This window comes from Dicentrarchus labrax, unplaced genomic scaffold, assembly GCF_905237075.1.
Source record: "Dicentrarchus labrax unplaced genomic scaffold, dlabrax2021, whole genome shotgun sequence".
Taxonomy (NCBI): Eukaryota; Metazoa; Chordata; class Actinopteri; family Moronidae; genus Dicentrarchus; species Dicentrarchus labrax.
The window spans coordinates 11,276,013-11,348,101 of record NW_026136706.1 but is presented as its reverse complement, the minus strand read 5'-3'; the positions used below and the strand labels follow the sequence as shown (position 1 = coordinate 11,348,101).

The following is a 72,089-nucleotide window of genomic DNA, read 5'->3' as shown; positions in this document are numbered from 1 at the left end:
GTGGGGTAGCAGCCGCAGCTCTTTATAAGCATTCTGATCGGAGATTGTCCAAACAATAGGCGGAGAGCTGAGGAAGTGATAGTTATATTATGAGTAAGGTTGAGGTGATATATTGAGCTGCCAAAATATCTTAGGCAGTCAGCATTTCCATGTCTCATACGGTGAATACAGTGCAGTTTGGGTTAAATATCTATTGCAGATTTTGTAAATTTTACGCAAGAAATTAATATAATAAATGGTTTTTTTGTGGAATTCCTTCTTCTTCTTATAGTTATAGTATAACAGCAAAAGAACACAAAAATAAAATACAGCCTATTAACTGCTTCATTAAAAAAATATTAATTTGCTTAAAACAAATACAGTTTTTCCTCAAATGTTACTTGTGCAGTGTCACTTCTCCTGTGTGTGTGTGTGTGTGTGTGTGTGTGTGTGTGTGTGTGTGTGTGTGTGTGTGTGTGTGTGTGTGTGTGTGTGTGTGTGTGTGTGTGTGTGTGTGTGTGTGAATTTTTTTATTTTGTCCTTAAGACAGAAGTACAAGTACAGAAAGATAATACAACTAATCTGGTGAGGGCCTGGATTATAATTTGGTGTAGTTTTAGTATAGTATATATTTTGTGTGTGTGTTTCTATGTATTGTTGTTGGAGGGCGTGTAGAACACCCACCAGGAAAGCTTTTACAGCTAAGATATTGTACCCCGTGTTCAACTCAGCTGGAAATATCGTCACAGTCAAACATTTATGTCTGGTAGAAAGAGTTATTGTTCTCCTTGTTGTTGGGTCTCACCCAAAGGTGCTTCAGGAAATTCTGGAAATCAAGTTAAGTCAAAAAGAAAGATTTTCTTGGAGGGTATTGTTCAAAATAGCAGCTTTCTTTTCCCTTTTGTTTAATATGCCCCCCCCCCCTTTCCAGTCCAGACACTACCCAATAACAGAGTTAGGTTTTTTTTTTAGTTTTTTTTTTAAAGCAACTTTCTCAGTTGACTTGTTTATCTACTTTGATAAAATTCTAATTTACAGAATGTCACCAGAACTGCCACACTTTATTAGTGCTTATCTTTGATTAGATTTTATTGTCATTTATATATGATTTTTCCTATCAAGTGTTTGCAGCAAAATAATTTCTAATTACCAAGTGACAGAAAACACAGCTGTAGAAGATTGTATCTGTAGTTTTTTGTCTTTAAGAAATATACCTATATATATATATATATATATATATATATATATATATATATATATATATATATATATATATATATATATATATTACATTTTTATCTCATGTCCTCTGTATATTTGAGACATATTTCTTGGCTTGCACATATCCTTAGGCACATGGGCAAAAATACTTGTTCAAAGAGTTTTAAGTTTTATATTATTTGTGTTCCTAATTTAGAAAATGTACCAGCAGTTTTCAGTATCCTGGATTTTTTTCCCCCATAAACTTGCCTCAACAAAACAGAGCAACTGAATGCGATGAGTTTGACACCATGTTTTTTTTATTTTCATGCAGTGAAATCAACAGCAGAAGCCCAGTAGTATTCTGTTTCACTCCTTGGTGAATCTTCCAAGTTTTGTTGTAGCTGATTCAAATAAACAACAGTCTTCCACACAACTCCTCATAACAATTCTACCATCTGTGTGAGTTCTCACCTAATTTCAACCATTCCTTACCCTTCGAGAGGGCAACAGTATGTGAAAACATGTAGATCTCAGTGTTGATTTACTTTAGTGAATCTACACAGTTACTTTTCACAATTGAATATACATTTTGAATCTTATGATTAAGTCACATGTCTGTCATCTCTCCTGTGTTCTCCAAAAATGCTTTAAACCTTCTAAATTGTTAATTAAATAAAAAAAAATTCATGAATATCCATCACATGATTTACTGCAGACAAAGCCTGTCTGAATATAAAACCTTTATATTAAATAAATTTCCAGTGGGTCAGCCAACAACAACAGACATTAGCAAGCAATTGTCTCATTCCCCAGCTACATTATTCCCATACACTGGGTAATTCCCCCTTTGGTGTAATTGCATGTAAAAGCCATTATCATCTGGGTCCATACTAATCATATTTTGAGGCTGGGCTCTGGGGTAATTGTTGAACTTTCTGTCAATGTGTGGAGATAGAAATGCAATCCTGGCACTGGCATAGCTGCAGCTGCTTCCCTTCTTTGGTCTGAACCCCTAAACCACTACAGATTGGTTTTCACTCTGCCCTTTAGTGGACTATGGAGCAGAGTTGAGTTCTTTTAGATGACTCTGAGTTTTATTCTTGTTACCGTACCTTGAGAGTTGGCACTTCACTCCTCTGGATGAAAGATTGACTCCGGCATGGCTCAGCCACAGTGGAAAGAGAGGGAGAGGAGTGCCAGTGAAACTGGGATGGAGGAAGGAGGGAAAGAACAAAGGGTAGGGAGAGCGGGATTGAGAGTTTCATGTTAACAGTGTATGTAGAGACAGCTGTCACAGAGCCGCTCGCTCTTTGGAAACACTTACAGGCTCATCAGTCAAAAGAGCTGCACCTGCACCAGTGTTTCTGTGAGAGGGAGACGTACAGTACATATGCAGGCGCATGTCACTGTTAAAGTGTGTGTGGGCACATTTGTGTGTGAGATGAATTACTTTTTCGGAAACACTGAGTGGTCTGTATTTACATTTCTTTATGCTCAGTTTACATCTGTTGCATGAGGATTATTGTACTTTAAATTTCCTCCACTTGGCTTAAACTCTCTGTTTCCACAATGCTTTCACTGATCCAGAGACTGATATAGACTGATGTATTGAAGGCCCATACAAACAGTGGAATGTTTGGAGCGACGCTGCCAATAGCTGACAACATGTGCCAATATTATTAGGACCAGAAAATGACATAGGAATTTAGTGTTTTATCCAGAACTTCAGTCTTAACAGATTGAAAGAGGCCAGCAAAAACAATAATAGTGATGATAAATGATTTAATAGAAAACATATTAACTATTTAAAAAAAGTACAATAATTGAACTATTTATTAATTTGTTTGTTTGTTTTGGCAGGGTCCAAACCATAGCTGTTACCAGCGACTGGGTAGCAACTCGATTTGAAATGTTCTCAAACAACCTCTCAGTGGAAGTTTCCATAATTTTAATATGTACATACAAAATGTGAACAAATATATTCATAACCACTAAGTCTCATGAAACATTCATCACAGCGATAGGCGGTAATGATTCTGGCGTCACATTGCTCGGGAAAATATATGGCTCCTAATTACTATGCCATCAAGCATATTTGGCCTCCCGATATATCATACATAATGTGGGCTTGAATCACAATCACAGGCAGGTTTGTGCTCTGTCACTCTCTCTCCTGCTGCCAGATAGGTGGCTGTTTAAAACCAGACATTTTAAAGGAAGAACATCCATCCTAGGATATTATTAGATGTCCAGTATAATTTCAGTCTCTGGTCACTTGGGTATTACAGTTCAACAGTTTCCTGGCGCACTCGCTCTCACCAGATGTTTGGTTTTATTGTCAGGTAACGTTATGATATACTATCTGTTGATTTTGTGCTAGATAACATTGATCAATTGGCCGAAATTCAGTCATTTCTACTGTCGCTATCAAGTCATGTTAGGTTTTCAAATGAGGAGATGAGTTGTATTTATTTGTTTATTTCCATCATTAGTGGTGAGTTGTGGAGGATTAATTGAGGTTGAATCATAAACAGATAACTATTTTTTCTCTCTCAAACTTTTGAACAAACTCTTAATATCCATGCTCATAATGCTGTATACATAAAACTTGGCTGAATAGAGACAACCCTATTAAATCAGAATTGGAAATACTATAGATCCCCGGGGGGAAAGTTGTTTCTTTACAGTTGCTCAAGGTGCTCACAGACATTAAACTACTACTACTACTACTACTACTACTACTACTACTACTACTACTACTACTACTACTACTATAATAATAATAATAATAATAATAATAATAATAATAATAATAATAATAGTTAAGATAGTTATAATATGTTACATTACATTACAATATCTAACAATTATATAAATGGAAAATATAAGTATACAAGTGTAATGAATAATGAATGAATAGTAATAATAACTGAATCCTAAATTGCAGTATTGGTGAGAATAAACCAAACAGAGTAGTAGTTGTATTGCACCATAACCACAGCAACAACAGAAAGGATCTCATGTCAACGACCCTCAGACATTTTGACTGTTATCTTCTCTTGTTAGTTTTTTTTAGCAAATTTTTGTTTTTGTTTTTGCAATTGTTTTTAATCAATCCTTGTGATTTTATGACACCGTGCTGCTGATTTAAACAGTTTTTCTAATATTATTTTGTTATTAACTTGTCATTTAGGGTTTTCAATTTCATATATTCTCAAGGTACTGTAGTTTTTATGCTTCTTATGTGAGATACATGGCTTAATGTTTTAACCTTTTCTTTGTCTCTTTTCAGTCATTATGGATTTATATTTTCTCATCCCATTTGTGATTGCTGTATATTGTATGTTGTCTGTACTCAATTATTTTATTGGCAAAGCGGCAGACAAATTGTCCTCTTTTTTTGTATTATCCAACTTGAACTCAAAGAACTGCTAACCATTTGCAGTAGCATGTCTGGTTCCCTTCAGAGTGACTGTCTCAAGTTGGACACTAGCCTGAGGGAGTAACAGTGTAAGTACTTGCTGTGGTGTTGTTATACACAAGCGTTAAATTGAAAGCACAATGTGGTATTTTAATAGAATTCAGATTATAAAAGATGCGTAGTGCAGTGCTGAATAGGATACCATTTTACAGTTTGTATGTCTTCCTACACATTCAAACAACCTGCCACTAAAGACAAAAAAGAATAAGGAGGAGAGGTAAAAAGGAGGATAATGAATGTGGAAAGAATTTCAGTAAGTCCTTAAAATAGGTTTTTAAGTGGTTTCTCGAACAACCCCTGCAATCATCACAAAAACAAGTCGTATATTATGAGCATTTACTGATGTGCTCACCTCTTTGGTTAAAGTGTGGTAAAGTTTAGGCAACTAAAACTACTAGGTTAGGGTTAGGGTGTGCCATGGGGTTAGGAAACATCACTGTCATGGTTCAAAAGAAACAACTGTTGACTGTTTGACGGTATAAAACGAGATGTGAACCACGGTCAAAGTCAAATGCTCGACCCAATTGGCCATCCTGACCTCCGATCTAAAATACAATGGGACCATGAAACAACTTGATGCTACTTGTAAACACTGCAGCCCACTCACAGTACTCCAAAGTCAACACCTCAATTTAAGGGCAGAAAAACCGAGAATTTACTGTGTCTGTGGTAGCTGTCTCGAAAATTGTAACAACATCCTGTACTTCTTTTTTTACAGAGTCATCCAAAATCCAATTTGGAAGCGTATAAAAGAAAGTTTACATCACATGAACTCTGCAATCTGCTCCTGATAAAACAGATTATCCAGCTTTCAATTAATACCAGAGTTGAACTGCAAACCACTGAGCAGTGCAGCCTAATTCCTTGCTTTAAACAGGACCAGGCTCTGTGTGTGTGTGTGTGTGTGTGTGTGTGTGTGTGTGTGTGTGTGTGTGTGTGTGTGTGTGTGTGTGTGTGTGTGTGTGTGTGTGTGTGTGTGTGTGTGTGTGTGTGTGTGTGTGTGTGTGTGTGTGTGTGTGTGTGTGTGTGTGTGTTTTCAGGGGAAAGGTTCAACAAAAGTCTTCCTTTTTATATTGCCATGCCAAGTTGGGATTCTGTCGCCAGTGCAGAATCGTAGTTTAGAAGTTCAGCGTAGACCACCACGCCCACAGACACGCAAATGCACACGCCTCGACAAGGAAGTTTCTAAAGCCGAGGTTACATGGTAATCAATGTCTGTTGAAAAGAGAGAAGTGTGTTTAACTGATGAATCCCATGAGCTCAGTAGCGTTCAACACCCTGGGTTACGTCACAGGAACTTGCCAGCCATTCATTTCCAAAGCACATCACTGAAAGACACTGGATTGAAGAGGAAATGATGTGACTTTAAAATGAAAATGACATTTAAAACAGCCCTTCTACAGAAACTAACCATGTCAAATATATAAAAATGTACTGACTATTTGAACAGTGACTGGAAATGACGTTGATATGACTTTAAGTTTGTGTACGACATACACTGTATTTTGTCTTACCTTTTTAGATTTCATCTTGTCACAAACAATCATAATGGTGGAAAAATGTGTCAAAACATCCAAAAACATTTCTCAACCACTCCCGCAGCATAATCCACTCAGTATGTTGCAAGCACTTGGCACAATATGACAATAGTCACTACTTCAGGGCTTCAGAGCACAACATAGTAACCAATTAGCATGCTTAAGGTTAAATGTTCACCTTGTCAGACCACACAAACACTAGCCATTTGTTGGTCCCTGTGTCGTACATTATTGTAAACCATGCACTCGACAATAACCACATTGCTTAAGTAGGAGAATAAAATGTTCAATTTGATCAGATGAACTTGTGTTTTCATAGAAGCGGCACATTCTGTGGCTGATGTGCTCTGTTCAGAAGAAAAGCAAGATGTGTGTTGCCTAACTCTCTATTTGGGCTGGAAGAACTGGCCTCTTGGCTCACATGGAGGAATAGAGTGCTGGATTACAGGCCTGTATAAGGCCCAGTGTTAATGTTTAATGCGTGCCTTAGGGCTGAGTATGCTTATTATAGATTGGTCAAAGCAACTGTTGCATTTCAGAAGGTCTTGTGTATGGATGGAGCTGTTTATTCTGTACTCCTTAATGTAAGCTGTATAACTATTACAGACCGTGGTGGCTGATGCGGCTGGCATGAAGTCTTTCTGCTCTAATGTGTGAAGAGCTGGACTGCTGGAGTTTCTTGGGGGATTTGCTGATCCTTTATTGATGTTTAAGGCTGCGTGTGTGTGTGTGTGTGTGTGTGTGTGTGTGTGTGTGTGTGTGTGTGTGTGTGTGTGTGTGTGTGTGTGTGTGTGTGTGTGTGTGTGTGTGTGTGTGTGTTTGTATATGTGGGGAAACAGGGAGGTGTGTGAGAAGATTGTGAATAGTACGTTTGCAGCTTAACATGCAGCATATCAAATAGTCAGATGACAGTGACTTGAAAAACAGTTAAGGCTAGATAACAGTTGGTAAAAGAAATGAATATTGTGCCACTTTCAAAGTACATCATATTGAACAAATCTATGTATTTAAACACATACTCATGCATGTGCATAGGCTGAGAAAGGTTGTTGAAGCCGGGATAAATACTATCAATAATCAATGCATGATTTTCACTCCTTAATTCCTGATGAAGGTTTTGGTATATTCTCTAATATGATTGTACTCTTGTCATCCGTATTGAATTCATGCTGGAGTGTGATTTAAAAAAAAACAAAAAACGATCCACTTGCCAGTCACATGAACTAAAAATGAAAACAATATTCAGGATCTGCTTCAGGCTGCCAACAGTTCCACTGGCATGCAAGGGTGTAATTTCCACTGGGGATGGGGGAAGGGAATGTTCCCCTCACTTTTCAAAATCATGTTATTGTCCCCCTCATTTTTATAGTCTCGTGTAGATTGTCTTATTAAAATCTCTTTAAACATTGTCCTTTTACTATCCACCCTTCATAAAATCTATGACTGTAAGATCCGAGTTGATAAAAATGCTCATCTGACTTTCCTTCAATTATTTCCTTTCGCTTAGGGCAGTAAGCTTAATGAGCATCAGTGAATGCTGTGGCGAGGGATTTGCAGTTTTCTTTTTCTCTTGGATTTTGCCTTGCAGGCTGCATGCATACCCTGTCTCACTGGTGCAGGTTGTGTGTGTGTGTGTGTGTGTGTGTGTGTGTGTGTGTGTGTGTGTGTGTGTGTGTGTGTGTGTGTGTGTGTGTGTGTGTGTGTGTGTGTGTGTGTGTGTGTGTGTGTGTGTGTGTGTGTGTGTGTGTGTGTGTGTGTGTGGGTCAGCCTGAAAGGAGAACCTGTGGATACTCAGGGTTGTCCATTTTTAAAGAAAATGAAAGAAAATATGATGTGCTTCTTTCTTAGTTGTGGGAATTTAACATTTACATTATGTCTTCAACACAGTAATTATTAGTAATTACTTGGTAACTGTTAACAATTATTCACTAGTAAGTGCTCAGTCAGACTTCTGGGAAATGATACCAACAGAAAACCTTGGTCCGGGATTCTCTTGATGAAATGTTTGTAGCTTGCTCCTTCATTGAGGAGCCACTACAGTTAGCTTGAGTTTGAACAATGGATTCTAACATTACAAAGTTTTTTTTCTTAGTCAGTTAACATTGGTAAATAAGTGAATACTTAGCTTTAATTTTGCGCAATATTTCATTTTGAGTACATTGTATGGAAGTCGTGTAGATCACCTTTTGAAAGGAACCTCTTGCCGCTAGTGTTTATGTTGCGCGTGAGCTTTTCCCCTCATATGGAAAAGGCAGAACATCATAGGAATAAAATTGATGATGTTTGTTTGAGTAAAGCCCTAAACATGAACAAATCTGAAAACATGTCATGTAGTCTGCTGTCTGTTTAGTGTGAGCTGTCATTAAGTGATTTGACATTGTTTCTAAACATGTCAGAAATGGCTCATGTTTGTTATGGGACAAATCCGTGTGACTCTTAACCCTGGCTGAATTAATGACTGCCATATGATTAATTGAGGCAATAAATGAAGGACCACCATGATGGAGAGGCTGAAGGCAGGGTAGACACTGTATTAAACACTTTTATGCAGCATTTTTGTTGACAGTAAAATAATACTGTAAAGTTCATTATTAGGCCAGAAGTGGCTGGGAAGATTAATTTCTTATGAATTCACTGTAAACTCTGTGTTTCAGGGCTTTATGGGATAACCGAAATCTTGCGCTTTGTCCATTAGCAATGACTACACTGTTTAAATAAGCCACCTGTGTATTAAATATGGATTTAAGTGTTTAATAGTATTACATCGCTGATGTCTATTTGTATATTTTTCTCAAACAAAATTGGATCATATTGTACATGGAGATATACAATAATTAGGATAGTGTCATAGATGTCAAGTGTAACTATTACCAAGAACTGTTAGCTCTCTAATATCCACGTAAAGAGCTGATCACACAGAGACACTTCATTAGAAACACCTAAACACCTAAACACCTAAGCTAAGCTTGGGTTAGCCGGCGTGCGATGGCTTTGCTGTGTGGTGGTGTGGGTCTGGCATTAGGTGCTTCATGGTGTTAGCTGATGTGTAAAACGGCAAGCTTGTTAGTAACATGAAGTCAGTGGTCCTAATAAAATGTAAAACATTGCAGATAGCAAGGTTATTTTAAATATGATTGTAATTTTTTTTTCAGCATTTAGTCTAGTTCATATGGCTTTTGGCTGATGCCCTGGATGATGCATCGGGTGTTTCTTTTGTGAGGCCAAATATGACAAAAAGTTATTTTTCTAAAAGTTAACTGATACAGCTTTTTATGGTAAGTTAACTTGTTTTATTAAAATATAACTCTATATTGACAGCTTGCAGAGTAATTATCTGGCTGTTGATGAGAATAAAAGCTGGGTGGGAGGCAGATACAGCCAATTTCTTCACAAATGCTCATTATATTGATAATTAAAATATTTTTAACATCTTGCATCCAGTATATATTACATGTATACATTGACTTTGCAACTCTAACTTCCACGAGCCAGTTAAACAGAGTGTAACAAAGTGTGATGCCAAGTTCATAAGGTTCTGTGTGTTTCATCTAAAAGTATAATGACAGATGGATGATGCTAATTGGCCTTTGAAAATCTAAAAGAGAACAAAGTGATGGAGAAGACACATGGCACTGTTGGCCCACGATGTGTTTAATCCCTTCTGCCAGATAAACAAACATGCATGCGGTTAAAACTGCACTCTGATAATGTACAGGAGGAATGCACTATGTCGTGCTAATCCATGAAGATTGGGTTTTATCTAAATCCACAACTCCCTCTATCTGTTCCCTCGTGTATTAATGTCCACAGGGTTTCTCCATGTATCCAGTCCAACCTGACACAAAACTCTGTTGTAGAAACTATGACATATATCCTTACCCCCCCTGTACTTTTTCAGCACACTATTGCTACTGCAAATAAAGCTTTTAAATATATATGTGGGTTGTTGACATTTGAGCATTAAAAACTATATGGTTTTTTAAAACTCTATTCATATTTCTGGTAATGTTAAATGAAGCCAGACCAAAATGAAAGTGGTCACATTATCCAAATGTTTAAAAAATTTCAGGAAAAACACTATACATAAAAATCTGCTATAGTTACAGTCCTGAACACTTTGTACTTAATCAGTTTATGATTTACACAGAATACATGGGAATTCTTCTAAGTTATGGGACATAACTCATTGGAATTTGAAGCATTTCTCATCACAAAAAAATCTTTTTTGTATCTCTCTCAACAGACTGATGTCTAAGGCAAAAAATAAATTAAAAATGGGTACAATTTGAATCACTGAGATAGAGCTAAACATCTTTCACCTCCAGTGGTGGTGCTGTAGTTGACCCTGAGCTCTGACCTATCTGTAAAAGGGGGTAAGAGAGAAATAATTTCTCTGCAGGGACCAATAAAGCCTCCTTCCTTATTTTCAACCTTAGCACTCAGAATAGGAAAAGAAAAAAAAAAGTCTTTTAAACATTCATTGACTGTAGATGGAGCTCTGAAAGACCACATACTCTACCTATTGGACGGTTATAAGAGATACTTTATAATCCCAATTTGCATCTTGTAAGGGGTAGAGTTTTTTATTTTGGGGGTAGAGTTTTTTATTTTAGGGGCGTGTGATCCTCATTGCACAGAAGCCGCCAACTAACTGAACCAGAAGTCATTCCCCTCCCGTCCCATTCCTATCTGAGATGATGGAGCTTCAAAACGGGACATAACTCCATTGCAACTCACTTCTCAGATTTCAACATGTCTCCCACATTTCCTCTGACATTGTGCTTCAGAGCCAGAACACCCAATCACTAAATCACCACTAACCCAGAATACAGGCTTAGCTCGTGGGATAGTGAAGCAATGCGAGCCCCTGCTGACCTCTCTGGAGCTCTACTGTCCCCTGTATCGGTAAATCAGACGCTTTCCCAAGGCTGCTCTGATTCTGAAGGTCAGGGACAGGGAGGATGTGACCCGAGAGGTTGTAGGCCATAGGGAAAGTAGTTTAGGGCCCTGAAACCCACTGAGAGAGTAAAAGACACACAGAGGGAGAGAAAGATGGGGTCTGAGATATAGAGGCAAGAAAACAGAAAGGCGAAGGTTGAGTGTTTGATGGATAGAGGAATGAACTTGTGAAAACGACACCCTACTGTGGTTTGGTATGCAGGGGGAGAAACACAGACCCCCACACAGCCCCCAGTGGAAGGTTGAAAGTTAATTGAAAATTAACAGTATTTATGACTTACTCGATTGAAACTACTGAGCCCAAAAACAAGAATAATAAAAACTTCCATTAACAGCTTCTTAAAACATTACTTCCATTAACAGCCATTTCAAATCAGTTGCAGACATGAACTTTATATTTCTCAGATGTCACCCAAAACTTTACTATCAGACTGCTTACTGAGTACTGGGGGCTTTTGCACACACTTGGGTGTTATTCAGGTTCAAGCTCTTTAACCATGTTGAACCATTCATACACTGTGGTTTAATCTGCTGCTACAAATAAAAAAACAAAGTATGAAAAGGTTCAGTCATAAGTGAGCTGTTTTTAGTTCGATTGAGATTCCTGTCAATACTTGGGAAAGAATAAAGATGGCAAAAGTTAGAGCTGTAAGTTGATTTTGTCAGTTGAGTCAGATTTGGCTGTACAATATGAAGGTTCAACTATTTGTTTCTCTTTTTTTCAGTTTTTCAGTGTAGCACCACACTAAACTCTGATATCAACAGTTCTTGTGATAGAAACGCAGCTACACAAGTCTCATACTTTAAAATAACTCATGTTTTAATGCCTTTCTTCATCATCTGTGAAGTGAAAACATCAGATTTCCACACAGTCAGAGAAAGTAAAAGTGTGCATCCTGCTCATAGTTTGGTTATAAAATTCCTCAGCCACCACAGAGGGTCTCTCCTGCTGGGCTGCTGTAGCGCAGTCAGCCGAAAAGTCAGTCACAGAAGACGGCAGAAAGAGGAGGCTGTACCACCGCCTGGTTTAAAAGTAGTTTAGCTGACTTCACTGACAGACAGCACCGCAGCAGAGAGTGCAGGAGCAGCCGCTGCCCCGCAGTCACACAGCTTCATGCTGCCCTGTGTTACCTATCACTCTGCTCCGCTTCCATCACAGTTAGTTTTGTGGTTTGTGGTCATTTTAAGACTCAGTCTGCCTTTCTGTTGCTCTTTGTACAATGACGCAGCTAAAAATCAAAAGTGTAGAGATTTGACTGACAAAATGTTTGTTTGCTTCGAAACCAAAACACACCTTTATCACTCTGAATTCTGAAAAATGAAAACTCTGATTTAAGCAGGTGAAATTCAGGATTTTCACTTCTCATGTTGTTTCATTTAAATAATTGTTACGTCTGAAAAGTACTTAAGAATGTGTCCAGCATTTTATAAGGAAAAAGCTTGGGGCTTTTTGTAAAGCAGAATATTGTTATTAGCCATGCTATATGTGCTATACAGCTGCTAGTGTGCATGTAGACTCAGGCTGTGTTCATAACACTGACAGTATATATAATGGCCAGAGCTTCTGGGTCTGTGAAGTGAAGACAACGCAGAAGTGTCTTAAAACCTGAATTCTGCCTTCTGCCCCATAATGCACTGCATCTCTTCTGACTGGTCAAGAGCGGACTACAAGGCAGACAGTTTTAGCAGGTTATTTTCTACTATTTTCGCACCTTTATTACACCAAAAAATTCACTTTTGAGTATATTTGAATCGAGAAATCAACTTTAGATTGCAAATTTCTGCAGTTTTATGAAAGTTGACGGTGAATTGAGAAAGTGCGTAAACATTTTTGGAGTTTAGAATCTCCAGAAGAACCAGCAGGGGCCAGCCAGCCAGTGTTCTCATAGACCTCTCTTTCCCCACAGTCGCACACACCACTGCAGCCAACACAACAGACGACTTCTACTGTTCTGTATTTTTTATCTGTTTAGTTAGGCACTGCTTTAGGTAATCGTTATGAGATAACTTACATAGCTGGAGACAAACGCTAAGATAGCACCATCCTCCTCCTCCTCCTCCTCCTTCTGGCATGCATTCGCCCTCCTCAGCTCAGCAGCCACCTCTTTTGCTTCTCAGTAAAATATACAGACGTGCTGCTAACACTGCCTGCTCTATCTGTGATATTGATATTTACCGTAATTCTTCATTCTTCTTTCTATCAAATGTGAACAACAAACAGTAGCCTTTAGTGCCCCCCTCTTTTTACAATAATGTGCCTGAAAATAATACTGGAAAATATTACATTCAGTTGACTAACGTTGATTTACATTAGTGATGAACTATTATCTCGGACCGTAATGTTGTGATCAGTCTGAAGTAGTCAGACATATCTCCACAGCACTGTGTGAGCCTGTTGTGATCGATACAGTCATGTGATACAGAGAAGATGTATGTTTATATATACTCCAGTGTGAACAGTCGGCATACTTAATCATTCATTTAGTAGGTAGTATGCAGTACATGCTGACTGAGTATGTAGTAATGTAGCAGTATGTGAATTTGAACGCAGCCCAATCGTTTTTGGTTTTCTACTGAGCTAAGCAGGTAAAGAACCACTATTCTAACTACCTCTGCAGTCTAATACAATCTATTCCAGCAGCGCTATAATAAAAATGTTTTCTTCAGGTGGTGCTGTATTGGATTGCATTATATTGAGAGGTGTCTCTAATATTCATCCTCCTTAATCTGTGTAAGTAGTGGTGATCAAAACAATAGAAACACCAAAAGAAACCTGATATAAATTGTTGTTTCACGATTGGACTGCATTAGGCACAACAAGTACAGGTGTGGGTAATAAACTCGTAGCTCAATAATTAGTTGTCTTGGTTGTATGAAAGCAATCTCTGAGTGAAAATAGAACACACACACACACACACACACACACACACACACCCAACCACCCACCCACCCACCCACACACACACAAACACATAGCTCATAGCGAAGCCACTTCTGGCTCAGGAGTGAGGTGAAAATAGTATTTTCTTCTCATCTGAGGCTTCATTCAAGGTTAGCCAAGTGAGAAAGAGCTTACCACACAATGTGTTATAGCTCAGCCTCACAGTTATGTGTCTCTCAGAAAGGTGGAATATTGACTTCTACCTCCCTTTGTTTTGCTGGGGAGTTTTGATAGCCTACAGTGGGGGATCCCTGTTATTTGACATGTTTTGTATTCAGCTTGTGTGAGCAGTGTTATGTGGTGTGATAATTAAATAAATTCCACAGGGATGTATGCAGTCCTGAAGGCTAGCAGTTTCTGAAAACTTCTGAGGGGAATTGATCACTCTTCTTGTTTCAGAAATGTATTTTTAATAACCACAAAATGTGTTTTAGACAAACTGGCACAGTTGAAGTGTGGTACCCAGGTGCATGTAAACAAAATAAATGTAAAAAATCACATTTTCTAATCTGTAGTTTATAAATCAAAGTGATCAAAAAACAATCATTCTGTAACCATCATATGTCTATGGTCCATTTCAGTAGAAATAACTTACAAAGAGAATAAACATTAAGAGTCAGAGCTTCTTTTCATTGTTCTGCAGAGGCCTTTTGAATTATAAACAGAACAGAAATGGTAAGAAAGATGATGAGGTGAAAGGAAGGAAGGAAGAAAGGTCGTGAACTTTGTCGATTGATTGAAATATATAATAATATATAAAAGTGTGAGAAAAAACATGATTCTGTGTTTGAACCTGGGAAAATTGATGCCCTGCACATAATTGAGCGTGCCGTAATCCATTATGTATTGACAGGGTTTTATTTAATGTAGTTGGATAATATGTTAGCAGTATACATACTCCAGTCCATGGGAGTTAATACTCATATTTTGAAACTCAAATTTAGTTTTGAGTTAAATATATTTAGTTATCTAGTTAAATATAAAATTGTATAATTAATACTTGTCACAGTGATTTGTTTCTTTAAAAAGAAACTTTTAACCCATATTACTCACTTACATAGTCTAAGGAGGCTTTTAACATTGCATAGCTTTTCAGATTACATTACAACCAACCAAGATTTTAAAGTAAATTTGAAAATACTGGCCTTAATGGTAAAATCCAAATAAATGCTGATGATTTGGAGGCGCAGATACTTTCCCCTGCCTTAGTTCTTTTTTCTTTTCATTTTCTCTTTATTGCTGGGTGTTCTGCACTCAGTAGAGCGATATTTCCGAACAGACAGTTCAAATGAGTGATCCCATCAATATCTGTGTTCCCTCATCAGCAGTTTTTATTGTGGTTTTCTATGGCAGTGTGTATGCGTGTGTCTGTACAACAGATGGGCCTCTGTAGGGAGCAAGGTGTGTATGCGCCTATCTCCTGTCGTCCCCCTTGGACCCATAAAGCATGTAGAACAAACAGGGTAATTAGTCCTCGACACAGTCACACGCACACACACGCACGCATGCACACTCAATCTTGCTCTTTCATTGGTCAGGTTCATATAAATCCCTAAACACCTCACATCTATAGACCTGGGAAGTTTATATTTGGTATTTGTATTTATTTTATTAAATGGTAATACCCATACATATTAAGTTAAGGAAAAACTTTGGTGTCTCCAGTCAGACAAGTCAAAAGACCCTCTGATTAGAAGAGCAAAGCTGCAAATATAGCTCTATACACATCTTGAACACGACTAAAAAACAAAACACACACAACACCCTTATACGTTATGGAACAACATCTACTATAAATAACAGTGGTAGACGAGGCATTAGACATGATCTAAGTTACCATTGCTATTGTGTCTGTTTCCTCCTTTTGTTGTGACAAATGCTCGGGCCAACGGATATGATCCATCGGATCCATGGGAGGCTGATAGGAGCTGTGCTTATTCAAGCACAACCCGGATTATTCAAACATGTCAGGCTGAGACACCAAGGCCAGGCTGCTGACAAATAAGAGGAGCCAGGCAACGCTAGTTGTTTGTTGACTATATGTCACATCGGCTGCATTTTGTGTGTCTGCATCAATGTTCCATATCATGTACAGCATGTCTGCATATTTCAGCATTTGTGTGAATGGATTAAAGTTAATCCCATCCGTATCAACACAAGTAACAGGAACGTTTGTAGATTTCACATTGGTACAGAAAAAAATAAACAGGAGGATTTACATTGTTTTTTATATAAACTTTTGAGAGATATTTAAGCTTATGTCAGCGCTGTACCAGAAAGAATATTTCTATGCTTGCTTGGATCTTCACAAGGTCAAAGAAAGAGAGTGTGTGTGTGTGTGTGTGTGTGTGTGTGTGTGTGTGTGTGTGTGTGTGTGTGTGTGTGTGTGTGTGTGTGTGTGTGTGTGTGTGTGTGTGTGTGTGTGTGTGTGTGTGTGTGTGTGTGTGTGTGTGTGTGTGTCGGTCTTTAGCTCTCCCTTGGAGGCCCTTTAGTTAAGCCACTGTCATGCACCTCCAGTCATCAGATAGAAACTAATCTGTGTAGAGCTGGTGACTACTTCTGCTTCTATCTGACTTTTCTGTCATAAGTATGTTTGTGTGTGTGTGCGTGCACAAGCATGGATGTGTACATCTGTGTGTGTGTTTTCTACAGGGTAAGGCTGAGATGAATGTGTGTTTGTCAGTGATGAATCTCCTAAATCTGTGAAGCACTGGTGTCCTTGAACTTCAAGGTCTGCCATATGCTGCCCAGGACAGAGCCAGGGGAAATGTGTGTAAGTGTGTGTGTGTGTGTGTGGTGGTGGTGGTTAGGGTAATACCTTCAGGCAGTACTCTCAGACCAGCATGATGTCCGCTAGATGCCGTCTGTTTCACAGAGGTCGTCGAGTCACTCAGAGGAGTCTGTAATGTTGCAGCTTGTTTGGTAGGGTTGATAAATTGCCATATTTTGCATATTTGTCATGAAGTGTGGCCTATGGTAGGTTGAAGTATTACCTTGTTGTCACAAATTAGTATGTCAATACAATGAAGAACAAAATGTGATTTTCTTAACATTGTGATGGTTGGTAGATCACCTATACACCATTTAGAGCATAACTTTTCTGAAATAATGTTCCCTTTCTTTTGCTTTAATCTCCTGTTCTTTAAAGACTTCTGGATGACCTTGTTTGATTTCTCTCATTAACTGAAGAACAAGCAATGCGTGGTCAATTCATTGTAAGAGCTTGTGAACTGGAGTGCAGTACAAAAGGAAACCTCTGAAAAAAAAAAAATCTATTAGATTGAGCCTTCCTCTAATCTTTTTTAATAATATTGAATCACATTTTCAATTTTCTCTCTGGCTTTCTTCCATGATCAAACTAAAAATGAATGAACTCGCAGCCACAATAAGACGTTCTTAGTGGCTCTCAGCCTGCTCTGTCTGAAGTGTTTACAGTTTCTACTTTCACACTTAGACTGTGGAAAGTGAAGTGTAAAATAAAAAAAAAAAGAACAGGCTCCCTCTTTGCAAAGCTCCAGCTTTTTCAGCTAAGTCCTTTTAGTTATGGGAAAGAAGAAAAAACCTTTGGGGAGGTATTCATATCCAATGTCATCTGTTTCCTCAGGAGATGGATGATGATGTAAGTTATCATCTAAACACCGAATGGATTTTAGAGGGCCAAGGAGACATTATTTAGGTAGGAAGTGGGAGTGATATATACAAGCATATCTTACAAAAAGAGAAAAGTTTAGACACCTCAGTCAACCAGGTGGAGTCACTAGCGACACATGATCCCCCTCTCGAATGTATGAACATTGCCAATTATTTTTGTTAGAACACTTTGCATCTGGAAATACTGCAGTTAGGTTCAGTTCCCAGTAACGGTGCCTCTAGCTTTGTCAAACAGCTCCCAAATAAACAAAATTAATTGCACAATTAATTACAATATTATTGAAATTGTGCAAGTGCAATATCCAAATTGCAGGAGCTGTAAGCTGCAAGTTTCTTGTTGAACAGATACTAGTATAGATGAGAGCCTTGTACTCTAGTGCTGTAACTGTGACATTGCCTTGGTCCCTTCAGAATCACATAAAAAATACATCTATTGGTTTTAACATATAAGTGTCCGAGGAAGGGGATTATTATGAGATCATTGTGTTTTTACGTGGGCAGGACGTTATGTGTCACACAATCACAGGTCTTAAAATGGCAGGTTTTCAAAAAGCAGACCTCGCTGATTGTCATTTAAAGTACTTGGAAAAAAATGGAAGCAAGGTGAGAGAGAGCTGCGCCATGCGTGTCTTTGTGTCATGTCCTCTAGACTATGTAAAAACCAAGAACTCTACAATAACAAAATCAAAATTGCCTCATCAAACTTGAGTTAGGGTGAAAGTAACAAGACAAGTGGCCCAAGTGTTTTTAACTGTTGAATCCTCGCTCCACAAAAATAATCAGTCTGCAAAAGAATCCTGTGATGATTACTCTGAACTCTGTTCTGTTAAAGAAAGCTCCAAGGAGACCTGCTTTCTAATAATTAAAGCTGTCATTGAATTTGTCAGCCACCATCCATCGAATCCACTTCACAGGGAGGCGATGAAAGTAAGCAGATGAATGTCATTTTTACCTCTGAGAGGGAACTAGAAGGTTGAGAATCAGCTTTTTTCTTCCACTCTAGGGCTTTTAGTCTTAAGGACCCTCTAGTTATTTTATAGCTAGAGCATAAGCATCATATTGTCTGCACAGCAGCATCAACATCCTTTCAGTTATAATGTATTATGCAAAACCTTAACATTGGAATCTATTTTTTTTTATTTGTTCTTTCATCTATGAGAAAAAGTAAGACTTAGCTGACATCAGTTTTGCCACCGTTCTCTATAAAAAATGGACATTTTTTTAGATACAGGTTTGACTTACAAAAAGTTATTTTAGTGTGTGTGTGTGTGTGTGTGTGTGTGTGTGTGTGTCATGCAGGCTACTTGCTAGGAGGCTGGATGTATAGCGGGCAGTATGGAAACAGCAGGTTTATTTCTCCTGAGTTTATTGTTTATATGGAACATAATTCAATTACTTGTCTTCTCCTGTTTCAAGTTGTGAATAATTGCTCTGTATGTGAGTGTGTGTTTGTATGTGTGTGTGTACATCTAAGGAAATGAATTACTAACAGTCTGGATGAGCTAATGGACTGCAGCCAGTAAACACGGTCTTTAAGAAGTCCACAAGCTGAAGCCATGTGCTGAATAAAAAAAGAAATGGAATTGTCTTCCTTCCTTACTTGATTTCTTTCTTTTACTTTCCCATGTCTGAGCCTGCCTCTGTTACTAAAGAAAAGAAAATAACGCTCAGACTCGGTTGTGCCAAGCTCATTCCCTGAGCATGTATTGTGCTTGCTGGATAATTGTTGAGTCTTTTCAAAAGACAAAGTCAGATCCTTGGAGAATGTGTGTTTGGAGGAGGGGAAGGGTGTCTGGAGGCAATGTTGCTTGCTAGTGCACATGTGTGTTCTGTGCTTGTCTGTGTGTGTGTGTGTGTGTGTGTGTGTGTCTGTGTCTGTGTGTGTGTGTGTCTGTCTATGCATGCATTTTATCAGAAAATGTACATGAACATACTCTATACAGCTTCCTGTGTGATGGGAAAGCATCATCGTCAGGAGGATTTGCATATCTTTGGACTTTTATGGAATTATGTTCTCACCTGCTTACTGTATCGTCATAGCTTTTTTTGTGTAATTTTCCCATTTTACATGTTGTGTTTTTCTTTTCTGTTTTCAACATTTGTCCTGGGAACAACTCGGGATCTCCCGAGCTGGAAGACATAGCTCGGGAAAAAGACATGCGGGCTGCTTTTAACATACTCGAAAGTATAGCCTGCTACCACCATGACTCAGAAAATGGATGGGCTGGATGTATGTTTTACATTTTTTTTCTAAATTTCCCAATGTTATCTTGTCTTCAGACTCTAATCTTTAGGGTCAGACTATGATCAGAATTTCAAACTTCTAAGTATTTCTCAGTCAGCCTGAAATAATTGCCATTCCTCTCAGAAAAGTTATGATTACAGTGATTACAAAGGATATTTGAATATAAATGACTATGAATTAACAATTATTGTATGTGCAAAGACACATTAGAATATATGACCGAGGGAAATCTCTATCTCTTAAATGGTGATAGCAGTTCAGAATCACTGATGGAAGAGATGAAGTTGAATGAGGTTTTGCTAATTAAATAGCGGCATTACAATTCCCTCTTTGTGGCTTTCACTCTGCCTCCCGCTTTCTCTCTCCCCCCCCCTCTCTCTATTTCTCTCACACACACAATGGCACAGCGCTGCGTGTGCAGCAGAGCAGGAGGTCTCGGAGGCCTAATCTTGGAGCTAGCAAGGTACAGCCATAAAACTGACAGGCCAACTAATTATCCCAAAAATTACAACATCTTAATGTTCCCGCTCACAGCAATGTTCACTAGGAACTGAGGCTGCGTGTGAGTGAGTGTTTGAGCACGCGTACATGCAGGCTTGCATATTTGCTTGTTTTTCGTGCGTGCGTGCGTGCGTGCGTGTGTGTGTGTGTGTGTGTGTGTGTGTGTGTGTGTGTGTGTGTGTGTGTTTATTATGCAGACAGCTGGAGGTGGTCTCCTGCATGCAGAGTAGAGAGGACAGATGTGTGTTGCGGCTCTTTGTTCTGGTTCTGCACTGCTTACCCTATACGTACTCTGAAAAACAACTACAAAACAAAGGAGTTTCGTACTCATCAACATTTGACTTCTTTTTTTTTTACAATGGCTACTTATTAATACTTTTAATTTAGATTCTTAAAATTCATGCTTTGTATCCCTCTCAGTTTGCATCCCACCCTTCCTTTCCTTTCCTGTCTTGGTCTTTGTTGCATGTTGTGAGCCCCATGTAATCCTTTGGCTCTGTTCTTGTCTGATGTACCATAGTGTTCAAATCAGTAACAATTCTCGCTGTTCTGTGATCAGCTGACTGAACTTAAACCTTCGTCAGTTTATTCTGTCAGGATACATTTCAGAAACACAATACTGTATGTTTTCTTGTATAGAAAGAAAGAAGGAAAGAAAGAAAACAAATCATAGTAGTTACCCCCTCTGTCCATTGCTGTCAGCGGTAAGCCGGAGGTGAATGTAATCCCTAGGTTTCTATGGCAGTAGATAGGCAGTGTGATAAGAACTGTGCAAATACCATCATCGATTCACATCTCTGCTAAGGCTCCAATACCCTGTCGGAAAGCAGGCACAGGATTACAAATGGAACAAGAAGGGATTTACCCCGATCTCATTCTGCTCCTGACAAAATACCACAATGACATGTCAAACTACGGTATTACTCGAAGTACGGTTAGAATAATTGCAAAGAAGTCTTGACATAAAAGTCAGTACATATTGAGATGTGATATACAGTATATGATCGGTGAAGGACTTAAAAAAAATCATATACCAGCTTGTTACTCTGGCCTGGGTTTCTAAAGACATCTGTATTCAAGTATAACACTCATCCTAAGAAATGCCAAGTCAGCCAAAATATAATGAATCAATAAGACATTGAAGTAGCTGCTTCTCTCTTGAGAGTTTTGTCAGTATCCCTTCCAACAGTGAGTTTTTATGTTTCCTAATTATCAGAAAGTAAAGCTAATTTGACAGCTGCACTGTTGTACAAATGGCTTGCTGGATGTAAATCCCCTACACAATGTGTGTCCATCCAAATTTAATGCAAATTTTTAAAAGAATTCTTGGAATTTGAGGCATAAAAATAAGTAGTTGGTGTCGCTAATTATCCAAGCAGGTGCTATTAATCTGTTGTAGCTGTGTTTCACGGGATGACTTAATTAAAAGAGCGCCAAACCTTAAACAAACAATGTGATGAAAATATTGCATTTGTTTCATGTATTAATTTGAGGATTGTTAGTGTTCGCTATTGGTCCACATGGAACCAAAGTTTTCATTTGCTGCAAATTTTCATCTATTCGTTGGACGTTTACGTCACAAACTTCATGTATGTCGATCTCCACCGCAGCCAAGCATAAAAACTTTTTTGTGATATTAAAATTTTATATAGACATTTCTGCACTTCCACTCACAGGTTTTTGTATGCTCAATTGAAGATGCACATACACATAGGTGGATGAAAACATGGTTTGTGTGTGTGTTTGCGTTCAGCTCAGCATCTGACTGAACTCAGAACTCAACAGAATCTATAGTTCTTTCTGTTCTTTCCCTCCAGTCTGGCGTGGCTGCGTTTTCAGGTCAAATCCAGTATATGCATTGATTTTTGTACTTCGTCGCCTCTAAAATATGCCAATTGTTGAGGCTGAAGACACAGTAAAGGTTTAAGGGTAGATTTCATAAATAACACCTTCATTAGAGAAATGCAACTATTTTCGAACATTTTTGTGCCAAAGGCTGGCATTATTCCATACTTTTCTTATTGTAAACAAATCCCGAAAACAGCAATGTTGTAGCCTGTTTCTCAGTACTATCTCACTTCTCTAACCTTCTCAGCTCCAAGCCCATTGGTTCCTACTGAAGATCAAATACATACTTACATACTTCCTACAACAGCTGGACACTGTTTTTTAGCAAACGTTGCTTTTGGTATTTTCATAGGATTTGTTAACCTTCCGAGGCAGCTGGACTCACAAGATCACAAAATCATGAGAGAATCCATCTTGCCAGGCTTTAAGCAATGAACTTGTGTCCAAACCACAGTTGTTCGGTCCAGTCAGCGTTCTATGAGGAACTTCTGGCAGTTATAGGATGAGCTACGGGCGTGGCTTAACGCTAGGTATGTGTGACGATGTGTGGGAGAACTGATACAAATATTCATCCTATCACCTGCCATTTTATGAAAGATCCTGCTCTTTTCCAAGTTTCCCACAACAAAACAAAACATCTAGGGCAGTCATCTTAAGGATTTGGTGACCATATGATAAATATAGAATATCACCAACCTTAACCTTTAAAGTGTTTAAGTTGGAAGTACATATTGGTAAAGACATTAAAGGGATGGTTCACCCCGATATCTCCAAAACTTGGTAACCCACACCAAAACAATATAGAGTGATAAATGGCACTACAGGTAAAAGGAAAAATGTGGATTTTAGATTTTGGGGTGAACTGTCCCTTTTTAATATCAGAACATATCAATGTTCTATTTATTCTATTCACAGTTTCCGCTGAAAAGTATGGACCCTACATTTGGCTTTTACAGTTTTTATAATGCATCACAATAGAGGAAAAAAAGAAATATATCCGTTTTCCCTTCCTACACACACACTCAGCGAAGAAGCGGCAGGTGTGAGTCACACTGTTTTGCTAATGCCTGAAGGTCATTAACTCCGTCCCTGATTAGTTAGGAAAAAATACGAAAGCAAAGCCAGGGAGAGTTCATCGAGAACATGAATAGTGCATGAGAGCGACAGAACAAAAGGTTTCAGGGCAAACTTCTTTTGAAAGTCCTATTCATTCTCATGAATTCCTTTCTTCTCTAAAGTACCATGCACAAAGACAAACTTTTTCTCACTGTCAAGAAAGTCTGACTCTAGTAATTTTGGAAGAAAAGATGAGAGAAGAGAATGGAGATTGGTAAGAGATAGGGAGGGAGATAGAGACAGGGAAAAAGGATGGACATCTGGGTCACAGTGATGGAACGGTAGATTGATTTGGAACGAGTTTGAGGAGCCCGTACAGGTCAAAGCCACCATCTATATTACTGTCCCAGACTATTCATCTCATCTACTGATCAACTATCGTGTCTATTCATTGGAGAAAATAAGAGAACCGAAGAGAAGGCAAGACAAAAGAAGATATATAAAAAGGCAGGTAGAGAGGAGAGAAATGTTGGCATGAGGGAAAATTAAGAAGGTCATATGAGTCAAGGATGTAGGCAACTGTAGACAGCTGATGCCTTGTGAAAACCAATTACACAGAAAGTGGAAGCTAGTTTAGCACGATGGGTTGACTGATTCACTTGACTGTGTGGCTGTTGGAGTTCCTTTATTTTTTTAGCCCACCTACACAGATATTGCACCAATCGAATTACCAGTGCCAGCATTGCCCTCTAAAGACTACACTACTGAGGGGGTGTTGTCACTACGATAAGATAAATGAATCATTTACATATAACACTTCAATTCAAATGCAAATGTGTAGAAGTTTGTCTGCATGTTATCATTCAGATCAGCCAAACCAGCTTAAATCACTGAACTTCTTGGGAAATGACAAAGTATTGTAACTTGATCAAAAATCTGATGGCGGCTTAGATGAAGCATTGATCTTGGTTTATGTTTGAGAGAGACCGATAGAATACCAACATCTTGTAGCAGTAGCATCTGTCTTATTTCTGTCATAATCCAAATTAGTTCAACATAACATGTCACACAGTCATACCCAAGTCCTTGCAATGTAGTTGTTAAAGGTTATTCTCCACCAACTCCAATTGGACTGGTTTAGGTACCTTGTCAAATGCCTGTGACGTTTGCTCCAGATCTCATTTGGCTGTGAAGACCACATCAAGGACTTTTACACAGAAACATCCCTTTGTTTTACACTGCAACACTTCATCTGAATATCATCATCAAAGCATTGATTAGGGGTTAATATACCTGGATTATAGCTCTACAGCACCCCCTGCTGATTGTCTCCCTCACAATTCATCACTGTACTGTGGCTGACTCAAACAAATGTGGTGCTAATTTATTGATGTCTGTAGGCAGTGGTGTTGTGGTAACTGACGCGGCACAATTCATATTTTGATGTCTTTCTTAAGGTTGGAGTGTTGCGTAAGTAGTTGCTGTATTCTGGCAACACTTGCTTATATATACTCTAATCTGCACTACACCAGTGGCCTGTAGGAAATATGTGCCTTGTTTTGTAGTGCAGTAAGAGAGGATTCAGAGGCTTACACTCAGAGGGCACTTCAGCAGGCTGATGGTTTGTTAATATTTACACTGATACTGTATGTGGTTTTCCATCTCTTAATACCAATGAATCCAAAATACAGTATATTATAAAACGGATTATGCATTGACATTTGTCATTTCTTAGTAGTAAGTCACTGGGTAACATAAAAAAATTGAATTAGATGTACAGAATAAGAAAGTGCCTGTATTGTCTGTATCTGTGACTCTATCAACAGCAAGCAAACGATCATGTGTAGACAGAAACATATTTGGGGCATGCAGAAAGATGGATTTGTGCCATGGGAGATAGTAGCAAAAAGGTGCAGAAGGATCAGAGTTCAACATCAAATGTACACACTCATGGAGATACAGAGATGGCAAGAGTGACTGAAAAGCGGTACATCAGTGCTCAGGCACACAAAGCTACAACAACTGTATCTGAAGTGCTGCTACTGTACTATTCTCAGATATAGAGCACAGATGAAAAGATGAGGCCACCCCACAGATAGAAAAGAAAGACCCGAGAGGGGAAGAGGGCAGGTGGGAAAGTATGAGATCATGTGAAAAGTGGACTGGCTGAGGTTGATCAAACACTCTTGCTTTAAAAGCGCTCCGAGACAAACTCATTTTTTTATTGATCTAGTTTTGTGTCTCACACCATCCGGTCCTTGTTTTTCTTGATTTTTGTCTTGCTTTTTCACTAATTTCCTGTGCGAAAGAAGCAGCATCCACGCCTGGGAAGACTCCTTGTCTGCAGCAATCAGAACTTGACCCCCAAGGCCACATGTGACTGTCTCCTCTCACCTTTATTCAACCTCTGGCAAAGGTTTGTGTGAGCTTGTCTCTGTGTGAAATGAGGGTGGTGGCACGGGGAGCGAGTGGAGTAAATTAGTGTGGGAGCAGGTGGTCAGATGGCAAACTGAGAATTATGTGTTACAGGTGTGAGACTGCATGATTTGCTGTCAGGATCATCGCATTCATAAGACAATATGGCATTGCCTTCTTCCTATGTCCATGAGAGGGGTCACAGGATCGGGTAAGAATAAAGTGTGTGAAAAAGAGGATTACACTTTCCTACCCAGTGGTATCACAAAGTGAAGTAAACATTGGAAGTGAAGGAATTATCTACAGTTGGACCACTTGTATAGATACATACTAGGGCTGGATGATATAACAAAAACATCATATTGTGATTATTTTCAAAGATATTTTGATTGCTTTTCACGATTATGTGGCAATGATCGTTTTTGCATCACAAATTGAATTTGAAAAACAAAACAACAAAAAAAATTAAAATCCTCATGATGTGAAATTTTTGGGGGTCTGTACCAAACAAACATTTTGGTTTTGGTAAATCTGGAGAACAAGATTTGTAGATCAGGGCACCTCTGCAGTACTAGTACTAGTACCAGTAGCAACAGCTACTTGTGATTTGCATATTGCAGCCCTAATATATACAGATATTGCAAGAATTATTAGAGTTAAACCATTATAATATTTACAGTATATATCAACAGAAATCTATGTACTGTGTTCCAGAGTAGCAAATTCAAAAGCATGTGCAGTGATCAAAAACTATTACTTGTAATGTGTTTGTGAACTGATACCAGCAATTGTTTTAGCCCTATTGCACTTTTACCTGCCTGGTGGACAGAAACACAACTTTAAATGAACGGTAATGTTGCTTTATGTCTACCCAACATGTAGATGGGACATTTCTAGCTAACACTTATTGATGATATGTCAGTGTTGTTTTCTGCTGCCTCCAAGTGGCCAAAAAACAATTATTTCTGCTTTAATCACCATCCATCTAGTTCAACTAGTTCAAGTTACTTGGTCGGCCATATATTCTGTGAAAGCTATTAGGTAATAGGTTCTTTATTTTGGACATGAAACATTAGATTGGGTGAGTATAGATGGGATTGAAATGTCCGCGGGTGTGGAGCACTTTCATCAAAACAGCCTCTGCAGCCATTAAGCCAACAATGTACTGACTTGGCATTGACTAAAACAATTGCAACCCCTGCTGATATATTATGTCCACTTTGTGCAAATAGGCAGTAAATTTGGTCTTTTAAGTTTGATGTGGAACACTTGTGCTTGCCATGACTTCAATCGAAAGTTGTTGCAAGGAGAGTTAATTTAATTAAACATCAGTGCATGCATCAGATACTCATTTTCTCAGACTAAAACATGGACCTTATTTTTAACCTATTTGGTTTGATTTTCCATTCCATGTCCATGCCACGTCTCCATGTACAGTATTCACAGATTGAAGATTATTATTTTATGGTGCATTAAACATTGAATACTGAACATCTCACACTGGAACATCACCTATTAATTCACACTCAGGTAAATACTAGTTAAATGGGTTTTGCACAGCTCATCTAACTTGTCAGTGACTTTGTTAGTTTGCATCTGTGCATGCAGGCATATTAACGTGGCCTCATAAAGAAAAAATGTCCTCACAGGGCTTGGAAAATTTACAAATTCCTGAAAGTTGACTAACTTATTTAAAAAGGGAATTTAGGGTGATGCATTAAAAAAAGGCTTTTAGGGTAATGGTAGCAATTGATCTAAAGAAAACAAGCCAACTTAACACATTTATACCTTTTTAAAGTAATAATTCCCTAAATTCCAATGCTGAGTTGTAGTGATTGACAAGACGGATGCATGCTGTGTACTTGAGCACGATAAAAAGGGGGGAAAAAAGGTTAGCAAATATTTGCAGAGCAAAATCAAATATTAGTTTTTTTTTAATCTAAAAAAATGTGTGTTCCTTTTACCTTAGTGTCAGCTCTTTGCTACATTTATAGCCCTCTGAGGTGCATTTACAAATGACAGAGTAATAATCATATTAGTATACGTGGGGGATTGATTTCTACATGCCTCACACCAAAACATCAGACACCTAGACACACACAAACACAAGCCCATTTGGACCGGTTCCCAGTCGCAGAGTGGATTAATGGCTTTTGGCTTTGTGTGAATGTGTGTGTTTCCTTAGTCCCTGCCTATTTCCATATGGCTGTGCATGTGTGCAAAATCTAAACGACTCTCTCAATGTGATGTATGAATTGGGGATGATAATCCTGGGTTATGAATGAGGAGCATAGAGTAATTTATTGTGTTTTCTGTGTGCACCCAAAGTACATTTTATCTCAAGCACGATCCAAACCAGACAGATGACAGAGTATCCCCCTCTGTCTCTCTTCCTCTCTCCAGCAGAGATCTTTCTCTTCTATCCCTCTCACTTCTCACTCTACTCCCTTCGCTAAAGACTATTTGTCATATAAATTTTGGATAATGGATCATGTTGTGCTGGAATGACAGACGATGCATCACTCAAATTATGAAATAGTTGGCATGTCAAAACTATTACAGTTGCAGATATTTTTCAGAAACATGTCATACGTGGTTTGTAAAATAGACCTCCTGTCTGTCTGTCTGTCTGTCTGTCTGTCTGAGTGCGTGCGTGCGTGCGTGCGTGAGTGCGTGCGTGCATTATGCGTAACTGTGTCCAGTGTGTATGTGGGTCATGGGATCATACTGGTAACGAGGACCTCAGGGAGTGTGATCGTTACACATTAGTTTGACTGAGAGGTAGACTACAACATGGAACATAAATCATCAATACATCAGACTTTGCCTATCATATATAACTTTTTTTATGAGACTTTCCCATGAACGTCTCCGAAGGAAAAAAATGTGTCGCTATTTAAGACCGTTATCTTTGTCCAAGTGATCTGCCTTATAAGAATGAAGTGCTTGAAAAAGCAGGATGTAGAGTGGTAACTTTTGAGATGGATACTCGCATTGAAGATGATTATATAAACTGCAAATGCAGGTCCAGATATGATACCCATCTGCCTTTAAAGTTAAAGTATGCAAATTTTGCATCCAAGTAATGGTTGCATAATTTAAATAACATTTGTTTTAAGTTCCAATGTAATTATTGTAATAACAATTCAGTGTCTGTACCTGAAGTGGCTTCTCTCTTCATGACATCATACAGCGTACATTATTTGTCAAATATATGCTTTGTCAAATAATTATTTTCACTCTGGTAGGCTATAACTTTAGTTATTAACAACATTTTAAGTAGTTTTATCTGTTAAAAATGCTCATTATGAGATCACTTGCATCCAATTTGCTTGGTGCATTCAAACACTCCAGGCTTGGACTGGAGTTTCTGGTGATTTAATGAATAATAAGATTAAAACTACACTAAAACAGCAGCTCTGTGAATTGGTTTAAGTGCTGCACTTAAACTTATACGCACCCTTTATTCACTTATCATGTTGAATTCTTCCTGAGAAAATCCAGTCATGACTGTTAAATTTAACTGTCTTTTGGACAAGCAGTCCAAAGTCACATTTTGTGTTTTTCAAGTCCATGTCCACAGCAGAAACTTGTCCAAACTGGATGTATAGAAAACTTCAGTGACATCCTGTTGTCTGTTGATGTTAAGACTTGTACAAAAGATGTTAAGACTTATATTAAACATTAGGAGTAAAAATAATATTGGGATGTTTTGTATGTATTGAGGTGGTGCACTGACTATAGCTGATATCCCATATTTAATATAGGGCTGATATTTCACTCTAACTATAATTGTGTCATTTTTCCACCCATCTTACCAACCGACAGCACATTGCTGAAAGCTGTAGAAGGGACAGCACCTGCCACGGGTTTGTGAGCCTTATGAAACACGTTAGGCTGTCTTTGACTTGAATTGATTTGCCGTGACATCTGGACGCAATATGAGATTCCAAACACATGCTGGTCAATGCACTTGGATAGTCATGGGCAAGCACGCACAAGTTCATACACACGGAATAATATCGTTCACAGCGCACACACATTTGTGCTTCCTTACTTGTGAGGACCTTCTATCTAACTACATTCAAACTTTAATTCCTCACTATCATGTGCATAGTAATAACTACTAAATCAAGTGCTATTTCAAACACAGTAAAACACAGTTTGGCACAGCAATGACATTATCAATTTTCAGAACAGACAGAAGAAATCTATATAAAATAGGAAATTCAGTATATTAAAACACACAGTGTGATTGATAGCTCGACCATCAAAAATGCCTCAAAGGAAAACAAAAATCTGAATAAAAAACCTTTAAAAAAATCCAAATTGATTAGTTAACTTAAAGCTTTTGCCTTCCATAAACCCCCGACTCTTTCAACAAAAATGATCTCGCATCACAAAATTGTCTCTACTCCTAAAGTTTAATTCTCGATTTGGTTCTGACAAAGATGATTCTCAGAAAGCATATAAAGTCACACACACATACAGAAACTTGTGCTATTCAATCCTCGCCGTCTTGTTTTAATTTATGGCAAAGGAGGCTGCTCCAGACATTGGTTCCAATTCCCCGACCCCGCCTCGTCGGTCGGCTCCCACTGGTGTCTCATCATCCATCAGCGGGGGCTGAAGTCGAAGACGACACCCAGCCGGGGCATAGCATGACACCAAGGCTGTGTTTCCTGTCAAACACACCTCTGAGATCGCTTTCTAACTCGACTTTATTTCTGTGCATCATTGCTTTGCTCTTAGTATTTTTCTCTTGTGCCTCTTTGTCATTTGGCCCTTCTTTCTTTAGCAACTTCCCTCATGTTATCTCTCTCTCTGCCTCCATCTTTCATTCTCCTAATCCCAAATACTTCTGTACACTGTGTAGCACATTTTTGGCACATGTACATTTCTCATGTAAAATCCAAATCAACTTATCTGATCAGACGTTTTGTAAAGACTTAAAGCAGTGATGGATTATGGCTATTTTTAGAGAATCATTTTAGGTTAAACCTCAGCAGCTGGCATCTACTTGAAGGGGTATAATGATATCAACAAGACATGCTCCAATCAGAAGTCAACCAAGCCCTATGTTACTGACTCCATCGTCTACATGAAACAGGCCTCCCATGCTTACCCTTTTTGTGGTAAAGTGATACTTTGCAGAAGTATCTGCTGCAAACCGCAGCTAGATTTTCTGTTCACCCACCTGCAATTTAAGTTCACAATTCCATATTTCCCAATCCGATTCGATTCCCAATTTAGACATTTCCATAAGTAAATCAGTGATGTAGGGTGGATGTAACAAAGCTGACCACTATGATCATTTGCAGAAAAGTTGACCAAATTTTTTCGGACGATACATACATACTTAAACTGATGTCAAGTTTTAAATGTAAAGTTAAAATAAAAATGACGTATAGACGGGGCTATTCCAAGGTTAAAACTGAAACAGAAAACCCATGTTTTTATAATGATGCATGTTCATATTGGCGATGGGTTCATGTTGCTGATAGCTGTATACAGTCATAGTTAACCTTCCGCTTGACGTTTCATCTGTGTTAATTCAGTGGTAGTAGAATTGTCATTTTATAAGATTCCAGCCAAAAGTGAAAATAATTTCTTTCTATAAAACAAGAAGATGTTTCCTCCTCCGTGCTGGGACTCTCCTACATCCTGTCATCCTCTTGGTGTGTGTGTGTGTATGGGTGTGTGCTTGTGTATCTGTATGACGAGGAGGATGATGATCTACGATGTGAGTGTTTCAGTTTTCCATGTGGCAGATGACAGACGCTCTACACAGCTCTTGCTCCGGGCTTCCTGCATTCTCAGCTGTTCAATACTCAAAAGCCGAATGTAAACCATCTTTTCTTACCCAGGACACACGCACACAGATGTGCACATGAGCATACGCACAAACCACACACACACACACACACACACACACACACACACACACACACACACACACACACACACACACACACACACACACACACACACAGAGTGTGATAACCTCCTTATTTTCCCTTTGAATATAGGTCAAATGGTAAATGAAATCTTTGATAAGGAAATCTAAGACGTAGGTGTGCATGAATGTGTGTGAAAGACGCCCCCAGCCTTTTGTTACGCACGGACAGAGGCACATCACAATTTATTTTAATTGCTCTCTACCTGCTATGATAATCAGGACTTAAATAGAGAAATTTCCATTTTCAATTAAAAAAACTCCACCGTAAACGCACAGGATAATAAAGCCCACCTTATTATGAAATGGAATAAAAGATATTACTCCTTCATTTCTGTGTATTTTCCTCCTTGCTGCATAATCCCAAATTTTAAAGACAGCAATGTTGGAATTCCATGTGTAATGGTACAGTAACATTGGCTTGGTGTTCATGATGGGAAGCTTTGGATTGAAATTCCAAAATGTGCAGATACTTATATCTTGATGTGAATATTTGAATACAAATAAGAACAAAACATTTATTGAATTATGCCGTTGAGTTCACTGTAAAGTCCCCTTCATAGTGATGCCAGTCATTTGAATCTCTTATATTGAAATTACATTTTTCTCATGTTGGCTGTTTCCTGTTATCCTTTATTGTATTTGTCATCTAAAGTACTGAAGCCTAATGCTCTGCTTTTTCACATCTGTGGAGAATTAATAAGATGGCGATTTTTAATATACTGATCTTGCCTTAAAAAGAGAAACAAAGCACCAGACAACAGTGGCTCCAAGAAGTTTAAAATAATGAAAACAAATCAATCAAATTCACCCAATTTCTGCTTACAATTATTTCCCGTTTCCAGTATATCAATGCAAAAACAATATTATTGTTATATGTTATTATAATAAAACACACATTAAGAACATTAAGAAAGTTATTAAGAAAAAAGAAAAAAATTATCCTGATGTGAAAAAAAAATAAAAATAAAAATAAAAATAAAATTAACCAAATATATCCTGAGAAATGAACAAATTGTCTGTGTTCTTTCAATGTTTGGTCCTTTGTTTCAGTTCCATGTTTGGCATTGGCCCAACTCCAGCACTACCAGATACCCTTCCATGCTCAGCTTCTCAGTCTTTGTTTGATGCGCGTTTTAGAGATTTTTGGGGGGGGCGCACACCAGCTCCTCTGAGAGCCTCTGCGAGCTACTGTAACCCCTTCGCTGCTTTCCTAAATATGGCGATTCACATGGATTTTTTTGCAAAGGCATGACAGCTTTAAAGGGGGCAGTAATACTTCTGCTGGAGACAATGGACGGCTCTCCTTTTTTTAGTATGGATGATGATGATGATGATGTATGATCGCTGAGTTTTTGAGATCAGTCATAATCTTTGACTACTCTAAGACCTCCTGGATTGAAGTCTATGTGTGTTTGTGTGTGTGTGTGTGGCCTCTGTCTCCCTATAGAGATCATTAGCAGTGGAGCACCTCTTGGTCAATAGTACTCCTCAATGCACTGTCTACTAGGACTATCTCCTTCTCTGTGTAATAGAGAGGAAACTAATTCACAGGACTCCCAAATGTGTTAGACTATAAATGTACCACAGCACCCTGGAAACTGAGATCGCTTGAATACCTTCAGGGGGTGAATTGAGGTGGTTTTACACCTTCTGATGTGGTGTTCCTACTCGCTGTGGTGTGAAAGTTCAAACTGCAGTCTGTTGTAGGGTTAGAGGCAGTCAATCTACAGATAAACAGGGGCTGTGAATGAAATGTGAAAGCTGATACCAACACTTTGAATTGTAATGATTGTTTTTTCCTAAACAGCTTTGGAAATCCTTTGAATCTGAGCCTATGTTATTGGAAACAGGGCATGAAATCACAGGGACAGTTTGGCTCTCTTGATTGATATTTTGTAGAATATTTGCTTTTGGCTCTTAAATAATGTCATAAAGGTATAAATTATTTTGTATTTTTGTCATAACACTCTGAAAAACATAAATAAGCAACACCATTGTGCTGACCTGTTTCTTTATAGGTCATTGTAGTCAATCCCCCACACACTGTCCTGGTGCTATAATTACTCACTCATGCACAAAATTTGTATTGATCCACAGCTGAAAATAGTCCCCAACCAATGCACTATTTACTGCTGTTTGAGTAGCATTTGCTCAAATCTGCCCTGTCCAGCTGCTTTAGAAATTAATATTCTTTTTCACTAGAGAGATGGACTAATACACTGTTTTATATGGGATGCGTTGATAATAAGATTAACATTGAATAATGCCAGCCCTATCATTTATCAACAAAATGCTAGTAATTTGACATCTATGTAAAATCTTTGAATCATGAATTAAACTATATCACATAAAGCCATTTATAAATATAACATATGTATTACAAAATCTAATATGTGTACTATACATATTTAATAATTAAATTAAACTTCCAATAAAACCTTTTACAATCAGTGCCCATGTACAACAACTCTCTAATCCTCTGATCACACATTAACATTAGTTCAAACCATGTGCACACAAACAAAATAGATTCTACTTTTATTTGTGTATTCCTAAAATCAGCGTTACACAAGCCGAGCCAACTACAACACCCGCTGTATTTGTGACACAGAGGAAGTTTTAAGGAATATTTGAAGTGAAAATACAACGCACAGAATAGGAACAGAAGGACAGATACAGAGACAAGGAGGGCATCGTAATGACTATATCCATCACTGTGACACACACCAGCACTCTTCATGGATCAGAGGCTTTAAGTGCCGAGCTATGGTGGGTTCAACAATAATACACAATACAATACCAACCAGGGAGCTGATTTATTATAGAGCTGACCTGCCCCCACGCTGCTTGTAGGAACATAACCTTGAATATGTTTACAGTATGTGTGTGTGATCTTCTTTGAATAGAGGAGGTAATGAAATGTAATGGCATTTCCTCACACAATGATGATTCTGATGAATAGGACTATACAGAGATGCGGATATACCACAATTTACTTTCTCTTGGACAGATAGCATTTGCACCATAAACACAAAGCAGCGTGGGACATAATCTATCTTGAACAAGCTACTAAAACTATCTAGCAAATAGGTCAAAGTCAAATGTAGATGCATTTGCTCCTTTTTGTCCATCAAGCGAAATGTAAATTTAGTGCAGACTGAAATCTATTTTTTCAGTGACTCACTTCTGCCCATGTCTGTTTAAAAAAACAACAACATAAAGTTAGGCAGGGGAATTTCCAAGACACAGCATTTTTGTTTGCCATTCTCAATGTTCCATCATAAAAGATCAGGCAAACCAGTGCCACCATATCAAAGGTTTTGTGTGTCATAAAGAAGTCATATAATGTTTCCCTGCTGTTCAGCCAAAAAACACCATCATTATCTGTGAGGATAAAATTACTTCCACGGGAAATATGCAATTAAAGTTCATCAACAATAAAAATACTTGTACTGCTGTGAAAGGGACTTATGTTTTCTTTGTCCAGTAAATTGAATATAAATTCAAAGGTTCTCACACAAATCAAATTTTGTTAACGCCAAATCAATGTTCCTAAAAGAAGGAGACATATATAATATCACTCTTTAGTCTGAGGGTGGGGGTACAGTAATACCTGGCATGATTCATTCTACTGCAGATTGTTCGTTGCATTTATGGGAATGTAACACATTAATAATTTGTTCTTCCCACCATTTACAGCGCTGTATAGCAGTAGCATTAAAGGCTTAAAAGAAATACAAACTCAGTCAATAAATGATCAAATAAGAAAGAATCAACAGTAGTGTTCAACTGTGTAACTAAGATGCAGTTCGAGTCCCACGAGCGTACTGTTAAAGTGTAGCAACACACTGAAATGCCTACCTGCTCATTCACATGTCCTGCTGAATACCCCATACAGTGTGATACAATTTCAGAATACACGCACTATACCATGTAACCTGTTGTCTGTCCGGATGGTGGAGCATCCAGAGGGAATTATTCAATTATTTTTAGCTGTGTTTCCTGTTTCTGCATCATGTCTTTTGACCCTCTGCTAATCTCTTTCTTTGACCCTCACTGTCCATCTATTCATTTCTCTCTCTTCTCTTTCTGTCCGTCTCTTTCCATCTTTATCTCTCTGTCAAAGTGTGCCACCGTCTCCAGCTTTGCCTTACGTGACTGGAGCTCATATCAGGGAGAATAATTTATGGCGACCATGAATAAGAGATGCTGTGGAGTTTCCAATGATTCAGGTCTGATATGGAAACAGTCTGAAATATTTGGACAGCGGAGGATTGAGTGATCAGTGTTCGCCGGCCTGTTGTTGGCAAACACACGTCAGTGAAACCAGCTGTCAGGAAGACCCATGGGGCTTGAGAAGAGGAGAAGAGGAGAAGAGGTAAAAGGACAGGAAGAATTTGCAAAATAAAAACAATGGGAAGGAGTGAAAGGGAACTGAAAGGAAAACAAAAGGAGTGTAAAATTTCCCCTTTTTTACTTTCGTCGTATTTATATTGTATTTTATTTTAACATCACATTCACATCAATCCAAGTCCAGGGGCCTTATTTATAAAAATGTGCTCACTTGAACTTGGTCGTAATATAATTTCAATGGCATGCTTACGTTGGATTCATGCACGTTCTCTAAAGCCATGTAACTTGCGCAGCTGTGATCTATAAATCTCAAATTAACTTAAATTTGACCACTTATATAATGGTTTTCACATTAGGTTCAGTCAAAAATAACCACAGTTATTTCTTCCTAATTTGACACACATTTATAGGACATTGCATCCTGTTTTAATTCAAAAGACCATGCATCTGACAATTAATTCCTCACACCATTATTCAGTCATTCCTTTCACATTGTTCATAATGGAAAGTTCACCACATGCTTGGGCGCAACTGGAAAATCACTTTCATCAAGTCTAGACTTTGCTTAGAGCTAAGATCATTTTATTTAAAACAGTAAGGTTTTCATAAATAACTACATATAGGTGGTTTTCTGTGTAAGTCATACTTAAAGCTATGGTAGCATTGTTTGTTATATTTGCTGAAATTCTCTTTACATCCTGACAGAAATCAGTCAATATTAAACATATAGTTGAGCAGTCACAGGCCTGTAATAAGCCCAGCCAATGATTGGCCTATGCACACACTCTCCCCCCCATACTAAATTAAAAAAAAAAGGGAAGGGAGAAAAAAGGGGCCCTTTAAAAAAAAAAAAAAAAAAATAAAAAAAAAAAAAAAAAAAAAAAAAAAAAAAAAAAAAAAAAAACCCAACTTTTTAATACCCCCCTTTCCCCTAAAAAATTTTTAAATAATAAAAAAAAAAAAAAAAAATAAAAAAAAAAAAAAAAAAAATATAAAACCAACTCCAATAAAAAAAAAAAAAAAAAAAAAAAAACCACAAAAACAAAAAAAAAAAAAAAAAAAAAAAAAAAAAAAAAAAAAAAAAAAAAAAAAAAAAAAAAATTCATAAAAAAAAATATTTAAAAAAAAAAAAAAAAAAAAAAAAAAAAAAAAAAAAAAAAAAAAAAAAAAAAAAAAAAAAAAAAATTTTAAAAATAAAAAAAATTTTTAAAAAAAAAAAAAAAAAAAAAAAAAAAATAATTTTTACTTTAAAAAAAAAAAAAAAAAAAAAAAAAAAAAAAATTTTTTTTTTTTTTTTTTTAAAAAAAAAAAAAAAATTAAAAAAAAAAAAAAAAAAAAGTATTAAATTTTGTTACGCTACAGCCCTAATACCTGTGACTCTAAAGGTTGGTCTCCATCCACCAGGTTTTATGTATGTCTTTATGCTTTTTATTTTTATTTTGTTTTTCCAACTTATATTTGGATGGAAGCGTAATTTATGCCTTGTTAAAAATATCTAATTTTTTTTAGCAAGATTCTTATTGACTGCTAATGAGGTAAAGCTGAGAATTAATCATTCAATAATGTTACGCCCATTGCTTGTCAGTGCCGTCCATACTAATACAAATGGCCTTTTTTAAAATGATTCATATGAACGTTCTCTGATCTGCTATCTCTATGTCCAGTTGAGTTTAGAGATTGGTTGACGTCCAGGTTATGAAGACCCAACATCTATTGTTGGTAAAGGACGGGGGTCTGCATTCCATGTAAAAGTTGAACACTCTGTACCAAACCTTAAGAATACACAAGAAGTGAATATCCCTATACAGACTCAGCTAACCCGTTGAGAAGTGTCTAATAATAGCTGTTGACGACTCACAATCACAACAAGCACAACTTATTAGTGACGATCATGATAAATGTCCTATCTGAGTAGGGGTTTCCCTTCACCGTGGGATTCCTGACAAGATGGATTAGACTACTACCTGGTTCCTGATGTCCACTGTGAAGAAAAGCAACTCCAAAAGCCCTTAAAACCATTATCTGAAGAATGCTGCTACATTAGAAAACCAGCTGTCCAAAAGTCAAAATGTCCAATGAGTATTTATGAGTGCTATTCAGATACGAAATTTTAGAAGCACAACTGTGGCAGCTGTGTCATTTTGATGTCATGGGCTGATGTCTGCATACATTTTCTTGCATGGAATCCATAGGTATTGGTTTCATCCGGCATCAGTAGAACCTGGATAGACACATGACGGCCTCGGTGGAGAGGGACCGAGTGGTGCGCTAGCTGAGACATCCAAAGGAAGAGGAAGGGGCAGAACAATAAGTACAGTGTAGCATGGGATGACAGGCTGTGTCCAGATGCACTATAACTCACTTCATGAAAAATTACGACACATTTTACTATATATTGGCTTGTTATTCCAGATAGGCTACATGCTACAAGTTAAAAACATCATGGCCATGAAAGTATTCGGATCTGACTGGCTGGTCAGAAAATCACAAGACCTCTTTAAACATCATTTACAGCATCAGTTTGAATTTTAAGTAGTATATTAAGTATAGTAAAGTATGTCAAGTATATTAAACTGCAAGTAACCATGGTGACTTTTATGGTAAAAGTTCTAAAGTTTTAAAGAAATGTAGATTTAGTGACTGGATCTTCTTTTAATTAAACGCTCCTTGTAGTTGACATCTCTCCTTAGATTTTTATGTATAGAGACTTGAGTTTTTATCAAATAAGTACATCATTTCTCAAGCATTGTCATAATATGATGAGTCAACATAAAAGCCTTGGAAGTGCTCTTTCAGTTACAGGAGCCACGGGTGCTGACAGACTTTGAAATAATGCACAATTTTAACACGTTTTTTTTTGTTTGTTGTGGCCTGTTTTTATGTGTGTGTATTTATATGTATACTCCTCTTGCATTATGTTCTATATACTGTATCAATATACCTATCCACATATTATTTACTCTAAAGGTAGTTTTCTCTAAAAGTGTACAAAATTGAATAAACATTGCCATGATGAAATGTATTTAAATTACAGTGACAACCATATGATCCCTTAAAATGTACATAATGCTGGATACAAATTGGCGCCTGTGACATTGAACTCAGATTTCTACTTTTCGAGTCTTGTGGTCCCTGTTGAAATGGGTGTGTCATGGAGGGTGCTGTCATCGCTCGGCAGGTCCCCTGTGGATGGGCCCTGAAGCCCCTGGTCCTTCAGATCTCACATACAGTTGATCCCTCTCTCTCTCTCTGTCTCTGTCTCTCACTCACCTCTTACTCACACTGGGTTTCTGGCTTGCAGAGTCCATGGAGCCTTCAGAAATCTTGATGTCCTCTCAGGCTCATTACTATTCATTCTTCTAGTTGTGTCTGTCACCCAGCTGAAAGAGGTCAAATGGGGTTGTGTGTGTGTCTTCTTGCACTCATGGATAGAAATAAAAGTCCACATCACTGCTTCTCACTATAAAGTGGTTAGTTCTGGTTTAAGGTTGGGGATTAGGGTTAAAGTAAAAATGAATCAAAGTCAGTGTAAAGTAATGATTAAAGTTATTTCAGAGGATGGGCTACCAATAAATATATATAATTTTGGTATTAGCTCATGTTCTATTAATGCACAGCATACATTGCATAACAAATGTAGTGTGCGGACAGTTTTTGCCCAAACATATGCCTGAATGTGCACTATTCTATATGAAACGAACAGGGGACATAAAATGGAAAAAGACAGATTCAAGTTGCATTTAAACCCATTTGTATTTGTTGTGTACAACATTATGCTTTTTGTGATTTTTTTGTTTCTTTTTTTTTTTTTTTTAATGTCACATGCAATAAGATTTTTTATATTTTCAGAATATGAGTGTCTGTCTGTTGGTTTTTCCCCAATATAGCCCATAGCTACTTTTTTTTAACACATTTCAATTTGATGAGATTTTGCGACATTGCAGATTGAGTATTCAATTTACTGAAAACAACAACAAACATGGGAATATTTGGAACAAACTTAATATATTGTGTGCAATAGGTTTTTGTATTTAATTGGATATTTACAGGAGAAATCTGAGTTAAAAGGATTAAAACTGACCGTGCATTTATGTGACAGAATGATTAAAAACACTAGGGTACTCTACACTGAAGACAGCTCCTCATCTCCTTTAAAACTGGCATCCTTTCACACCTCTCCTCTTTTCTTTCCCACATCACACCCTCACCAGATTAAAAGTCTCAAACCTTCAAACAATCCTCACCAGTGCCTGCCGCTTATTGCATTTCCCAGAACTGCTCTGTTCACCCAATGGAGCGGGTCCGGTAATAGCTCTTCTGTCATCTGGTGGAATCCCTCCCTTTTCCAGTGCCATGCCTCCAGACTGAATAGCAATTTAAATGCCGCTCACTTCACATGTATTTGAAATCTCATTAACTGGATATAAAGACCCAAAGAAATGTGTTGTAAATAGAATATCTTGGCCACGTGGATGAGGGGAAATTTATTCATGATTAGTCTTTTTTTTTATTTTTTCCCCACTTCCATTCCCAGCGCCGAGTTTAGTGAATGTCTGTAAAGTGTCAGCAGTCATTTTCAGGCTGAAGCCCAGTATCTCTTCTAAATACACTCCATTCAAACAGACACAAGAGGCTGTTCACAGACAGAGAAAAATTGAATGCATTATGAAAAGGGAAAGTGAATGACATCGCTTCCCAACTGACATCCACTCAGACAAGCATGGAGGAGTAGTTTAAGTATAAATTCTCATAAATTGGGCAAAGTAAAGGAAGGCTATATCAAAATGTACTAAGATAAATTAATTTGGCATTACTTCTACTTTTAAAGGCGCATCGGGAAACTTCAGCTTTTTAAATGGCAAATATTTGTCTTCTCATTTTTTTAAGCTGAAAATTCTGAAGTCATGTAAGGTCTATATGTTTCTTTCTTAAGGAGTATATATATTTATACATCTTGCCGTGTTTGAGTAGACTGTTTTTATTATTCCTATGTGTCATTTCTTGTTCAAAACCTCTTGGCGATGTAATGTTTTTTGTCATAAAGGATATTGATTTACAGTATAATGTCTTGAGTTGGAGAATAGGAGAAGCTACATTACTGTTTTTTATGCCTTTATTTTGGAACTGACAGCCTACGATAGACGGGAAACTGGAAAGAGTGAAGCAGGGGATGACATGCAGGAAAGGGGGGCCGCGGGTTATAATCGAACCTGGGCCACTGCGGTGAGGACTCTCGCTTTAGTACACGATGAGCTACACGGAACCCCAAAGCGACATTGTTTTGATTTGTGTCGAAGCCCCACTTGTTGATTTATAGACTGAAGTGTTGGGAATATTTTTATTTTTAGGGCAATTTAAAGAGTAGTCCACTACTTTTGACCTTTATAAATATTTTTACATATTTAACACCAATTCACCATTTGTATCTCAGATATTTATTTATGTATGTAATTATTTTGTTGTTGAAAAAGACAAAACAAAATTGTGTTAAATATTGCTCATGTGAACAAACCTTTAACAGCTGCATTAATAACCTATTTTTTTATTAAGTTTTTTAGTTTCAGTTCTCAGTTAGTTTAAGAGTGACGGCAGGTCAAATACTGTGTTTTGGATTTTGATAGTAGGGTTATGGCATTCAGAAAATAAATTGGGAAGAACAACTGTAAAAACTATAATAATCAGCTTTAACTGTGGAAGAACCGTCTGTTTCTGTGTCTGGAAAAACAATCATAAGGCGCCAAGGCCTTTAGTCCCTCTCTCATCTCATTGTTAAACCATATTGTATATATCCCGTGCTCCCTGGAGCCTCATTGCCCTAACAAGGAGTGGTGATAAATAAATAATTGGCAGAATTTGGGAAGATTATGCTTCTGAACTGACATGTTTCACACAAAGGCTGTCCTCACTACTGTAAATCATCCCAGGCACAGCAGTGTGTTTAGTGTGTTTAGTGTGTGTGTGTTTTAGTGTGTGTGTGTGTGTTAGTGTCATCAGCACTGAGCAGCGATACACATGGTTTGGGCTTTTACAAATTTAGACATTCAACGCACACATTTACCCACAACACTTGCCAAAGGCTGTCAGATAGAGGGCAAAGGGATGTGTGGGCCTAATGAGAGCCTGGCCAGGAGTCAGGAGCTTTATGAAGTCCCTGAGGTGAGTCCTGGACTGGGGCGAAACCACTGTAATCCATAACCCAGTGACACTTATGATTGTTGGCCGCTCAAATCTCTCACTGGAGCTGCGTGCATATTTCATCAGAGAGAAGGAACCAAAACACTGAGGAGATTATAATCGAATTCATCAATTTTTGTTTAGAGAGTGCTTCATGGCTTGTCTTCAAGATGTTACAAACTCATTCCTTTTAATTTGAGGCACAATTTTGTGGACAAGTTTAAATGTTGTCTCATTGTCTTTTACTAGCCAATGGCAAAGCGTCTCTGCATTCCCTCAGGTGCGGTGTATAAAGCCAGATTGATGAGATGGAGAACTGGGATAATATAAGTGAGACAGAGGAAGCATTGGATACATGGATGAAGAGACAGATGGAGGATAAACACCAGAATAAATAAAGTTTATCTTTATATATAAACACACATACACAAGCATGAGAATTTATTTGGTTAGGAATAGTGTTTATATGTTGAACCGTAGTGATTTGGTTACATTTCTTATATGCAGGATTTCGAACTTTAATGGTTTAAAGGGTCCAATCACAACTGAATAGTTCATGGGCTAGAGGCAAACACAATGCATTTTGTTATACACTATAATTTTATGTTATGTTGCAATGCAAAATGATATGAGAGCTCCATTTAAGTTATAAGTATATATAAAAAAATATCTTGTTGTATTGGTTCATAGTTTTACCATTATACTTTTATTTAGTAAAGTGCTCCTGTAACTATTTTCTTTGTCAGAATGAGAAAAATGAAGCTTCGATAGATTAATTCATCCTGTCTGTGAAGAAGATTTGTGTTACGAGCAGACATGACATGATGCAGAAATTACTGAAAGCACAGATGTTTCCTTTGCATAGCTCAACAGAGGAACTGGACTCTGAATGCAGATACGGTGACGTTTTGTGACATTTATTGTTGTTCACTTCAAATGAAATCCCACATGTTACTTCCTGTTATAAAATAGTGCTGTATCAGTCTGCTTATTTTCACTTAAGCTAACAAAGATTTTGATAATTTACAGACTTTTCATTGGCCTTGAATAATCAAACTTACTTGGTGCAAAGGCAGAATTCCTAGTTGTCCTAAAAATATTCTGGAGGTATATTTTAAAACCTCAAAACTCTGCTCACCAACTCTGGCCAATGTGATTCTGGTGTTACAGTGAAAATCTTTCAAAATGAGTTATCACAGAAAGGTTTTAAATTTTTTGGTACACCAGGGGTCAGCTACCTTTTTACAATTTAAAGCCAAAACATGTTTTTAAATCTTTGTGCAGCACATATTTTAGCCGCAGATCAAGCGCATCGCATTATTTTAAATGTAAGATGCTTTAGGCCTACAACAGCGATATATGAAAACATTAATAAATAGTTATTCATTCCCATATAATTTTTTGTCAAAGCCACAGGGAGCCACTGGAGAGGGGCTAAAGGGTCGCAGGTTGCCTACCCCCGGTCTAGACTGTCTTAAAACAGACATGTACACGGTCAATTTACAATATATCTTGATGTCAGCAGAGCACTTCACTCTGGTGTGTAGACTAGACACAACTTTCCACTTTTGATTATGATAGCAGAAATTGTGCTGAATGCACTTACCGCTTCTGCACCGGACCGCACAACTGTTTTCCCACACGGTTATCCAATAGAGTAAATAACATTATGAAGCTTAGGGAGCCATCTAATCAATTTCTGCAGAGTTTGATGATAAGGTAGAGTAGAGCATGGAGTCAGGATCATATTACTTGTTACACAGGCTGGACTGGAGCGAGACAACATCGTCTCAATTGGTCTTAATAGCTTGTGTGCTACTTCACAAGGTCAAAAGAATTTTTTGCAAAGGAAAAAAAAATGTATATACGAAATGATGAATTGTTGAAGTACTGTACATGCTTAGACTTTTTTTGCTTTAGGATTAAACTCAGAGACTAAGATTGGTTCAAACCTTCAATAATTTGATCATTGGGTGATGGCACTGCATAAAGAACGGTACTGTCTGTGTTTTACTCATCTACTGTATGCACATAGCAAAAGAGACTGGATTAAGGATGCAGCTGTGCAACATTGTGACCATTTTTGTGTGTGTGTGTGTGTGTGTGTGTGTGTGTGTGTGTCTGTGTGTGTCTGTGTGTGTGTGTGTGTGTGTGTGTGTGTGTGTGTGTGTGTGTGTCTGTGTGTGTCTGTGTGTGTGTCTGTGTCTGTGTGTGTGCCTACCTGTGAGGCTGAATGTGTTTGCCCTCTCATTACAAAGAGGATTAACCATCAGGGAGGCTCACAGTTCTCTCTGAGCCCAGAGAGCGGTAAAACAAGGCAACATCCTCAGAGACATGTTTTATTCACCCGTGTCTCAGTTCATTTTCACCTCTCCTCTGTCCTGATGTGCGCCTCAGATGTGTCCTGAATGGCCCTCCCACTGTTCACCTCTTATTGTCGAGCACATTGGTCGATACTGAACACTGACGAACAGAACAGGGATGCTATTGATGTTGAGGTAATTGCTGAATGCAGTTTTGTTTGCAGACTGACTGAAATGTAAAAAAAAAAATGGAGTGCAAAGCTCAAGGAGAACAGTTTTATTACTTTGTAGAAACGTAATGTGCAGGAAAGCAAACCAACAGGGACTGAATTTGAGGTATTATAATTCTTGGATATCAGCTCCCTCTGCTGGCCACTTCACACTTCCCTGAGGGTCTAATAGGAAACTGATTAATAGTTTAGTCATTAAAATGTCCCTCTCATTCAGAGCAACTGCAATAAACATAAGAGCGGGATAGAAAATTATATTCATAATCATCAAGAAGTTGGAAGCAATGAAAAAGAAGTTAGAAACCGCATTAGTCATCTGACAGATTGATGGTTTTGAGGGATTTCATTCTTCAGATATTAAGCTTAAAGACTGAACTGGGGGATAACTACATTCCATTCAAATCCATTGCATGATGTTGTTGTATGTTAGAAAGATGCAAAAATATGACAGTCTTTTTTTATTCTAAGGCTTTTCAGAATCTCAGAGGATGATCTGAAAAATGTTTAATTTTCAGGAAAAAAAAAAGCCCAGTACAATGCAGACAAAGTTTTCCCTCTGTTCATTAGATCTGACTGACAGGATGATTGCAGGCTCTATTCACAGCTGCAGCTGTGGCAGCATGCATCATCTCCGCTCAAAGTGTTCGCACATCTTCTCATGTCGTGTTTTACATCTGTCAGTATCACAACATCATTTGGAAGAAAAATGGGAAAATTCTAAAGGAAACAGCTTGTTTGAACGTGAGCCTAGGGGAGAATCTAAGTGTGCTGAGTGTCTCTAAAGAAGGTGAAAATAAACAAAGATCAACCTGAATAGGAAATAAACCCTGCTAAATTGCCTAGATCAAAATGTAAATATTATTCATTTTATATATATATATATATATATATATATATATATATATATTATTTATTTTTGATGAACTGATACAAAGCCAGTGTTGCAGTCTGGCTGTACTGTGCAGTACTACTGTTCTGCATAAAACAGTGGTCATAACGGTGATAATGTGTGACAGTGAGCTGACACACACATACAAAACTTAAAATACGGGGAGCCCCTTTTGTTTTACACCAGTTTCACATGTGCTGAGCATTAAAGCCAGTGTTCATTCATCCGCCCACCTGTCAGAGAAGATGAAAATATCTTTTAAGTCAGTGTAGCAGCAACACACGTCTATTACCATTCACTCTATCTGCATGGGATCTACACAGATGGCTTACACGCGACTATCATGCACCAATCTTCCCAGAGTTCGTATTACTGAAGCTCATATATCACCCTGACAGAATATTTAAGTTTGAACATTCGTCCTTCGATAGGTAATAAATAACAGTCAACTTTTGTCATTAGCTGGTTTACAAAACCAGGGCTAATACAGTTTCGAGCAGGTTGTTGTCAAGAGTTTATTGAAATGAGTAACACAGTCAGAGAAGGGGAAAAGTTACAAGGAGCATTAAGGTCAAGGTCTAACTGCTTTTATTACATTCCCGTGGCCATAATCTAAGCTTTTTTTCTGTCTTTTACTTAAATATCCTTGGCAATAACATTGATTAACATTACTTTCTAAAAGGTCTGCAGAATACAGAAAGCCAGAGAAAGTGTGGAGGTGGGGCTTACACTTACACTGAAACCTCCACTGTACCTTCAAATGATATATATTACAGTTTAATATACAGATGTGCAATAATGCGTACACAACATCCATCATTGCCAAAAATCTTAAGATGGCTGTGTATACTGTATATAGTGTGTATACATGCATATACCGGCTACTGTATATGGTAACTTGTCACAATTCTCATTAAATATTTATTGCAGAACTCCTTGCACTCTTACACACCCTTGCACTGTTGGTTGATAGAACAGAAACCTCTATATAGAGGTTGAATTATTTTTATATATGTGTATGAGTATCAAGTTCTGTACTCCTTATGTACGGTCATTTCTTGTTTTTGTTTTTTAGTTTGTATCCTTGTTTGGAACTTGCTCTTTGAACTGTATGTAAATACATTAAGAGCCACTGTAAACCAGAATCAAACTCTTTGTATGTGTAAACATGCTGGTACTTGACCAATAAATACATGTTTACTGCTTTTTCATATCTGTATAATTTGAACCAATACTTAATTGTTACTTATATTGGGAAAAACGATCTTAGTCTAATTTCTTTTGTTAAGGTGGATTTTCTGGCATTGTTGTGCCATTGACATTGTTTGACAGTTTAACTATAGAAAAGATGGAAAGAAAAGCAAGATATTACATCTACAAGGCCACCAGGATGCCTCATATGTCCAATGTCTTTGATTACCACAGTTTGAGCCTCACTGTGACAATGCTAGACCTACAGGTTGGTAGGGATCTAGTACTATTGGTTTGAGTTGTGCACCAAGGTTATGTAATCACTGTTCCTACAGAGACAACTATAACTGACAACTGAATTTTTTAATAGTTTCGGCAGACTCACTATGTAGTATGTATTAGACGATGCCGTGGATGTCGTAGGCTGTAATTAGCATAGCATTTAGCAGTATAGATGAATGAACACAAGCAGTTTGTCTTTTGAATGATTTAATTTACTCGTGCCAAGCAAATGATGCTGCATTCAGAACATCCATTGAGGTAAAATTGTAGTGCAGACAAATAAAGATCATCTAATAGGCGAGGCGTATTGTTTAACTGTCTAGTTTTGTAATGTTTCTTTGCAAATGCATCACAAATAAACTGTCAGAAGAGTGAATGATGAATGAAAAGATGTTTTAGTGCCTTTTCCTCTATACTAGTTGATGTTGGCTAGTTACAGACTACTGGCCACTCTTCTTGCCTGTCACTCAAAGCACGAGTTGACGTCATGAATGAATAACTTAAATGTCAACTTCGACCATTTTATTGGTTCTGAATTTCACCTCGATTATGGCAACTGCAAATACTGTATTTTTCTCACTTGGTGAAAAAACGTTGTGCTGTTGTGTTGTTCCGGTGTGCTCCAGCAGCACTGTACCTGCTGTATGGAGGTGGTTTGTTTAAAATCACCTGGTCAAGTGTAGCAAGTTACTAAATCAGTGTAACCATTGGATTATTGTCGGTATTCTTCCTACTACTGCCGTTGCCAGACTCACTGTACTATTTCTTTGATTTATCACTTTCTGAGGGTCCTGATATCTCTCTGTTCAGATTTTGATGGGAGTGATAAAAACAGGCAGTAAAGTAATGTCAGCTCTCTATAACCACAGCTGGTGTTACTCACAGGAGGGCTGCTTTGATGTTGTTCAGACATTTGGAGAGAGACTTTGGGATCTAGGTTGTGACTGACAGGGCAGATAGAGATACAGTGACGTCTGTGTGTGACTACGTACTGGAGGTATTTCTTCTGTCAGCCATGATCAGCGTGATAAACTCTCACGTGTCTCAGATATTCACATTATCGTTAAATCAGAGATGATTGATGGGCTTCGTCTGGAAAGTGGGCAGAGGCACTCACTATGAATATGTGGTTGCTGTAAGTACATGTACAAAAATGAAAATTGCATGAGTTACTTACCTAATAAAAAGCCGTAATTCAACACTGCATTACAGTAATCTTCCCTTATTACCTAACCTGCATCAGCACGACTGTATTGATATGAGCAGCTTTTATATTAAGATAGATGGATGGAAATAAAGGTAACATTGTCTGTTATGCTCTACAAATCTACAAATCCAGAGCCTGTTACATTCATTTACCCTTTTCAGAAGTTCAGTACACAACCACACAATGATGAGTGATTAATGATATGTGTTTCAGAAATTCAGAAATACATGAAATACCACATTAATATAATTCAGAAGTCAAGAAAGAAGGCATAAAGTTGGCCAAGGTGAGAAAAAACAAAATATCATCCAAAACCTGTAAGAAATATGGCCAAGTTTCAGTGCAAAGTAAATTAGAATGCCTTGTTGCCTTCAGGTCATCGCATCTTGGAACAGGTGTTCTGTATGTGCAGAGTTGGTTAGTGCAGCTAGTCAAAACACAAAGATGGTCTCAGAGTCGAAGGTTAAATCTGATTCAGCGAGGAACAGGAACATACTCCTGATAGCTCCCGGCTAGGTGGTTTCAGATGAAATACTGGATAACAACTTCGGAGCTGGGGGTAAACAAGATGAATCCACAGCGGAACCTATAAACATTAGAAAGCTGTTGTTGTACAGGGCAGCTCCCAGAGTGTGTAACTGTTTGAATGTGAAGCAGGGTGCTGCTGGGAAAAGAGCAGTCCACTTACTCTGCCTTACACTGAGAGAGAGAGAGTTTTGGGAAAATTGCCAGTGACTCTGGCTGACCTGCTCGGGGTGACTCTGGCTGACGTGCCTGGGGGTCAGATGTCCAGAGGTATCTGAGCTGACCACTGTGCAGTCTCCCATGGCCTGGTGTTCTCAAGGACGACCAATATAAACCCCAGAAGGTTTCTTTCAGGACTGCACACTCTCATAGATCCCTGCTGCTCTGCTGTTAGTGTATTTGGAGAAATTCAACTTAATTTAATCTTATAGCTTTCCCATGTCCATTTATTCCCAGGTGTCTTTGTGATGGTGGCTATGAATATGCTGCATGTCAGACCTCGCTCTATATTCATTTATGAGAGAGAGAGAGAGAGAGAGAGAGAGAGAGAGAGAGAGAGAGAGAGAGAGAGAGAGAGAGAGAGAGAGAGAGAGAGAGAGAGAGAGAGAGAGAGAGAGAGAGAAGAGAGAGAGAAAGAGAGAGAGAGAGAGAGAGAGAGAGAGAGAGAGAGAGAGAGAGAGAGAGAGAGAGATTGTCTCACTTTTGTGGAGGAGAAAAATATATTTTCATTGTCTATGGAGCAGTAAACAGTGTGTACTGTGTAACAGATCAAAATAAAAATGTATTCTTCTTTTCTTTCTTTTTGCTTTGAGTAAAGACCTCCATGAGCTGTTAATGGCTCAACAACAATATCTCTATTTTCATTCTAAGAACTTTTGGGAGTGAAATCCACACTGTGTAGTTATGTTTTCCAAGTATGACACTTCCATAATTACATATTTATGTGGTAATATGGCCTTTAACGGTTTAAACATCAAGTGATAACCTATTGCTTAACTGGCAATTATCTCACTGAACACTGGATGGCATTGTTGCTGTTCAAGAACCCTGCAATTTGCAGCGGCACTTCATTTTTCTTCACTGTGTCTGGGAGGAGGCAGAAACTATGCTGTGCTGAATTACAGTATATTGCTATTTGATTTACATATTCAAATTTACATATTTGATATATTTATGTCTTTGTTTCAAAATATAATTCTAATCAGAGTGAGACTGATTTATAACACAGATTCAGGGAAAGACTTTTCCAGTCAGATAGCGCAACTCATCACCTCTCACATCACACCTCGTTCCTCTACGAGACCTGAGGGAACAGTGTATATGATAGTTAACCTAAGTAAAGCACCGCATTGACAGGTGTGTTTCTTTAGGATCCTATGACTTATCAATCCCTGGAGAGGCGACTAAACTGACTTACAAAAACGGCATTTTGGGGCATTCTTATGGTTGTCTGTCAAGCTGAAGTTAAAATGCTCAATATGTTTTACATTTTTTGTGGGCCTGGCAGTCATTTTATTGAAAAAGAAGACTATTTAACCATGGTGGGTCTTCTTACCATATGCGATAAGGTAACGGTTCTGTTTACACACTGTACACACAGTAGCTGTCTGGGAGCTACCCTGGAACGGCAGACAAACCAGATTTTCCAGTCTGGCTCTGGCACGCCCAGTTCACCTGTATTTTGTCCCGGACACCAGACACCATGGGTCACTGAGTCACTAAAGACCATCACTGTGAGTACTGATGAGAAGCTAGTATAGAGCCTTTCTGCCAATAAGCGGGTGACTGTATCTCCTCAGATGAATTACTGACTTATTAGCCTACATCTTAGTCATTATCCCAGCAGGGAAAATGAGCTGGTATTTTCGACTCGACATTAAGTACAAGGTGAAACGGGAGATGATTACCTGTCAACTGGTGTAAGTATGTTGATCAGTAATACAACATATTGCCATACAACGTATTTTATTCCATAGTGCTGGTACTCCCTCAGACGAGAGCTTTTCGCCAGATTTAGAGCCACTGCTCCCTTTTTATGTGACAGGTATTTTAATAATAATGATACACGTGAATGCCAGAGCTTTTCATCTGAAATGTAACAGTTTCAATACATTGAATTTCCACTCCAAAATATAAATTAATTCTTTAAATATTTCCTGAAATGTAGGACATAAAATGTTCTTTCTTTTTGACTTTTAAACAAATAACTTCAATGATTTTCTGCAGCTGTCACCGTGACAAAAAATAGTTTGATCATGACTCGTTATTCAAAGTTTTACTTGAATCCTTGTCTCTGTGAAACCGAATGAAGCAATAATATTTTTTTCACCGAAAAGGATCATACTTTGAAATGCAAATGAGACTAATGACTAATTGTAAAACAAGTTTTTTTTTTTCATCAGCATGCGGACCAAAAATGAAATGAATACATAATGGCTGAAAATCTTTCTCCACTATGTTAAGTTCTAACATACGTTTGTGCTGAAAAGAATAGAGAGAAAAAAGATGGAGAAGTCTTAAAGTGCACATACTGTATAAAAAATAAATGGTCATTAACTAGAGCTCCTGAGGCAGAAAGAATATGAGAGGCTCTTTTGAAAAAAATAAAATAAAATAAAAAAATGGTGAAATATCAGTCTTGCTGATCTGGCAGTGGCAGTGGCAAAGGCAGTGGTCTCCCCTTGTTTGTGACCTCTGTCAGATGACAGTGAAGGTCTCCAATAAGCAGCAGTGTTGGTGAGTAGCACTCACTGAACTGTCTCTTCCAATAGCAGTCGCCTCACATCCACTTGAAAGAAACAAGTGCCTCAAATACCAATTCTGGCCTTTCCCCCTAATTGTTTTCTATGCTCTGCTGAATCTGTCTTCACCGTCGTTCTGTTCAACAGCAAAAACCACAGTACCATAACCTTCACTTTAATGGTACTTGAATCCAACATTGCTTGTCCCCAAACAGGTAAGTAAGACTTTTGAAATAAAAACCTTATTTGGAATGACCATTGAGGTATAATGCATATGTTTTATAAGCAGCATCTCCAGGGAGGGCAGCAGCAGCAGCACAGCTGTCGAAGTGGGTTTTTCCTCTTGTATCTGGCGGCCAACTTGAACTTCTCATTAGAGGCAGCCACATAATCCTGTGTCCTCTCTACGTTGGTCTGGATGTGTTCAATAAGCCTTTACGATGAAGTGAGGGAACAGACCCAGCTCTTTTTATACAACATGAACCCAGTGCTGACAATAAATTGGCTCTTTTTACATTTGGATGTGTTAGTTCAATTAGATATCTTCATTTCATTTGATGTTTTCTGACGGATTCCTAATTTCTAATTTCCACTTCAATTTATTTCCTTTTCTTTACCCATTTGTGTCAATTATAGTAATGTGGGAGACGTGTAGGATAGATGGTAGTGATGGGCAACATTGTCATGCTTATGACTTGCAAGCATTCATGCTAACGACTCAAGATGATGACTGCCAGCGTAATGAGTGCAATTTAACCACTGAATTAATAGTTATTAGCAATTAGCCACATTTGTATGATTTTAAAAAAACGTGCATTTACCAGATAAGCATTAATGAATGGGACATTTTAGCTGAGATGTGTCACTTAAGGTTTTTTGATTTATCAACATTTATTTGATTTTCAATATTATTTAGCTCCCAGATATATATTGGACTTTTCAGACCACAAGCTCCCAGCTATGGCTACCACTGTAATGCTGCTGTTGGAAAAAAGGCACTAACTTTCATATTAAAATGTAAAAATCAAGACAAAATTCCCAGAAAATGTATGGTCGAAACCACAATATGCACAACAGACAAAACAATTATTACCTCTAGCTAATAGCTTTGTGACATAACAAATTGCATTAGCAAATGATTACCATATTATCATGTGATAACTTTGTCATAGGCTCACCTTGTGTCGCTGTTCAATCTCAGATAGTTGTGACCGTGTGATTCTGACATCATTCAGCAGGTTCTCATTGAAGACCTCCCATTTTCCTGTGGCCACCATCTCATTCACCTTCTCCTCTGTCACATCCCTTCCCGATACCTCCAGCTGCCGGATAATGAAGTGCTTACAGCGCTCCTGCTTGGTCAGCAGACCTTCATTATACTGCAGCATTACCTGGACATAATTACAGCAAAAAGAGAGAATAAAAAGTATGAGGGGGAGAGGAAATGAAAAATGAGAAGATATTTCTGTCCCAACTTTTTTTTGGCTTGAGCGTAATTTACGTTTGGTTCTTTGACACTCTTGCCAGTACAACTCAAGATATTGTGTCACACAATGTGTTTACTGTAAACTTTAGCATAGGAAGACAGACATAAGGAAATTAAGTAATCAAATGTACTAACACCCTGTCGCACTGCAATAATTTCACAAAATACATTTTACAGTTTATGTATGAATTTTAATCTGTTAATATGTTACTGTGACAGTGATAAATATGCTCCACAACACTTGTTTTCCAGTTAAAATACATAATTTGTATTGTGAGACTAAAGGTAGCATATTTCTAATCTTTCAAACCATATATTAATGTAATAACTCCCAATGCACTAAAGGATCTTTCCCAGTCAGAAAAAAAAGTGTTAAGTGTCCGGAGCAAAGTGGGAGGATCATCTTCCCAACCTGCTGGAATTTTCGGTACAGTGCTGCATGCTGGGAGCGTTGTATTCTTGTTGTAACAGCAGTAGGTCCCTGCTGGTCCTCAGTCCTTTGGACCTGTTTTGAAAGCGCATCTAAGCGTCTGTGGATGCTTTCAGCCCGGAGCTTGATGTCCCGGGTTATACTGCTCTCTTTCTTCATCACACTGAAACGACGCATTGTTGCCACCAGGGTCTTTTGCTGCTGGCCAAATTTAAGGACCTGTTATAGTTGAGATTAGACAAAATTTGTGTTCAGTATCACTTCTGACCACGAATGGAAAATGTAACCAGAAACTGCACGATCATACAATCTAAATCTTCTCTTCTTTCAGTCGAGTTTTGAGTTCATAATAATTAATAATAGAAATGATAGAAAAAAAAGGTTGTGAACTAGAAGAAGAATTAATAAGAAATAAAAATTAGAAACAGAAAACCAATGCAACATAGGTTAATAGATATACAGTAAATGCAATGCAAGAAGAAAAATAAAGGCACTACTAAATACAAACAAAGAAAAATATACCTCCGTGTCCAGCACTGTGATATCATCTCGGATTTGCTGAGCCTCAGACAGGAAATTCTCAATGATGGGCTCCTCCTCGAACACCACAGCCTGTGGCGTTATGACCCCGGCCACTATAGTGTCATCATTATCACCCTCAGCTGAGAAAGGGTTGGTATTCTCACTTGCTGCCTCAGAAAAGTCTTGAGCCCTCTGCTGCAGCTCCTCCAAGCGGTCTCTCATTGTGGAAGAGCCCTCACCAAAGCTGGCTCCTCACGACACAAAGTTACTATTGTGTGTAAAGTTCTTGTCAATGCTGATGGGAGGACGCTGAAAAATAAATAGCATGAAACTGCAATGACTCCTGTTGGCGAGCTGGATTGTTGCAGAAGATAACGACAATGAGAATAAAGCAAGAAGGCCAGAAAATATTGACATTAAAATAGAGGATAAAAAAGAATATATAAACTTATGCTAAACTGAATGCATAAAGTAGAGGAAGGGGGGGATTACTTTTGTTGGAATATATTGTTCCAGAAATAAATATATTACTGTCATTTGCAGACCATTTTATGCCACTGATATAACAAGCATAACAATGCAAGTACACTTATTCAAAGAGCAATAGAAGAATATTTAGAGATTTGAATTGGAATGTAAAACAATATCCTTGTAAAATTAAACCGAAATAAAACCACACAGCCAAAACAATAAATAAAACAGACCCTCGGGCTCTGTTAACAGCAATGCTCATAAATAAAAATGAAACAATTGGCACAGGGGCAGGATATATATATATATATATGGAAAACCCTGCGGTTTATTCTGGCATAATGTTGGCTAAAATGTTAGTGACATTCTTAAACGATATGTTGATATTATCACTGGCGATAATCACATATCGTATATATGGTATGATAAGTCAGTAATTACTGAGACAGGCCTAGACAGGTGACAAAGCCCAGCTCTCGAACAGAGTTTGACATTGTTTTTTTATCCATCTAGTGAAAAGTGGGTCGACTAAGACTTTTCACAGCGACTAACGATTAAGTCGACTATTAGGGGTCAGCCCAAGTTTTAATTCCTACAAGTGCATGTTGTAGTGCAAGAATGGATATTATAGGAAAACAAATAAACTACATCAGTGAACATTTTACTATGTATAAAGTTAGCAGTATATAAACTCCAGGGCACAAGATTGGTTTTATATTGCATTTAAAGCCACGTGTTGTACCTCACTCTTAAGGACGGGGACATTCACTTAACACCCTGTCTACCTTGAGGACACAATTCCTTTACGAAACACATCTCCTGTAGTTCAAGCAATCGTTCTAAAACATAGAACTGTGCGCTCTGGTGTGTCCACTGTGAATTAAAGCCTGATCAGTGTTTGTTTACATCATTATAAGTTCATCCATCCTGATATGAGCATAACTGATGGGCCATATCTGCACTGTGCTGAACACTGAGATATATTTTTAACCGTATGAGAAACAACATGAGACAAACAAGCAGAGTTTATCTGCGACATCAGTCAAATTGACTCGAGTTCCTTTTCCCATGAGAACTGAGTGGGTTGTTTGTGTGCAATGACATACTCAGCAAAAACAGGAAGAAGAAGGTTGTCTCACATTTTACATAATGACGAATATAGGAAAAATGACCTTGATAAACACGTTAAATGAAACTATGAGAAACAAGCGCACACACAATTTGTCAGATCGGTTGTGTATACTGTTTTGAAATAAAGATATCTCCACAACCGCTGCTGAGTATTGAACAGATTTCACTTCCGTTCCCTCAGTCCAGAATGTTTATTCCCGCAAAAGCTAGAGTAAACAAGTGAGGTGCTTATGATTAAAATCTGATTTCCTGAATGTCTTTGACAACTAAAGTGCATTCAAGCACAGATTCCTATACATTGAAATGGGCATACCAACAGTTTGAAACTGCCTCAGCAACACAAGGATTTGAGGTTTAGAGGCCCTAAACATAATCTTCTGGAAGCACATGATTGTGTGGGGGGAACAGAGTGTTTGGCTGCTGAGAAGTGGAGCATTTCAAATCTCAGACTATCCCATTTCTGGATAGATTTCAAACAGGAAAGACCCTATTTTTTGTGTGTTTGTGTGTGTTGTGCGAGAGAGACAGGGTGTTGTAGCTGTTAACAAACTTTTCCGAGCTGAAAGAATGCAACAGTATCCTGTGTTTTCTTGGCTGAACCTTTCCTCTCTCTCCCTACCTGTACCGACCCAGAAGAGCCGATTAAAAAAAATTGCTCAAAGGATTTGGGAGCACATTCTTCTGTGTTTAGCCTAAAAACCTGGAAGAACTGGAGCAGAGTTTGCAAAAGGAGTCGAGCCTCTCTCTCTCTCTCTCTCTGTGATTGAACGTTTTGTTCTCTAAAACAAGCCAATATTTTTTTCCTGCTACCCATCTGCTCCTTTGTCTGTGTTTCTGAAGGAAATGTTATGTTGACATTCTTTCATCTACATGCAGGTGGAACAGCAGGAGTCCCCAATGCTGTATTTCATCGCAGGGCAAACCATTGCACTGTGCATGCTGGTCTTTTAACTTCTTTAAAGAATTCATTCTGCTTAAGATATTCCAAAAGTTGAGCAAGTGGTATTTTACATGTCTTCATGTTCAGGCTAGACTTTCTAATAATAAACAAATATCTCAAATCACAGCATACTTTTAAACACATTTACAGTAGCAAACATTGCCTGAAATTAAGATTTTACCTTAACGATGTTCGTATTCCATCAGAGGCTGTCTGCGGAGTATTCCCATTCAGAGTTGACCACAAATGTAATCCAAGGTGAGCTCACATGCTTTTTTAATGTCATCAGAGCTCCTTACATTCCCTTGACGCTCATCAGCTGTGAGTTACAGATTTGGAACAGTTACACTCGCAAGCAGGGAAAGTTTTGAAGAAGTCCGGTTGAGTCAGTTTCAAGCACCTCCCCTCCTTTTGAAGACAGGCCTGGATATAACCAATAGCGAAGAAGCAGACTGGAGGCCTATTTGCTTATCTAAAGAAATGAAAGGTGACGTGATTAGGTAAATGAGGAGGGACAGACAGCATGGAGAGCTCATAAACCCAACCCCTCAGGCTTATCCCTGAACCAGAAAATAGAGTAGCGCAAGCAGAAGTGTATTGTGTACACTGCAAAGGCCAAACAATGGGGATTGCGGTTAGGGTGTCAACCAGGGCGTTGGGTTTCTGATCTGCAAAGTTAATTTATATGTGAAGGGTCTGGGTTCACGGGGTAAACCCTCTTTGTCTGGTGGTATTGTACTCCTCAGGCCCCAGTAACTCTGCTGAGTACTTTTGACAGATTTCTACTGACAAGCTCTCTAACACCCAGGCGCCTTTTCAACACGGGAAGGGACACAGTCACTCTTTGCTATGCAGCATAACACGCTGTGCAAAGCTGTTTGAAGTGCTGCGTCAGAGGGAGAGAGGGGAGACAAGTTTTGAGGATGAGAAGAGTTTGGTGGGGACAAGAGTTCAGTCTTCGTCATTTGAAACTTTGGGAGGCTGGTTGCAGATTCTGTGTAATTTTTTCCTTCTAACTGTGTGGTGAAAAAAATCCTGTAACTTTAAAATGGAGCAGCCACGTTGTTAGTGTGGTGGCCAGTGATGCATGGGAAGGTATGCTTAAGGTGAAGGATCAGATATTTAATGACTTTTGCACATAAACCTGAGTTTTAAGTTTATTTTTAGTTTCTCTCTGATGTGTATTTTTGAATTCAAAAGATCTGAACAGTCTCATGGCCTAAGGGTCCTTTTTTTTTCAACCCAAAGAGGACCAATTTATTCTTTAACTAAAGTTTGGAAATCACTAAAACTGGAATGATAAGCTTTCTTCATGACAACAGCAAATGTTACTAGCAACAAATAATTTCCAGTGGGTGGTGGTGTGCTGCTTCAGTAAAAAATTAATAGCACATTAACCATATGATTACTATGCAGTATGCTGTTGGTGAAGTTTTATCTCTGTTGTACCAGATGCTACTCTATGTCTGTAATAATGCCACAGCGGTGTGTTAACTGTGAGTCATCTATCCCTAATGGGAAGATATTATGACAACAGAGCGAAACCGGTTTTCTGAGTGTCAGAATTCACCTTCATCAGCATCATAGGAACAAGCTAACTGTACTGTATGTGTACCTGTTTCCTGTGGCCTTGATTCTCTACTTGGCATCACTGATTAAGGAGAATAGGTTGAATGGATTTGCTCTACTCTCACACATACTTTCTCATGATCATAACCTCCTCAGACCTTGAGGCAAGGTGGATCTCATCTCAATATTTCTTAATTGTTGCTACTCCGTGTGTTGAATTTAGATAGGCTTTGATAGAACAACACTGCTGGAAAAGAAATATCAGCTAAGTAGCTGAAGTGTTTGTTTGCCAACGTTGGAAGCCTCTCAGGAGTGTTACCTCACTGGCTGTAAACTAGCTGCAGTGCAATTTGCACTGAAAAAAAGGATCCTGGATGGGGAGATGTGGGCAACACCGACCATAAAGCCTACAGAGGGAATACGATGTGAGCTTTGTAAAACAAAGCCAACTTCCGCTAAGTAAAGCTATTTATTTGCCACTATTAATCGTTCTCTGATGTCAGTCGCAAATATGAATTGAGAAAACTAAAATCTTAATGAAAACGACTGGCTGCACCAGGATCTGAAGACTTAAAGGACCAGTTTGTTTAGTGGCATCTAGTGGTGAAGTTGCAGATTACAACTAATTAAATATCCTTTCGTCTCCCAAGAAACTACAGTGGCCATGAAACTCGAGAAAAGAAAAAAAAAAGTCTTGGTTCCCTTCCTCTTCACCCTCTACACTGCAGACCTCACACACAACTCAGCTCAACTTCCGCCTGCTAAATTTCTCTGACAACTCCGCAATTGTCGGCCTTATCACAGGGGAGGACAGGGAACAGGGAGTAAATTGGTGCCAGTGGAACCTCCAGACCTCCAGTCTCCAGATCAATGCAGGTAAAACCAAAGAGCCTGTGGTAGACTTCCGCAAGCACTCTCTACCAGGGAGTAAGGAGGATGAGGGCTAAACTATCATCCCTGATGGAAAGCTTGTCCCACCCCATGCAGGACTGTGTAGCTGCCTCACCCGCGTTTGAAGATACCACAGGTCCTTCCTTCCTCCTGATGTCAGACTTTAAAAACAGCGCTGCTTTCAGGAGACCACACTCACCAAAACTGACAAATTCACTCGTGCAATATCAATGTATACTAAACCGTGCAATATCAATATTTCCTATGTGCAATAATGTGAATTCAACTGTTGAGTCTGTTTACTTATTTATTACATTTTGCTTGTTTACTTATTTACTTCATATTGCTGTTCACTTATTTATTTCTTTTTTTATTGATGCTTCTTGCTATTGCGCTATCCTCTTTTGCTACTGTAACACTGCACATTTACCCCTTGTGGGATTAATAGAGGATTATGTTATCTTGTCTTAAAATGACAACGTATGTGCCATGTGTTAGGTGAAATGTGTTGCTTGTAGTGATGAACCCAAGAATTATCGTCTGACTCTGCAGTTCCCCTCAGCTTTTTGGAGTGTTTAAGCATCTTTCAGCTCAACGTTTCGGTTTCATACTCCACAATTCTACTGTTTGGATTCAGTCTCGCCAGTCTCATCAACCTTGTTTCCAGCTGCAGTGGGAAGCTGTTTTGATTATAAAAAGGTCTGATAAAAAAGGTAATTGTACACCAGCTGCCCAACTCCTTATAGCAGACAGACTGAGTTAGTGACTAACTAGTATGACCCTGTCCACGGTTTACCGCTTTTCCTTCCTTGGACCACTTTTGATAGGTACTGACAACTGCAGGCCGGGAACACCCCACAAGAGCTGCAGTTTTGAAGAGCACTTCATCTGTCAGTGGTCATAATGTTATGGCTGATCGGTGTATGTCTGAATCATTTTAATTGACCCTATTGGCCACAATCAGTATTCATTATTAAGCCAAATAATCACAAACTCACTGCAGGGACATTGTATATTTAAAGTATAAATAAAAAATCGACAAGGGAGAGAGATGATCAAACAAACAATTTAAATATTTACAAGCTAAAACAAACATACATTTTAGCTATAGCTAAAATCTGATGTCTGGATTAAGGTGTATAGCAACACCTTAATCCAGAGATCCGGAGAGAGAGAGTGAGAGAGAAGGTCAAATGAACTATTGACCTTACAAATGGACAGAACCCAAACAAACATTGACAGAAGCTATATAGAAATTCCGGGTTAAGAGGTAAAGTGTGAAAGGAAGCTGTGGGTACAAATAACTGACAGTACTTCAATTGAACAAGTAAAAGTTTAAGAAAGTGTGTGTTCAAGAAAGTGTGTATACACAATGTGAGAGATGGTGTCAGGTTGTCTTGGTCACTGTATCGAGTAGAATGTTTCTCACATTATAGCTGTTGAAGGACTCTCTGGGTATTACTGTAATTGAAGGGATGTCATAAGCAGTGCTTTGATATTCTTCACTGTAGAGTGAGAGAGCGAGAGAAAGAGAGGGGGGGGGGTAAGACAACAACTCCCAAACAGCCTCTCAGCGACAACCTTGAGAGTGATATTTAAACATTGCCAGAGAAAATATGCAGTGTTTTCTCTCCGAGGGGAGAAAAAGGAAGGATTAGATGAAACTGATATGGCATTGGAAGCCAATACTAACACTGCCAAAGTGATACTGTTTGATTTAACAGTATGTTAACAGTCAGTATGCTTGAAGGCAAAACAATACAAGTGTTGCCCCCAGTACTCCTAGTCAGTGTGTAAAGCTCCTGAAAACAACAGCTATTTCACCATAGGCTGTTAAAGTTCTCCACTGACGACCAACATAATGAAATTAAGGCTGATTTTATTGCAGGGACATCCCTAAAGCAAAACGCTTCATGAACTCCTATTATTAAAAATTAAACATCAAATATCAAAGTAATTATTATAGAATATCCCATCACACATCCAGAATGACCGAATTACTGTTAGTTATCCACAGTGTAAACCTCCATCGTACCGTACAGTGATGACACGACAGCGCAATATCCGACTTTTAACAAAAGACTAGTATCAGCCTGAAGTACGGGTCCTACACTGGGAGAAAGAAGGGAAGGAGAAAGGGGAGATAAATGAGAGAGGGGAGAGAGACGGTCAGAGGGGCAAGGATAATGAGGTCAAAACCATCGTCATTAAGCCAATCAGAAAGATTGATGCAGAGGTCGGTGGCCTTGCCTACTAAAATGAGGCAATCAGAGATCTGGATATTAAATGTTCCTTTTGGGCACTGTATGAGATTGTGCCTAGGGTCATTTAGGTTTTAATTTACAGTCGAGAAGCATAGACTTTAATTGCTAATCTTGCCAAACTTCCTCCGTGTTACACAATCAGTACAAGTCTCAGAATGTTCACCTTTTACCCTACGGTACATGAACTTAATCTCGCAGGCCAGACATATACAGAGGTATACATGAGGTGACTGCAAACAATTGGTAAATCATGTTTCAAACCAATGCAAAGAGTTATGAAATAGGGGCAGCCACATCCTGCCAAACACTGGCTTCAGGAGCATTAATTCAAACAAGTAATTTCAACAGTGCTATTGTCAATAAAGATCTTATCTCTGACAGGCAATGTGAGAGTGTAAACAGGACGGACGGCAGAACAATTAAGTACAAATGTCTGTGAAGATAAACAAAGTTCTTCAAGGGAAAAGCCTTTTGTTTAACCGCCATCACAAGACTGGAGAGAGAAGTGAATGATGGGACACAGGTGGCTGTATGCGGCCTTAGAGCAGAAGTCATAACACGCTGCCATTCACAACCAAACATTGTCAGCTAGTTGCGTTCTATTTCCTTCAGTCCCTGCCGAGGAGGCTCCGAATGAGAAGAAGACTTTATTAAGACTAAACATCTAATCCAGGATCTTGGTTTCATAACAAATTATTATTATTACAGACTTGGGCACTGGGAGCTTAAGGACTGCTAGTTTACAATCAATTACTAATTAATTGTGTTCCTCTTGTATCAAACATTGAAATCAGTCCCTGCTTTTGTTAAATGGCTAGAATGAAATGCAGCAGTCCTTTATTCTCTCCCAAGAGCCACTGCTCCACACAACAAACAGTGTGTGGCTTTGGACTCTCCTCCCTCTTTTTAAGCAAGCACTTCAAACATGGGTCATTTCACCCCCTAGTGTCATGAGGCTGTTATACCATCCTCTGGCCTGTGTAGCAAAAAGGGAAGGTACATTGCTAAAGAGCGGCACTGCAGAAAGATGAGCACGGTTATCCCGTGTAGTGCAGATCGGACAGAATGACACATAACCCAGTTTACTTACTTTGTCAACTGAGAAAGTAAAAAAACTCTACATCTAGAGTTTACCAGCACCCACAGACTGTTGTTTCCTTTTTTCTAATATTTCCTGACTAAAGCCAGGAACTGGGGAAAAATGGTATTGCTATAGTAACCCTATACCACTATATGCTGCCATGTTAACTGTATATATAAATAAAGACATCTTACAATATCTGTACTAGATTGTCTGCAGTATCCCACATGCTCAAGCATTATAAAAATGACATTGCCACCAAGAACAGAAGGAGATCTCCATTAATAATAATATACAATTAAATTATGTTTCATGCAAGGTTGCAATGATTACACACACATGCACCTTTCCAAGATAGAGCCTAGATAACAGTTACTGTAGTGCATTCTGAAGGACACCAATATATGATTACGCGGTGATCCTGGATGGACTGGCGAGCGTTGTGTCCACCTGAAGAGAGGAGCAAACACATTTAGTCAGGACAAACAGACAGTGGAGGCCAGCAGTGTGTGTGTGTGTGTGTGTGTGTGTGTGTGTGTGTGTGTGTGTGTGTGTGCTCCCCCATAATACTCTGTATCTTCATGTTTGTTCCAACAGAGATTTAACAGAATGAATTAAGCAAACATTAGCTACAGAAACATGGCAAATTTCTGTAAATAAACATTTATCTACCAGGCTATAGTGGACCTAAGCCTTGATAAAACACAGTTAAGGTGAAGGTATGTGCAAGTTGATGTATGAGTATGTGTGTGTCCAGTTTGCCGGTGTGTGTACACAAGGGTTTGTTCATTATAGAATTAGTTAAGATCTGTTCTTAAATTAAGCCTTTAAGTCCACTGTGATGAACATTTGAACATATTAATTTGTTCCAAAAAAGAAACTAAACTTCTGACTTACAATTATGTAGACCAAGTGTCTAGGTTTAACTTAACAGTGTAAGTTATCAGGTTGTTACGGTATGGCAGAAGAGAAAGCAAATTCATTTAATTAATTATGAATTATGATTAATGGGTGTATGAATATGCTTTTTTTTTTTACCTTTTCGCCATCAATTAATACTAAATTTGACATAATACAGTATGAACATACAAAGTTTACCATATTCTACGTTAATTGAATGTGAATTGCAATGGACAAGAATAACATTAACAGGAGGCAATGGCAGTATTTTTCTAATGGTTTATGAAGATGGCAGTGGCACATCTTTTCAATCACATTTAATAAAAAAAATTGTATATATATACCTTATTATTCAAATTATTCAACACATTTTTTATTTTATTTTACAGTACTCAGCTGCAGAGATTTTTGAGCTTCTTGTAAATGAGTCACAAAAATTCAAATTGAAGATGCAAATTCTGTCATGACTGGATTCATTTAGTAAATTTAGACATTAAGAAATATTTCCCACACATAGAACAAACTGTAACAATGACGACTTGGAAATGAGAACGGGCTGTGATGTATGTAGGAGAAACTACGGTGGCCCTACCTACAGCCAGTGTTTGGTTTGTCCGGGGCTGACAACATGACGGTCCCCCGTTTCTGCAGTACCGTAGTTACTGGGGAAGCAATTCTTTCGGACCTGCCAGAGCATCATATTTGCATGCAAATATTCTAGTCTGCTGTTAAATGCCATTGGAAGTGCAGCTGTACAGGGAAGCTTTTGTGCACAGTGACGCAAACTCTCTCTGTCTCTCTACTTTTTCATAAATTCATAAATACTGATTTATTGACATGTACATATTAGCAGCATTTTAAAGTTGTCAACATGAAGCTAAACTTAACCAGTGGAGTGAAATGGAAATAATTGTTTTCTTCATAGCCAATTTATTTGTTGAATGACTTGATGATATGGCACGGAGTAGGAAAATTACTATGTACAAAGCGAAGGATGCGAAGGCGTGTGAACTAAGCGTTGCGCTACTCAAAATATCTTCCCAAGGTTGGCAGGTCTGGAGAGGTGCTTTTTGTGATGAAACCTGGGGGTAAGTAAGCTGACGTTGCTTTAGTGGGAGATGACATTGAGACAGACGGTATGAAGGAACCTGTGGACAGTGAGCAGGAGATACATAGGCCAATGTACACAAGATATGTATTCCTCCCAGGAATTAGGCTGTGGGTCATTGGCCAACTATTTCAGTCGGCGTTCTCCTCCTTTCCGCTATTGATGGATTCATATTTCTCTTTCATAAGTCTCAGTCGCTACGTGAAACAACAACTGCAACCTACACGCTGAAAATGACAAATTATCCCAAACCTGACCTGGTCACTAATGAGACGAATGTAAACAGTCTGCTGCTTTTGAGGGAATTTAGCCATTTAATGCCAGGGCTCACCTCCCCACTAGCAAATGTCTGGCCAAATCAAGTTCCCCCTAGACACTATTTTTCAAGGGCGCCATCGCTAAATCTTGGGCTTAGCACTGTGAGGGATGATGGTGATTGGTTAAAAGAAATTCAAACAACCCACACCATTTGTATAAGAATTATAATGGGCTCAGCAACACATTTCTCCAACTCTGCGACAGCGCTTAAACAAAGTGTGGAGATCTGCTTTGGTTATGCGAGACTATGAGATATGCTACACCTGAAATAAAATCATCAGTTGACATTAAAAGTTTGATTTAGCCTCTTTTCTACACAAGAGAGTAATAAGAACACAGTGGAAAGGTGAAAAGGGTTAAAAATGCAGCAGGTAGAAAAACTCTAAGTGCATACATGTACAAGGGGAAAGCTGCTATAGACAACCAGCGTATTGTCGATTAAGTCTACAAACCACAACATATCCGTCATTTCAGAGGTGCACCATATTGACGGATGGTCTCGTGTGCGTGTGCACATACTGCATTCATTTCCAGATTTTCACACTATTTCATCAATTATTACAAATGCCACATCTGAGATTGGCTGCTGTTACCTGCCATTTCCCATCTCCAGGGGACAGTAATTGTCATTGCTGAGGTAAAGTGGCGATGTTCTTCAGATCTTCACCATGACAATGGCTTTGGCTTTGACAGGAGGATGACAGGGAGGAGGAAGAGGGGGGAGGTTGCAGTACAGGCTAGTCCAGCCTTAGAACACATGCCCGCACTTCCCCAACACACACACATACACACACATACAGACACACACATACATGCACATAACACACACACTGACTCGTCTCCCGCCAGCAGGCCACCCCTAATCGAGATGGAAGAGCACTGTGGCAGATCGAAATGCCTGCAGATGACAAGGTGGGAATGGATTGGCTCCTGTGCCCTTGTCATGTTGCTCCATCTGCACCAAACAGAGAGGAAGACAGATGGATTGCATGGCAGAAAGCTGGGTGGTACAGGCAGACAGGTAGGAGAAGACAAAGATGAAGTCAAATGACATTAAATGAAAATAAAAACTAAATAATTTAAGTTATTGTTTTAATAAATAATATATCTGCTTGAGTATACACACTAGCATATTTTTTGTGATTGGAGACTCTTACTCGAAATTGATTGGCTTGACATGGCTCGTTGGGTCGCCTGTGTTCTGTAGTCTCAAGGCCACTCAAAACGGAGTCAATGCCACATCTCACAGCATGTACGGTACTTTCACACATCCAAATCCAGCGTAAACCAAGCAATGTAACACTTTGCTATTGAGGGTATGCACTGTTATCATTTTTTTCCCCAAATGACACTTCCCTCACTACAAACTGTTTGCACTTTTCTAAAAATACTGGGCAAGAGATTGGATGAACCAGCCATCTGTCACCTTTTCATGGGCAAACTTCAAACAATCAGATCAACGAACCATATAACATTGTCAAACTATACTGAAGCCAGTCGATAGAAGAGCAGGAAGTGCATTGCATAAAGGCTGGCAAGATAGATTATTGTCAGATCTCGGGATTTTATGATCTTGTGAGACCAGCTGCCTCGCAAGGTTACATTTCCCTTACCTTTAGCCTTTTTTGGCACAATTGCTTCAATAGGGAATTTAACTAGATGTACCTTTGCAATACCAACCACCTTGTCCTCATCATTGAAGCCCTCTGTCTTGTAAAACCAGAACATACTGTTATAAAACACTTTTGATTGACGTTTGTTTTCGAGTGAGTTATGGGCTAATGGCTACCCGTTGCTCTTAGGCGGCAGCAATGAGCCCATTATGACCTGCCATACCAGAAGGAAGATAAGGCAGCTTTCGATAAGTGACTCAAAGATAAAATTCTTGCTTCATTGTAAGTTTTAGTTTTTACAAGAGAGATGGCTTTAAGGATGAGGACTAACTGGTTGGTTAGACAAATGTACGTCTGGTTAAGTGTCTCACCTCTATTAAAGAGCTGCAGACAGCCGCTACCCTAAGCTTTTCAATGGGAAGCATCCAAGGCTGTCTCTCCCGTGCAGTGGATTAGACAATGCTGCCTTGGCTTGAGCCATTGAGCGCATGTGGTTACTTTCATTAGGATATCCATGTGCTCTGCAGGTGGTCTGCATGCCTTTAAAGGCTTTAACACATGATAACCACAGTTATCAGTGACAAGCACATAGCGCCTTTACTTTTCCTTATCCAAAGAAAAATCCATTCTTGTAAGCATGTTAATTTCTTATTTGTTTCTATAATAAAATACTTAAGTTGTTTATTGAATGTTTTCTTTTTTTCTTTGTTCAAGTTCTTTCTCTGGAAATTATTTGTTAGCGATACTGGACCCAGGAATCCCAAGTGAATTTACAGTGAATATACCACTGCAAAGGCCATTCCTATCTAAAGCACTGTAGGAGCTGGAAGGCATACTTACTTACTGTGGAGGTTACTTTATATCTACCCACGCATTGCACTGTTCCACACGTTTCTAACCCTGGCAGTCTTTTACAGGTCATACATCTCCCATTACTGCTAGGAAATAAAAAACCATGTTCCTAACAATCCTTTTCCTTATTTAGCTGGGATGAAGCACCAGATAAGGCCATAGTATAAGACATTGCCATGAGGGGAATGGTACTGTGCTTTACACTGGTAGGAGAGATCATTCATAGTCATAAGATGGCTTCCAATTCGAAATGATACACTGATAAAAAAAAAAAATGTGCTGCCAATTTCTAAGCAGTAGCATCTCCCAATCATGTACTTAGTGAGGGAGAGGGTGAAGAAAACAGAGTTATCGTAGATTCTTATTAAATTAATTCCAATTTTATCTGCACTCCCAAGTTTTGATGAATATGGGAGTTGTTACTCACTCATGCTAGTCTCCTCATCACTGGCAGCCCAGTTAAAGTAAGGGTGTAATATTTTAATTAGTTTGAGGATTCTGTGGAAAATGCCACAGTGCTTATGAGCCAACCTTTATGGGATAATATTCAGTGGGCTGTTGCACCGGTGTTTTTTTCCTAAGGTGATGTGGTGGCAAATGCTGAGAGGCAGGTTAATGTTGTTTCCACTCCCTTGGGGATTAATCACCTGGTCTCATAACTACAGTACCTGCCAACATAATCATCCTGGAGAGATAGGGAGACTTTGCCAACAGCAAACCTGGAGACAGCAGGGAGAACAGAGAGAGAGATTGGAGGAAAGAGAAATTAGCCACATGCATTTTGTCATACTACCACATCATATTTTTGTCACTGTCTGCTATTCAGTTTGTCTGTCCGTGTGCCTGCCCCTGTCTGTCTTTCTTGTCTGAGTAAAGATGGTTCAGTTACAGTTACCGCTTTTACTAAAAGATCGTAGTTTAATTTAATGGTGTGACATCCAACTTTGACCACAAATTTGAGACCTCAACCTCTACAAGATTATGTGTTTTGATCGTATTATGAGAATGTCCAAACAAATCAGGGAAGAAATTGTTTTTATAGCCCAATATGTCTTCCATCTGTCATGTTACCTGTCAGTGAGACGGGCTGGTGGGCTTGCTCAATATTGTACATGGAATGGATGTCAGAGAGAAAGAAAGAAAGAGCGAATGCAAAACGGAGGATGGCTTTCTAAAACAACATGTCAAATTGAGATCGAAGCAATCCCATTTGTTCCTGTTAGCTGGGCGTCTCTCATCGACATCTGCTGATGAGAGTTTGTCTTGGAAGATGTCCTTCATTTCACCTACCAAGGTCTCTCCCGGTACTCCCTCCCCTCTCCTCCCCTTTACACTCTTTTCCCTGCGTTGAGATCATAAATTGCTGAATATAAAGCCTTGTTTCCAGTCCGTTAGACGCGCCAGCCGATGCCAAGGGCCTTCACATCCCCTTTTGCACCTCTGAAGGCACTTAGGTGGAAAAATCTGCCTCTCTCTCCGTACACCCTTGTCTTTGATATGTGCATGCATCATTCAAGCAGCAACCCACACCCCACCTTAAACCGCACCCCCCCCACAAGGCCACGTCGTACCATTGCCATTTATTGTAAGGGGACACTTGGTTAGAAAACCATAGATTAACAAATGGCTTCTCCAAAAGACAATATATATCTTTCCTGACAATTTATCCTGTAATGGCCCAGTGTCTGAGATGTTTCCATATTGATGCCCATGCAGAATCCGTTGAACTGACGAATATAAAAAATGGAAACTATTAAGCAAAAGTCACTGTGTGGATGTTCCTGAAGCAACTGAAATTTTATATTGGTAGGATAGGATAGGATAGGATAGGAAAATAATCCCATTTTGAGAATTTATTGGGTCATAATTGTCCAGATTTTGTGGTCTTCAGCTGTAAATGTGTTCACACTCAAACTGTATATCACACAATAAACCATATATCACCCAATAACTGTGATAATCCTGCACTCTTCAAGGCTGAAACAGGCTTCTCTGGGCTCCACGTCGGTGAACATGCACGGGGGTCATTCTAAGATGTATCTTACAGATACAGTACACTTTACTGTACTGTAAAGGATTTCCCAATTACCAATAAACCTGGATCACAGCTGCATGGAATGGAGTCCACTAATCACAGGGTTAGCAGTTCGATCCCTGGCTCCTGTCCAGTGTCCAAGTGTCATTGAGCAAGACACTGAAACTAAATTGCTTCCAATGGGTGAATGTGAGGCTTATTTAAAAAAAAAGAAGAAAAAAAAACACTATATGTATATGCTGTCTGTTTACCTTTTACCATAACACCCCTCTCTGTTTAACTTTGCATAGAAATGTATATGTATCTGCAACGAGGCAGAGTTCCAGCTTGTCCCTGAATGTTAGGATCACATATTGCAGACCTTGCCGTCTTCTCAGGACTGTGTGAGCGTAGGCAGACCTTTTAGTTTCGTTTGCATCTGCTGGGGCAGGACTGCTTACATCTTTATTCTATAAGTATGAAAGTCACCACGGAAAGCCAGCAAAGTTCTGCACAACTTCAACCAAAGACAATGAATTCAATGAAGACATCTCATCAGCCAGAATAAATTAAAACACTTGTGTGAGTCTGTGTTCTGTGCATGCTAACATGACTTGTTTGGTACTGGTACTGGTTGTACTGCAAATATAAAACATATTTGGCTTTATTGAGGCAGCTTACCTCAGTGGGCAAGTCATTTGTTCGGGTTAATGCAGGAACTGTAAACCCTGAACACTACATATTCTTTGCAGATAATCATTATGGAGTCCAATCAAGATTATTGCTGGCATGGACAAACCTGACATTAACTGGTCCAGTAATCCTCCTGCATTTCCCAGCCTAAAGAGATGGGTACAATTGATGGGTGCCATTTTTTCTGATGTGGCCCCACTTAACACTAGCCATGTGTTTTCACGAGTCTGAGCTCAATAGACGGATATTCAGTCATTTGATTCTCAGGCTAATCTCTATGCACAGAGAGGTGTAAAACAGAGGGGGACAGAGGAGTTATTTACTGGGAATTGTCACAACTCAGTGATTAAACCACAGTGCGGATGTGGCGTGACCTCTATAAACGAATCACTGCACTCATAGTACATACACACAACAAACTGACCCTGCATGTGTTTGTGCACTGGTGTGTACAGATGCCACTGCTCCCCACTGAACACACAAAGAACTGAATTGTTGTCGGGCTGTCACTGTGAGACAATTTTAGTGTCAAATAAACAGTTATGAATCTCACCTTGCATTGACAATTGACAATTTGTCGGTGCATTGAGACATTTTGTCAAAAGAAGCGGCCTCGGTATTAAGTAGAGAGCACTCAAGGCAAAACTTTAGGTGGGCTATCTGTCTTAAGTAAGGACAGTTTATTCAACCATACCATTCAAAGTACAAAATAGATTTTTTTATTCATCCCTCTTCAGTATTATCTTTTATGGAATATCAATGTTGAGATAGAGAGAAGACTCTAGACTATTTTAAAAGGTTAGAAGCTAAATGGACCTAATGACATTTGTGTCATATATTCATTTTTCACTAGAAGGACTATAAATGACATTAAAATTAGTCATCTTTCACACTTTGTTTCTCACTGTATTGCAATCTCCATCTCAATAGGGTATCTACCTCACATTTGAATGCTGCTCTGTGTGTCTTGTTCTCTCAGGTGGCCTTCTGTCTTTGGTCAAAATGTGGCAATTTGTCACCATTTCTCTACTTCTTTATTCATATTAGGAATTTAGTTGAGCCTTTATATCCAGTGCAATTTAAAAAGGAAGTATTCTTTTAGTGTTGTACTGAAGAATTGACTTCTCTTAGGGTGTAGTCATGCTTCTCTGGGCTGCATGTAGGCCAACATGTGCACGGGGCGTTATGAGACATTTGCATAGTTGCTCCTTGCATGGATTTTCAGTATACATTTTCATATTTCTGTCTTCTCTACACCCACCTCTGAACAGAAGTTTCATAAATCAGCTTGCTTGACACACAGGTTTGACACAACACCTTGTTGAGATTTGAGAAGTGTGCATGTCATCCTCTGCTATCCTCTGCATCCTTCTGTCACTAACACTCTTGTTTGCCCTGGCCCACAAAGATGTTTATGTGCATCTTTGCAGAAGCATAAGATCCATCCATATTTCCTTGTTTAGGTAATACAGATTGCATACTTCTTGATTCTTTTTCTAAATACTTTATTGCTGTGTTTGAATGTTGCAATACTGAAAGAACTCACAACTAAATACTCCAACACTTAACCTATGAATTCCTTAATGCAAGCGCATTTGCATTAGTGTACAAGTGTCTGATCCATCCCAGTTTACCATAATCTTGGTTGATTATGCATACAGTATGTCCATAAATCATGTACTTTCTCAAAGTTTGTCATTTGGTTTGTCTCTTGCTGCTGCTTTGAATATTTTGTACCACCAGTATCAATGCTTTTAGGTTATCAAAGCAGCAATCTTTTAAACCATATAGACACCTCTTTTCTTGCCAAGAAAGATGTCTGCAGGTTTCCGTAACAGAGCGGCAGGTGAAAAACAAATGTTGTGTACCAGGCCTCGTTTAACCTAGCTAAAAAGGCTCATCAACTGCTGCCTTGAGGCTGTTTATATCTACTCGACGTTTGGCAGCAAAATGTCTTCGGTGTTGCTGTGGCTCTGTGATAGTTTGATATGTTGTTTTGTCTGGGTAAGTTGTCATGCCCCCTACATGAACTCTTGGTAATGTCAGCTGGAGAAGACAGTTTGTTGAGGGATTCTATTGTGTTGCTGGCATATGGTGTTGAACACCCTTTGTGTAAAATACAAAAAATTCTCAGT

At 38.5% G+C, this 72,089-nt stretch overlaps 1 protein-coding gene and 1 long non-coding RNA gene across 2 annotated transcripts; both read right to left on the bottom strand.

Annotated features, from left to right (window-relative positions):
* Nucleotides 1–47,388: 47,388 nt before the first annotated feature.
* Nucleotides 47,389–52,095, bottom strand: LOC127365229 (uncharacterized). Its single transcript, XR_007885156.1, has 2 exons — nucleotides 49,094–52,095; nucleotides 47,389–48,991 (listed from the first exon to the last, which is right to left on the bottom strand). It is a non-coding gene; the product is annotated as an uncharacterized LOC127365229 (long non-coding RNA).
* Nucleotides 52,096–52,837: 742 nt separating this feature from the next.
* Nucleotides 52,838–57,023, bottom strand: stx19 (syntaxin 19). Its single transcript, XM_051404295.1, has 4 exons — nucleotides 56,833–57,023; nucleotides 54,110–54,377; nucleotides 53,570–53,806; nucleotides 52,838–53,062 (listed from the first exon to the last, which is right to left on the bottom strand). Exons 2-4 carry the CDS (start codon nucleotides 54,329–54,331, stop codon nucleotides 52,838–52,840), a joined length of 684 nt encoding a protein of 227 aa, XP_051260255.1. The 5' UTR covers nucleotides 54,332–54,377; nucleotides 56,833–57,023.
* Nucleotides 57,024–72,089: the final 15,066 nt, after the last annotated feature.

What these genes read in the sequence shown, in the direction of transcription:
- stx19 (XM_051404295.1), bottom strand. Translation starts at nt 54,331, where the DNA reads ATGAGAGACCGCTTGGAGGAGCTGCAGCAGAGGGCTCAAGACTTTTCT. An exon ending in TCACAGTGCTGGACACGGAG is followed by an intron (nt 53,807 to 54,109) that starts GTATATTTTTCT and finishes CAACTATAACAG; the next exon opens with GTCCTTAAATTTGGCCAGCA. An exon ending in TGTACCGAAAATTCCAGCAG is followed by an intron (nt 53,063 to 53,569) that starts GTTGGGAAGATG and finishes AATTATGTCCAG; the next exon opens with GTAATGCTGCAGTATAATGA.